The 72,089-nt window shown below is 37.8% G+C and overlaps 2 protein-coding genes and 1 long non-coding RNA gene across 3 annotated transcripts in view; 2 read left to right on the top strand and 1 right to left on the bottom strand.

Annotated features, from left to right (window-relative positions):
- Positions 1-7,061, top strand: part of LOC120861900 — a 13,437-nt gene extending 6,376 nt beyond the window's left edge. Inside the window, exons 3-4 of the long non-coding RNA XR_005720652.1 lie at positions 5,383-5,438; positions 6,841-7,061. This is a non-coding gene — a long non-coding RNA (uncharacterized LOC120861900). The remainder of the gene's footprint in view (positions 1-5,382; positions 5,439-6,840) is intronic.
- Positions 7,062-16,931: 9,870 nt separating this feature from the next.
- CUNH4orf17 (chromosome unknown C4orf17 homolog) lies at positions 16,932-35,766 on the top strand. Its single transcript, XM_040237802.1, has 8 exons — positions 16,932-17,131; positions 18,551-18,751; positions 22,444-22,508; positions 27,962-28,105; positions 30,400-30,481; positions 31,826-32,015; positions 32,994-33,037; positions 35,394-35,766. Exons 1-8 carry the CDS (start codon positions 17,005-17,007, stop codon positions 35,588-35,590), a joined length of 1,050 nt encoding a protein of 349 aa, XP_040093736.1. The 5' UTR covers positions 16,932-17,004; the 3' UTR covers positions 35,591-35,766.
- A 1,749-nt stretch (positions 35,767-37,515) lies between these two features.
- TRMT10A (tRNA methyltransferase 10A) lies at positions 37,516-71,402 on the bottom strand. Its single transcript, XM_040237801.1, has 9 exons — positions 71,199-71,402; positions 64,167-64,363; positions 59,918-60,080; positions 55,748-55,819; positions 54,610-54,684; positions 52,236-52,385; positions 49,987-50,092; positions 45,499-48,810; positions 37,516-37,776 (listed from the first exon to the last, which is right to left on the bottom strand). Exons 2-8 carry the CDS (start codon positions 64,349-64,351, stop codon positions 48,545-48,547), a joined length of 1,017 nt encoding a protein of 338 aa, XP_040093735.1. The 5' UTR covers positions 64,352-64,363; positions 71,199-71,402; the 3' UTR covers positions 37,516-37,776; positions 45,499-48,544.
- Between the last annotated feature and the right edge of the window lie 687 nt (positions 71,403-72,089).

Genomic DNA, 72,089 nt, shown 5'->3' with positions numbered 1-72,089 from the left:
CCTGGAATGTGAAGTTAAGTGGGCCTTAGGAAGCATCACTACGAACAAAGCTAGTGGAGGTGATGGAATTCCAGTTGAGCTCTTTCAGATCCTGAAAGATGATGCTATGAAAGTGCTGCACTCAATATGCCAGCAAATTTGGAAAACTCAGCAGTGGCCACAGGACTGGAAAAGGTCAGTTTTCATTCGAGTCCCAAAGAAAGGCAATGCCAAAGAATGCTCAAACTACTGCACAATTGCACTCATCTCACACGCTAGTAAAGTAATGCTCAAAATTCTCCAAGCCAGGCTTCAGCAATACGTAAACTGTAAACTTCCAGATGTTCAAGCTGCTTTTAGAAAAGGCAGAAGAACCAAGATCAAATTGCCAACATCTGCTGGATCATGGAAAAAGCAAGAGAGTTCCAGAAAAACCATCTATTTCTGCTTTATTGACTATGCCAAAGCCTTTGACTGTGTGGATCACAGTAAACTGTGGAAAATTCTGAAAGAGATGGGAATACCAGACCACCTGACCTGCCTCTTGATAAACCTATATGCAGGTCAGGGAGCAACAGTTAGAACTGGACATGGAACAATAGACTGGTTCCAAATAGGAAAAGGAATACATCAAGGCTGTATATTGTCACCCTGCTTATTTAACTTATATGCAGAGTACATCATGAGAAACACTGGGCTGGAAGAAACACAAGCTGGAATCAAGATTGCCAGGAGAAATATCAATAACCTCAGATATGCAGATGACACCACTCTGATGGCAGAAAGTGAAGAGGAACTAAAAAGCCACTTGATGAAAGTGAAAGAGGAGAGTGAAAAAGTTGGCTTAAAGCTCAACATTCAGAAAATGAAGATCATGGCATCTGGTCCCAGCACTTCATGGCAAATAGATGGGGAAACAGTGGAAACAGTGTCAGACTTTATTTTTCTGGGCTCCAAAATCACTGCAGATGGTGATTGCAGCCATGAAATTAAAAGACGCTTACTCCTTGGAAGGAAAGTTATGACCAACCTAGATAGCATATTGAAAAGCAGAGGCATTACTTTGCCAACAAAGGTCCGTCTAGTCAAAGGTCATGTATGGATGTGAGAGTTGGACTGTGAAGAAAGCTGAGTGCTGAAGAATTGATGCTTTTGAACTGTGGTGTTGGAGAAGACTCTTGAGAGTCCCTTGGACTGCAAGGAGATCCAACCAGTCCATTCTAAAGGAGATCAGTCCTGGGTGTTCATTGAAAGGACCGATGCTAAAGCTGAAACTCTAGTACTTTAGCCACCTGAAGATGGTGATGGACAGGGAGGCCTGACGTGCTGCAATTCATGGGGTCGCAAAGAGTCAGACACGACTGAGCGACTGAACTGAACTGAACTGAACTGAACCTTGTAACTCTCTAGCTTTCACACTGAGATATGTATCCTGGATCTGCTTGTCTGTCTTCACTGCACGTCAACCTGCCCATGTAACTGCAACCAAGTCAGAAAAAATGGAAGAATCTCAAGGTAGAAATAAGTACATATTTTCCATGTCTTACTTTATAATACTTTTCTTTGGCTGCTACGATTCTTTGTGACCCATAGACTGTGACCTGCCAGGCTCTTCTGTCCATGGTATTTCCCAGGCAAGAATACCGGAGTAGGTTGTCACTTCCTTTTCCAGGGGATGTTCCTGACCCAGAGATCAAACCAGGGTCTCCACCTTTGCAGGCAAATTCTTTACTGTCTGAGCCACTAGCGAAGCCCCAAGACTATTACAGTAATTGCCAAACTAATAGTTCTCGCATTTAAGAACTGAAATAGGTACTGACTCCTCTTCTTTGACCCTCCTCCTCTCCCAGCACTCATCACTCAAAAGAGCTTTGAAGGTGTTCTTACATGTCAGATCAGCTATGGCAATTTTCAAAATGGGTGCTCTTAAGTTTAAATGCAGATTAAAAATCTTTGGAGCTATGGTTCAGGAGATTTGCCTAGATATGAGAACTTATCTGTATTCTAATTACTTTTTTTCTCTCTGGTTAAGAGAACTATGAAGGGAACATCTGAAGGCACCAAAGTGAGTGATTAGAAGAGTGCAATCACTGCTTATATAATTTTATGGTGCATGTGGCGAAGACATATGTATTCACCTGAAGATTTATTAGTCTGGACCCCCTCATTTGAACATTCTGTATCAGGAATACATAAATCTATAGGAAAGGAAAATGTTTTATTTTTGTATAAAATGGGAATAAAACAAGCTATTGTGATAATTTATAATAGAGGTCATCTAAGAAAGTAACACTGATATATATTGTTACTTCAATTTTAGTTCAAATTGAAGCCCCCCTTTCTTTGTTGGTGGAGAGCATTATATTAACACTCAGCTCTTTCCTGAATGATGCAAGTCAATTCCTTCCTGAATTTGTTCTCTGTGCAACACATGAGTTATTAATGATCCATAGTAATCATTTTTTGGCCATAAAATCAGACACAAATTTAAAGCTATATCTTTGCTCTTGAAACGTGAAACAAATAAAATCAAAACATGTGTCACAATATGGAACTTTTTGTTGGGTTACATTTTTATGTTACCAGGAAGACTAGTTACTAGCAAGGCTATTAATAAGATGTTTTTAATTTTATAAGCACTTATTTAAGTTAGAAAAATAATTTTAATTACATTTCTGCCTTTGTTTTAAAGGTTTCTAGACAAGTGGGTCTCGGGTGTCACAAGGCATTAAAATTGCCTGGGATTGGGGATCCTGCCTAAAATTCAATATCTAAGTTCTCTTCTCAGGAATTTTGACTCAATAAGTCTAAGGGGTGGAACCCAGGAAATTACATGTTAAAAAACTTTTAATAGATGTGAGCTGGTGATGGACGGGGAGGCCTGGCATGCTGCGGTTCATGGGGTCACAAAGAGTCAGACACGACAGAGCGACTGAACTGAACTGAATATTCCATCAGCAAGGTGTCCACATCATTGGTGTGGAGCTCAGTGAATTCTCACAAACTGAACCCACACATGTAACCGGCACCCAGTTCCAGAAACAGAATCTCCTGGCACCCAGAGCCTTCCTGTGCTCTGTCCTCTCACTCTCCTTTCACAGGGAGGACATTATGCACACTACAACTCCAAAGGTTAGTTTCGTCTGTTTCTGTATTTCATGGAAACAGGATTGTGCAGTTGATTCTCTTGGATTCTGTCTTCTCTCATTCAACACTATGTTTATGAGGTTCGTCAGTATTGTTGTGTGTAATCAGATCATTCATTCTCACTGCCACGTAGTATTCCATTGTGTGACTACACCCCAATTTATGTATTCACTTGATTTTTGTTGGGAATTTGAGTCACTTCCCATTGGGCTATTAAACTGGTCCTGCTGTAAACACTGCTGCTTGAACAACCAGGGAAAGGGGAGCCCTGTAATCAAAGTTCATAAAAGAAAGTCTCAGGACCTATAAGAATAGTGCCTTAAAGCTAAAGGGGAAAATAATGATGTCAGACTTGTTTTCTGAAAAAAAGTGCTAAGAACAAATAATAAGGCTTTTAATGGTATGCCTTAAACAAGACTAGAGGGAAAGAACAGATAAAGAAAGCAGAATTACTTGACTTTTCCTATGTCTTTTCAATCAGGAAAACACTGGCAGGTAAACAATGGGTAGAGTGTGCATGGTTAAGACAGAGCTGAGTCCCAATATAGGAAAGAAGGTGGTGAGTTAGTAAGTGGCAAAGTCAAATGCTAGCAAATACATCCCTTAAAAATTTTTTTTTAAATTTTTTAATTGAAGGATAATTGCTTTACAGAATTTTGTTGTTTTCTTCCAAACATCAACATGAATCTCCCCTCCCATCTCCCTCCCCATCCCACCCCTCTAGGTTGTTATAGAGCCCCTATTTGACCTCCCTGAGTCATACAGCAAATTCCCATTGGCTATCTATTTTACATATGGTAATGTAAGTTTTCATGTTACTATCTCCATACACCTCACCTCTCCTTCCTCCCTTGCCAGTCATGTCCATAAATCTGTTCTCTATGTCTGTGTCTCCAGTGCTGCCCTGAAAATTTCACCAGTACCATCTGTATATATTCCATATATATGTGTGAGCATACAATATTTTTCTTTCCCTTTCTGACTTACTTCACTCTGTATAATAGGCTCCAGGTTCATCCACCTCATTAAAATTGACAGATGTGTTCCTTTTTATGGCTGAGTAATATTCCATTGTATATATGTACCACAGCTTCTTTATCCATTCATCTGTCGATGGACATCTAGTTTGCTTCCATGTTCCAGCTATTGTAAATAGTGCTGCAATGAACACGGGGTGGAGGGGGGGTACATGTGTCTTTTTCAATTTTGGTTTCCTCAGGGTATATGCCTAGGAGTGGGATTGCTGGGTCATTGCTGGTTTAATCATAGTTTTTAAAGGAATCTCCATATTGTCTTCCACTGTGGCTGTATCAATTTACATTCCCACCAACAGTGCAAGAGGGTTCCCTTTTCTCCACACCCTCTCCAGCGTTTACTGTTTGTAGACTTTTTGATGACGGCCATTCTGACTGGTGTGGGATTATATTTCATTGTAGTTTCGATTTGCATTTCTCTGATAGTGAACAATGTTGAGCATCTTTTCATGTTTGTTAGCCATCTGTATATTTTCTTTGGAGAAATGTCTGTTTAGGTCTTTTTCCCACTTTTGATTGCATTGATTATTTTTCTGGTATTGAGTCATATGAACTGCTTGTATGTTTTTGAAATTAATCCTGTGTCAGTTGTTTCACTTGCTACTTTTTTCTCCAATTTGGAAGGTTGTCTTTTCACCTTGTTTATAGTTTCCTTTGCTATGCAAAAGCTTTTAAGTTTTATTAGGCCCCACTTGTTTATTTTCATTTTTACTTCCATTACTCTAGAAGGTGGGTCATAGAAGATCTTGTTTTGATATATGTCATTGAGTGTTCTGCCTATGTTTTCCTCTAAGAGTTTTATAGTTTCTGGTCTTACATTTAGGTCTTTAATCCATTTTGAGTTTATTTTTGGGTATGGTGTTAGCAAGTGTTCTAATCTCATTTTTTTACAAGTAGCTGTCCAGTTTACCCAGCACCACTTATTGAAGAGGCTATCTTTTCCCTATTGTATATTCTTACCTCCTTTGTCAAAAATAAGGTACCCATAGGTGCATGGGTTTATTTCTGGGCTTTCTATCTTGTTCCATTGGTCTTTATTTCTGTTTTTGTGCCAGTATCATACTGTCTTGATGACTGTAGCTTTGTAGTATAGTCTGAAGTCAGGAAGGTTGATTCCTCCAGCTCTATTCTTCTCTCTCAAGATTGCTTTGGTTATTTGGGGTCTTTTGTATTTTAGCAAATACATTCTTATCAAAATAACTTGTACTTGTGATTCTTACAGCCTGAGCAGAGTCCAGACCCCTGGCCTGCCAGCAACTCAGTGTCCATTAGTCACGGGTAAAAGCCCTGGATTCAGGGTCTGACAGACATTGGTTTAACACCTTTCTTGTTACCTCACAGTGGGTGGGGAGTGTGGGCATGGCTTAACTTGAGCTGGATCTCCAGATCAGGGTCTCACAAGGCTGCAACCCAGGGGCCAGCTGGGGCTGGGCTTTCATCTGTGGCTTGGGGTGCTCTTCAAGCTCTTGTAGATGTTGGCTGACTTACTTCCTGGCAGCTGTAGACCTCAAGACTGCTTGCTTCTTTAAGGCCAGCAGGTGAGCTGTCTATTCTTGTGTGTACCTGCTTAGTCACTCAGTCATGTCCAACTCTTTGTGACCCCATGGACTGCAGCCTGCCAGGCTCTTCTGTCCACGGGGATTCTCCAGGCAAGAATAATGGAGTGGGTTGCCATGCCCTCCTCCAGGGAATCTTCTTGACCTAGGAATCGAACCAGGGTCTCCTACATTGCAGGCGGATTCTTTACCAGCTGAGCTACCTCAACCTAAATCTCTTTTAAAGGGCTCACCTGATTAGGTCAGAACCATCCCAAATAATCTCCTTTTGGTGAACAGACTTTAATAAACTCTAAGTAATTCTGATTTTAGATCTTAATTCAGTTCAGTTCAGTTCAGTCGCTCAGTCGTGTCTGACTCTTTGCGACCCCATGAATCGCAGCATGCCAGGCATCCCTGTCCATCACCAGCTCCTGGAGTTCACTCAGACTCAAGTTCATTGAGTCAGTGATGCCATCCATTCATGTCATCCTCTGTCGTCCCCTTCTCCTCCTGCCCCCAATCCCTCCCAGCATCAAAGTCTTTTCCAATGAGTCAACTCTTTGCATGAGGTGGCCAAAGTACTGGAGTTTCAGCTTTAGCATCAGTCCTTCCAAAGAAATCCCAGGGATGATCTCCTTCAGAATGGACTGGTTGGATCTCCTTGCAGTCCAAGGGACTCTCAAGAGTCTTCTCCAACACCACACTTCAAAAGCATCAATTCTTTGGTGCTCAGCTTTCTTCACAGTCCAACTCTCACATCCATACATGACTACTGGAAAAACCATAGCCTTGACTAGACAGACCTTAGTCGGCAAAGTAATGTCTCTGCTTTTGAATATGCTATCTAGGTTGATCATAACTTTTCTTCCAAGGAGTAAGCGTCTTTTAATTTCATGGCTGCAGTCACCATCTGCAGATCATGGGATCCGGTCCCATCACTTCATGGGAAATAGATGGGGAAACAGTGGAAACAGTGTCAGACTTTATTTTGGGAGGCTCCAAAATCACTGCAGATGGTGACTGCAGCCATGAAATTAAAAGACGCTTACTCCTTGGAAGAAAAGATCTTAATTATATCTTCTAAATCTCTTCATCTTGCTCATAGAATATTATCACAGGAGTGACCTTCATTCTATTCACAGGTGCTCCCACAGTCAAGCGAAGGAGATTCCACAGGGTATGGACACCAGGGAGAGAGAATTTGGGGGCCAGTTTATAGACACTTGCATATGTACTATTTTCTGGAATTGCAGATATTTGATGCAGATTGTATTGAATCAGTGCTTTCAAAATGGACACAGGAGAGTACTGGATGGGTAAGACACCAGATGAAATTTTTATTTTTGTATTGTTTTAAATGAGCATTTTTGCCATTCATAAATTATTTGCATTACCTTCTTATAAGTTAATCAGACACTGATGACATTTTTATAGTAAATGCAAAATGAGGATAAAAATAAATAGGCCTGAGCCATTCATAGCTCCAAGATGCAGCCACTTGGAACTTGCACATGGAGAAAATGGACCTAAGAGTTACCTACATATTCACACCTGTGTGAATCTGCTACAGCTGCCATAACATAATGCCACTGACATTATGTGGCTTAAACAACAGAAGTTTATTTTTTCAGCATTGTGGTGGCTGGAAGTCTAAGATTAGGTTGCTGGCTGAGTTGGTTCCTGGTTAAAACACGCTTCCTGATGAGTAGATGGATGCCTCCTTGCTGTGTCCTCACATGACTTTTCTTCTGTATGTGCAGAGAGAAAAAGAGAGAGTGCTCTGGTGTTTCTTTCTTCTCTTCTAAGGATGCCAGTCCTAGCTGATTAGGACCCACCCTTATGACCTTATTTACCTCCTTCTAGGTCCTGTCTCCACACACAGTCATGCTGGGGGTGAGTGCTTCAACACAGGAATCTGGGGGCCACACTTCAGTCCACGGCAATACTCAAAAGTATCCGTGGACAATGAACAACCTGTGGAGGTTCCTGCTGTTGATTACCTGTGTTTTAGAAATTACTATTCACCATTCATAGATTCATGCATATATCCCAAGAAATCTCTCCATCTGTTTTCTACCTTTGCTGAAAATAACAGTGTCTTAGACTGGTCGTCTGTTACCAAGGCAACAAGGAAACACAAGCTGCCCTGAACAGTGCCTCAGAGCCATCTCAGTCCATGGTTCTGACAGAATTACTGCAAACTGTGCCCAACCCAATGAGATGTATCATTTTTTCTGGTAATGAGAGAAGAAAGGTCCTCATAAAGGGAATAAAGCAGAATTATGGTTACATGCCAGAAGTATATCTTCTTCTAATGGATGATGCTTGTCTCTCTCTAAGGAAAGGTGTAAACCACAAGAATATAGACACCTCTCACACATGGGTTAGGTATGGCAGGCTCTGTGGTAAAGATCACTGCTTATAAACCTAAAGTATGTTTTCTAAGCCTCTGTTTTAGAAAGGGGTGTGAGGAAGCTACATTTTCTGTGGCCCCCCACCCCCCCCTTCTCCCCCACCCCCTCCTCCTGCTCCAGCTACAAGTGATCAGCGCATCCAGATTATTGCCTGGGATTCACAGAAAGGCTCTTACAGGAGGGCCACATGGCTAGCTCATGCCCCTGTCTGTCCTTCCCTGCCCCCCGCCTTTCCTCTTGTTTTCTTCCTGGATTATTGATGTGATGCCTGGCAACAGAGTAGCCACTTGGATGATTAGAACTTCAGGCACCATCTGGGATAAGAGTTAAGCTCCAGAAGAGAAGCTGCACCTTAAGCAAGATGGACCTAAATGTGGAACAAGCCTAGGTCCATAATAACACTATGGAACTGCTCTTATCAACCACAGAACTCTTTCACATGAGGGAGGAATAATCTCTGCTACTAGCTGCATAAAGCTAATTCCTAGCTGGTAGAAAGTAAATCTCAAAATGCAAAAATTACCTTGGAAAATCCTTTAAACCCTCCATAAATAATATGTAAATCCTGAATGGGTTATAGGTGCAGAGAGATGCTGAGCCTTTAATTCTTGGGGCCAGTCAAGAAAACAAGATTGTATTAAATTCTATCCTTGTATTGTTGTAAATTAAGTGTTTGTCCTTCAGGAATTAGCTACATTGCTTTCGAGACTAATTCAGCTATCAAAAGTCATGTGTGGTCTGAAAAGAAAAACACTGGGAAACACCAGTATATATAATCCTGACAGTTGACAGCAACATATATGTTTGTACATTTGTGTGTGTTCATAGAAATTCCATCTTTAATTTTCATAGAGAACTTTATGACTTTAACTGTATTACTTAATATATCTTTATGACTTTAAATTAACATTTCAATTCTTTTTCAAGGCTGTTGAACAGTCATCAGCATGGTCATCCTGATTATTCGAGCAGGATGACTGGGATTCTTTAGTCATTCAAACTTTCTCCCTACATGGTTTTTGATGAGCTAAGTTTGATTACATCTGCATGGTACAAGTTCTTTAAGCAAAATTCTGCAGAGAATTATCTACATGATTGAAATTCTTTCCCCACTCTCTGTTGTTCTTTCTCTTGCATTTGATTCAGCTCTATTTTACATTCAAAGATGAGAAAAGTCACTGCTGCAAAGTGGCTCTGTGAAGCTGTGGGCAGGTAGAACTCTAAGAAGAATGACAAGTGGGGAGGTTTTGGAACTCAGATTTCCCCAAGGAATGTTACCAGGTTGCTAAGCTATATAGAGTATCTTAACAACCAGGGACCCACATAGGGCTCCTTGGAGCAAGAGTGGGAGAAACCAGAGGGAGACAGTTACATTCATTTGGAAGCCTTGGACATTAGGCTGTCTCTGCCAATTAAGGATTCCCAGCTCAAGTACAAAGATTTCAGGAAATCAATGACAACTCAAGACAGACCCATTACAAGGCTTGAACGGTAGCACAAGCCTTGAGTTCCCGTCAGCCAGATCACCTTCCTTTAAAATTGACCTCAGGTATAATTTTAAATTCATCATTAAAATAATTTTTTAAAGTTTTAGGTTTGATTTAGTTGATGGACCACAGTTGACCTGACCTTTTCAAGACTACATAAAAGCCAATTAAAAGTGTTTTGAGGAAATGGGGCATTATCTTTTAAAGTAAACCACCTATTTTTGAGAGATCAACAAATAAAAATGATGAATTTGTGGGATAAGAACATTTATTCTTTGAAAAGGTTTACTTAATAAATATTTATTGAGCATAAACTATGTGACAGGTGGAAAATTGGACTAGATCACTGCCTGCTTGATATATCCTATTGAGAGAAGCAAAAAAACCCCACATAAATGTAAAAAAAAAAAAGTCAGAGTGACATACATTATGAGTTATGAAGGCAGTTTAAAGAAGGTTGAGGGAAAGAGAATGGGATAATGGTAGAAACGACTTTGGAGAGGGGTAGGAAGCCCTCGGAGAAGGAAATGGCACCCCACTCCAGTATTCTTGCCTGGAAAATTCCATGGACAAAGGAGCCTGATGGGCTGCAGTCCATGGGGTTGCAAAGAGCTGGACATGAGTGAGCACACACACATACACAGGAAGCCTTTTGGAGAAGGTCTTATCCAGACAAAGCCATGAACAAGGTGAGGGAGGAAGCGATGGGAAGACCTGGGTGGCCAGGGGCTCTGCAAATGTAAAATGGTTCTGCATTCATCACCTGAATAACAGTCTTCACATCTCAAGGAATTCAGAGCAACTTAGCTGCTCATTAATCAGCTATTGTCTGCTTTTGTAAGCATGCATTTTGCATATGTGCTATTTTGGACTAAATTAAATCTGTATTTAATAAACATCTGCATGGTATTTTCCAAGTAGATGGCCAGGACTAGACTGATTAATAATGTTTTTAAACTACCTATTCTGAGGATTTTGTGTCATGTGGTCTAGATAAAATTCAATAATTTACTAATATATAGGTAGATTTCCTAGAAAAGGAAATATTTTTCCCAGTACTTACATGATTCTGAGTGGTGAGTGGTAATTTTAATTAGATTTTCCCACAGAGTTACCTGTATACAGGTTTTTCTTCTGTTCTTCAGGATGAAGGCACAGTTTTAGCATCACAATTAAAATGGAATTATAAACAGAACTTGGCTATTTTGACTCAGCAAATCTTTCGGATGTATCCTCTTAAGACATTTCAGCCTAGGTTTTATAGTAAGGCAGTCAGGCTAGTGGTGATGGAATTCCAGTTGAAGTGAAGGAAGTCCAGTTGAGCTGTTTCAAATCCTAAATGATGATGCTGTGAAAGTGCTGCACTCAATATGCCAGCAAACTTGGAAAACTCAGCAGTTGCCACAGGACTGGAAAAGGTCAGTTTTCATTCCAGTCCTGAAGAAAGGCAATGCCAAAGAATGCTCAAACTACTGCACAATTGCACTCATCTCACACACTAGTAACTTCACTTCAGTTCAGTTCAGTCTCTCAGTTGTGTCTGACTTTCCATGACTCCATGAACCACAGCATACCAGGCCTCCCTGTCCATCACCAACTCCCAGAGTTCACCCAAACTCATGTCCATCGGGTCAGTCATGCCATCCAACCATCTCATCCTCTGTCGTCCCCTTCTCCTCCTGCCCTCAATCCTTCCCAGCATTAGGGTCTTTTCCAGTGAGTCAACTCTTCACATGAAGTAGCCAAAGTATTGGAGTTTCAGCTTTAGCATCAGTCCTTCCAATGAACACCCAGGACTGATCTCCTTCAGAATGGACTGGTTGGATCTCCTTGCAGTCCAAAGGACTCTCAAGCGTCTTCTCCAACACCACAGTTCAAAAGCATCAATTCTTTGGCACTCAGCTTTCTTCACAGTCCAACTCTCACATCCATACATGACTACTGGAAAAACCATAGCCTTGACTAGACGGACCTTAGTCGGCAAAGTAATGTCTCTGCTTTTGAATATACTATCTAGGTTGGTCATAACTTTCCTTCCAAGGAGTAAGTGTCTTTTAATTTCATGGCTGCAATCACCATCTGCAGTGATTTTGGAGCCCCAAAAAATAAAGTCTGACACTGTTTCCACTGTTTCCCCATCTATTTGCCATGAAGTGTTGGGACCAGATGCTGTGATCTTCATTTTCTGAATGTTGAGCTTTAAGCCAACTTTTTCACTCTCCTCTTTCACTTTCATCAAGAGGCTTTTTAGTTCCTCCTCACTTTCTGCCATCAGAGTGGTGTCATCTGCATATCAGAGGTTATTGTTATTTCTCCCAGCAATCTTGATTCCAGCTTGTGCTTCTTCCAGTCCAGGGTTTCTCATGATGTACTCTGCATATAAGTTAAATAAGCAGGGTGACAAAGTACAGCCTTGACATACTCCTTTTCCTATTTGAAACCAATCTGTTGTTCCATGTCCAGTGCTAACTGTTGCTTCCTGACCAGCACACACTAGTAAAGTAATGCTCAAAATTCTCCAAGCCAGACTTCAACAGTATGTGAACCATGAACTTCCAGATGTTCAAGCTGGTTTTAGAAAAGGCAGAGGAACCAGAGATAAAATTGCCAACATCCACTGGATCATTGAAAAAGCAAGAGAGTTCCAGAAAAACATCTACTTCTGCTTTATTGACTATGCCAAACCCGTTGACTGTGTGGATCACAACAAACTGTGGAAAATTCTTAAAGAGATGGGGATACCATACCACCTTACCTGCATCTTGAGAAATCTGTATGCAGATCAAGAAGCAACAGTTAGAACTGGACATGGAACAACAGACTGGTTCCAAATAGGAAAAGGAGTATGTCAAAGCTGTATATTGTCACCCTGCTTATTTAACTTATATGCAGAGTACATCATGAGAAATGCTGGACTGGAAGAAGCACAAGCTGGAATCAAGATTGCTGGGAGAAATAGCAATAACCTCTGATATGCAGATGACACCATTCTGATGGCAGAAAGTAAAGAAGAACTAAAGAACCTCTTGATGAAAGTGAAAGAGGAGAGTGAAAAAGTTGGCTTAAAGCTCAACATTCAGAAAATGAAGATCATGGCATCTGGTCCCATCACTTCATGGCAAATAGATGGGGAAACTGTGGAAGCAGTGACAGACTTTATTTTTGGGGGCTCCAAAATCACTGCAGATGGTGACTGCAGCCATGAAATTAAAAGACGCTTACTCCTTGGAAGGAAAGTTATGACCAACCTAGACAGCATATTAAAGCAGAGACACACTTTGCCAACAAAGGTCTGTCTAGTCAAAGCTATGGTTTTTCCAGTAGTCATGTATGGATGTGAGAGTTGGACTATAAAGAAAGCTGAGCACCAAAGAATTGATGCTTTTGAACTGTGGTGTTGCAGAAGACTCTTGAGAGTCCCTTGGACTGCAGGAAGATCCAACCAGTCCATCCTAAAGGAAATCAGTCCTAAATATTCATTGGAAGGACTGATGCTGAAGCTCAAATTCCAGTACTTTGGCTACCTGATGTGAAGAAGTGACCCATTTGAAAAGACCCTGATGCTGGGAAAGATTGAAGATGGGAGGAGAAGGGGACGACAAAGGATGAGATGGTTGGGTGGCATCACCTACTCAATGGACATGAGTTTGAGTAACTTCCGGGAGTTGGTGATTGACAGGGAGGCCTGGCATGCTGCAGTCCATGGGGTCACAAAGAGTCAGACACGACTGAGTGAAGTGACTGAACTGAACTGAGTCAGGCAAGACCCAAGATATTTAGTAAGAATAGTTAAAATGTTCACATTTGCAAATTGTTTAGTTTTTAAAAGCGATTAATATAAATAAGGGTCAGTTTTCTACCACTATCGCTGGCATTTATTTGCAATGTCCTGTTCTTACCTGAGTGGAAAGCTTGGAGTCCGAGCCTATTTCTACAGCTCTGCTGAGCAGCAGTTACTGACACCCACAGTTAGGTGAGTAAAACATGTCTTCAGTACTTCGTTTCCCACAATTTGGGGATGTGGTCTTTAAAATCTGAACATGTGATGGGAATGTATCTTCCACGTGAACATTACAGTCACGTGTAGCATGGTGGGGAAAAGAGGCTGACAACTCCTACTGTCTATTATATAGCAAATACCTATGAAGCTAGACTACTAGAAAGTGTTTCCCCCACCCCCATCTTGTGTTTTTTTTTTAAACTTTTTTGGCTTTTAAAATATGTCTACTATTTATCATATGACTGTATTTGAAAGTGAAAGTCACTCAGTTGTGTCTGACTCTCCGCAACCCGTCCATGGAATTCTCCAGGCCAGAATACTGGAGTGGGTAGCCTTTCCCTTCTCCATGGGATCTTCCCAACCCAGGGATCAAACCCCAGGTTTCCTGCATTGCAGGCAGATTCTTTACCAGCTGAGCCACAAGGGAAGCCCAAGAATACTGGAGTAGGTAGCCTATCCCTTCTCCAGCAGGAGTTTGGTCCCTAGTAAATAATCCATGGAAAATTTGTAGAAGTAACTACAGCTGATTTAGTCCACTGAATCCATCCATCGTATATATGTGTTTTCCATTGATGGATTTCTCTAATATTGGTTTAGGGAAACTTTTAGTCACTTCATTACAAAATCAGCTTCTCTAATAAAGATAATACTTATGAATAAGTAAGTTATATATTTCCTTGTCTTTACTTCTATTAATTCCTTACTTTAGTAATATGTTCTCTTTTTCTCTTGTTTTACGAGGAAAAAAATCCACCCTTTATGAGAATGAAGGATCATTTCATTTCTTCTGGATTTGTGTCTTAAAAAGTTACAGTCCAAAATCAATTCTTGTTATAAAGAGAAATCTTTAATAGCTAAATATTATTCCAAGCCAACTAATGGACTTGAAAGCTTTCCATTAAAATCACTGAGCAATTAATTATCAGTCAGTTAAAAAGTGCTGAAATCAACATAGGCAATAGGAAGGAGAGTAAATGTGGGCCATTATTAATAGCAACAAAATGTTGCTAGTTTGAGGTGGTGGTGGTTTAGTCACTAAGTCGTGTCTGATTGTGAGCGACCCTATGGCCTGTAGCCTGCCAGGCTCCTCTGTCCATGGAAATCTCCAGGCATGCGTACTGGAGTGGGTTGCTTTTTCCTTCTTCAGGGGGCCTTCCTGACTCAGGGATTGAACCTGCATCTCTTGGGTCTCCTGCACTGCAGGCAGATTCTTTATGGACTGATCCACCAGGGAAGCTCTAGTGAGGTAGTTGTTTTTCAATTGCTAATATTTTTAGAGCAGTTTTTAAGCTTATGGAAAAACTGAGCAGAAAGTACAAGGAGTTCCATATCCCTCTGCCCAGCTTCTCCTATTATTAATCTTGCAGTAGTGTGGTACATTTGTTACAACTGATGAACCAATACTATACATTATTAACTAAAGTCTATAGTTTACATTAGAGTTCACTCTCTGTTGTATAGTTCTATGGGTTTTGACAAAATGCATCATGTCATGTATCCATTATCATGGTATTGAACAGTGTAGAGGTTTCACTGCCCCTCAAATCTCCTACGCTCTACCTATTCATTACTCCTCCACTTCCCCTCTGAAGCCCCTGGGAACTGCTGATCTTTTAATAATCTCTAGTTATCCTTTTTCTGGAATGTAACATATATAAAATTACACAGTATGTAGCATTTTCAAATTGATCTCACTTAGTAATATGTGCTTGCTGTGCTGTGCTTAGTAGCTCAGTCATGTCCAACTCTCTGAGACTCCATGGACAGTAGTCCACCAGGGTCTTCTGTCCATGGGGATTCTCCAGGAAAGAATACTGGAGTCGGTAGGCTAGCCCTCCTCCAGGAGAACTTCCCAATCCAGAAATTGAACCGGGGTCTCCTGCATTATAGGTGGATTCTTTACCAACTGAGCTACCTGGGAAGCCTGTTTAAGTTTCCTTAAACATGTCTTTTCAGGGCTTGAAAACTCATTTCTTTTTAGCACTGAACAGTATTCCAATGTATGAAGGTACACACTTTGTTTATCCATTCCTACTGAAGGACACCTTGATTACTTCTAATTTTTGGCAATTATGAATAAACATTATTTGTAGGTTTCTGTGTGGATGTATTTTCAACTCCCTCTGAGTAAACTTGGAATGCGATTGCTGGATCCTGTGGTAAGAGTATATTTAGCTTTGTAAGACACTTATAAACTGTTGTCTAAAGTGGCTGTATCATTTTGCATTCCCATCAATGATGAATGGGCATTCCTGTTGCTCTACATCCTCACCAGAATTTGGTGTTGTCAATGTTTTGGATTCTAGCCATTTTTAACACGTGTAGCAGTATCATATTGTTGTTTCAATTTGCAATTCTGTAATGACAAATGATGTTGAATATCTTTTCATATGAATGCTTATTTGCCATCTGATAATCTTCTTTGATGGGCTTCCCTGGTGGCTCAGATGGCAAAGAATCTGCATGCAGTGAAGGAGACCTAGGTTTGATCCCCGGATCGGGAAGACCCCTGAATAAAGGAATGGCAACCCACTCCAGTATCCTTGCCTGGAGAATCCCATGGGCAGAATCTTCTTTGATGAGTGTTCAGATCTTTTGCCCAGTTTTTAATTGGGCTATTTCGTTATCTTTTACCTCTTAGGCCTATGACTGCTAAGTCGCTTTAGTCGTGTCCGACTCTGTGCGACCCCGTGGACTGCAGCCTACCAGGCTCCTCCATCCATGGGCCTATGACACTGGGTCTAATAAACAACTGTTGAGTGGCTGAAGAAAAGCCACTAAATATTACTGAACACTGCAAATAACAAAACTCTCCAGTCTATCTGTAGATGCAATATCATTCTTTTGCTATTGGATTTTTTTTCTCCTTCAAGTTTTACCATCCTTTCAGAAGATACAAACTTAAGATGTTGCTTTTCTTAAGAGTACAATATGAACAGTCCTCATTTACAGTAAATTGAATGTAAAGCACATGTGTGGGTGTTATATTTTAAAGCTAACATTTTATTCTATCAAAATTGATTGATAACCATGTTATATATTTTATGTTTGTAATGGTTTATGCTTCTCACAAGTGCTTCAATTTTTCCAGGGAAAAATTTTTATCTGTTCCACTTATGTCTATCTTGATTTTAATGTTTACAAAAATTTGGGCTTAAAGTAAAATTAGCCTCACATTAACAAATTCTTATTTGTTGTCTCTCTTCTGACATGAGAGACTACTCAGGTCAAACAAAGATGATGGAGAAACGTTTGATGTGCAAGAAAATGTCTAGAACCCCTGGTCTGAACGATTGTCATGCTGTGATTTCAGGGTGTGAGCACCTCTGGAAGTGAGGTTAACAAGGTTTTCTCCAAGACCTTGTGTGGCAAAAGTGGAGAGGAGGAAACCAACACTCTGTGAACATGAGCCTCAAATCCCCGATGTCTGCTCCTCGGTTTGAGAGCAAAGGCAGCCATATTTCAGCTAGAAACGGAAGCTGTTTTCTAGTCAGGCACACTCCTCATCCCAGAAGGGTCTGCCACATCAAAGGTGAGGTAATTCAGAGTCCTAGAATGTCTCTCTCTCCTCTACATTCAGACTACTTGATTCTAGTGGGTAAACACGGGGGTGTTATTCAAAATACTGAACCACTGGTGAGGCACAGGCACTGAGTGTTGGGACCAGAGGCCAGCACCGGAGCTAGGGCAGAAGAGACCTGCAGACAGCTCCTGTGCAGGCACTTACCCCTGGATTACCTGGTTGATAGGAAAGGGACCTGGAGAGGTACCAAAGGGGCCACTCAGGGAGCTCAGGGCAGCAACTGACCCAGCGGTATCAAAGTATCTCAACTTCTGACAACGTGTACAGTCATGATAATGTCTGCATGTTAAATACCAGCCTGGAGAACCATGCATGTCATTCACTCTTTCATTTTCTCTCAGTCCTTTCTTTTTTCTCCTCTCCCTCCCTTTCCCCCTTTCCTTCCTCTCTCCACCTTTCCCTCTCTTTCTTCATCATTTTGAAAATTTAGTTTGTCACACCATATACTCCTAAAATTTTTTGCCTATTCCTGTAGTTTCTATTTGTTTTTTTTTTTAAATTCTGCAGTAAATGTTGGAATCCCTTCACAGTTAAGTCCTGCCATTTTCTCTTTATAGTCTATACCATAATCCTAGTCAAATTTACTAATTCCCACTGCAAAACATTATCCAGAAGCTTCTTGTGCAATTTCTTGGGAAACAAAGCAGCCATCTATTACTGTCTCTCATAATTCACTTATTAACAGAGCTGTGTCCTGCACACATACGCTTCCTAAGCTGCCCAGTTTTATATAACACAGCATTGATACTAAAAAGAAGGCCTGGATATAATTCAATATTTGAGCCAAAAGCAAATAGCTATTATAGGAGAATGAATGAACCCAGAAGGCTCAGAGGAAGGAGGTTCCTTTTTTCCTAGGTTTTCCTTCCCTCCTTCCCAACACAACTTACCTTGTCCTGCCTCCTGTTCCTTACTCTAATGACTCTCTTCTGCCAGCACAGAAGAGCCAATGTATGTCTTTTATGGGGCCTTGTTAAGTTCTGGATGCTTTCAGAAATCTAAGTCTGATATTCCTGAAGAGGGCTAACATAGTCCCTCTTAGTCATTATTAAGACATGGGAAATGAGAGGTCTGTCTGGGAGAGCAGCAAATCTACTCCACTTAACTCCCAGACCAAAGATCAAAGATGTGGGCCTTGGTTCTCAAAGCTAACAAGATGGCAGGACATTTTAAGAAGGGATGTGTTGCAAACATAATTTGATATACTGACTTTTAAAGATTGTCCACCCAGCACTGGTTCATAAAATCTGAAGTCTGACATCTTTACATACATTTTATAATATCTGGTTGGAAAATTGCTGGGCATTCAAAGAAAACCTGCCAAAAACCTAATCTGGTGGTTTGTTCTTCTTATCCGTACTCACTTAGGTTTGAATAACATTCCAATCTGTAATGTGAATGATGATGAGAACTCATTCAGAACATTGTGGAGTGTTGGCCAGTCCCACCACTCACAGAAAGATGAGATACCATATGCCAGATGCAGCTACCCACCCAGTGCTGTGGCCACGGAGAGCCCTGTCTCGCCAGCCCTTAACGGGGTCAAAGTACCCCCACGGCCTCATTCTGGTGAGTCCCTCTCAATTCATGAAATCTTTCCTGAGGCTTCCTACCAACTATCAGGAGGGAAAATATCTATATAATTGCTCACATAGCTGCAGTCATTTTTAAATAGTCATGAAATTTTCCCACTGTGAAAGTTATTCATTATAAAAATTTCCACTCACCTAATCTCAATTCAGTTCAATACTGTTAATAAATATGATTTTAAAATATGATTATTATTAATTGTGCCCACGCCAAATTTGGCATGGTTCTAGTCTCTAAGCCCTACAAAAGTAGCTGAGAGAGACCAAAAATGAATGTTAGCCAACATTGGTAGAGAAACTACTCCAGACCAAAACTGAGCCAGGGAAATGCAGTAAGGATGGAATGTCACGTTTACCTTTCCCTCACTGGACGGTCACTCCTTAAAGTCAAGGCCCAGTTTTACTGTTCTCCCAGGTCCTGGAACAGGACCTGATCTTTAGCAAACATTTAATTCAATTAATTCATGTTTATTAAGTTAAATTTAAAATGATTACTCAAAAGTACAGCATGATGACTGTAGTTAGTAATACTATATCATATATTTGAAAGTTAACATAGTAGATTTTTAAATTTCTCATTACAATAAAAAACATGGAACTATTGGTGATGGATGTTAACTAAACTGATAATCATTTTACAATATACATATATTAAATCATTATGTCATACAAGGAGTTCTAGATGGTAGAAATTATATCCAGTACTTTTCCCTCTGCCCTTTATAATTACAAACTATTACTAACACTTTCAGGGCACATGAAAATTATTTTGGTATAATGTGGTAAAACACATATATCTTCTAAAAGGTAACAGTAAGAGAAATCGATTCCATTCTAGAGTCTTCAAATGAGTTAACTCATTTCATCCTTTTCACCAGCAATGAAGAATGAAAACCCACTTATTCCACCATCTTTCTAGTGTCCATTCTTATATTGTAGAACCTAGAAGCCTATAAATTACTTTTGCAAGAGTCCCTTGATGAGAATGAGGAGTTGCCATCTGGTAAGACTTATACCCACAATAAACTGTGGAAAATTCTGAAAGAGATGGGAATACCAGACCACCTCAAGTGCCTCTTGAGAAATCTGTATGCAGGCCAGGAAACAACAGTTGGAACTGGACATGGAACAACAGGCTGGTTCCAAATAGGAAAAGGAGTACGTCAAGGCTGTATATTGTCACCCTGCTTATTTAACTTATATGCATAGTACATCATGAGAAATGCTGAGCTGGAAGAAGCTCAAGCTGGAATCAAGTTTGCTGAGAGAAATATCAAGAACCTAAGATATGCAGATGATACCACCCTTATGGCAGAAAGTGAAGAGGAACTAAAAAGCCTCCTGATGAAAGTAAAAGAGGAGAGTGAAAAAGTTGGCTTAAAGCTCAATATTCAGAAAACGAAGATCATGGCATTCGGTCCCATCACTCCATGGGAAATAGATGGGGAAACAGTGGAAACAGTGTCAGACTTTATTTTTTGGGGCTCCAAAATCACTGCAGATGGTGACTGCAGCCATGAAATTAAAAGACGCTTACTCCTTGGAAGGAAAGTTATTACCAACCTAGATAGCGTATTCAAAAGCAGAGACATTACTTTGCCGACTAAGGTCCGACTAGTCAAGGCTATGGTTTTTCCAGTAGTCATGTATGGACGTGAGAGTTGGACTGTGAAGAAGGCTGAGCACCAAAAAATTGATGCTTTTGAAGTGTGGTGTTGGAGTAGAGTCTTGAGAGTCCCTTGGACTGCAAGGAGATCCAACCAGTCCATTCTGAAGGAGATCATCCCTGGGATTTCTTTGGAAGGACTGATGCTAAAGCTGAAACTCCAGTACTCTGGCCACCTCATGCGAAGAGTTGACTCACTGGAAAAGACTTTGATGTTGGGAGGGATTGGGGGCAGGAGGAGAAGGGGACGACCAAGGATGAGATGGCTGGATGGCATCACTGACTCGATAGAGGTGAGTCTGAGTGAACTCCGGGAGTTGGTGATGGACAGGGAGGCCTGGCGTGCTGCGATTCATGGGGTCGCAAAGAGTTGGACACGACTGAGCGACTGAACTGAACTGAAGACTGCAGTATATAAGTATACTGCAGATGTAGGGCTAAAGTCATCTTTTTGGCTGCTGTCTGCTATCAAGTGTGGCTGGAGACATGCAGTTTTCGTAAGACAGCATCTCAGTGTTCAGATACTGGATTTATCAGTGTTAAAAGGCAAAACCGGCAGATGTGGTGATCTTCTGATTGCAACAGTGACCCAGTGCCTACGATTTAGCTTCATGGACACTGTGACAGCAACTGACATGGCCATGGCCTCCCAGGTCTCCTCCCTCCAATTGTGATAAAGGCTGTGCCCGCCTTGGTGCGTCAGGCACATGGTGGTGTTCTTGAAATGATTTGTGAAGATCAAGACAGAGTTCACTCTCACCTTCCCCCGCTATGTCCGTAAGTCTATTCTCTACTAGCATTGACATATATACACTATCATGTGTAAAACAGATAGTGAGAAGTTGCTATATAACTTAACACAGGGAGCCCAGCCTGGTGCTTTGTGATGACCTAGAGGAGAGGGGAGAGCGGAGGGGAGGGAGGCTCAACAGGAAGGGGATATACATATATAATAATTTATATATATATAATAATGTATATATATTAATGACAATTCATGCTGTTGTGACTATACAGGGGATATATATATTTATATAAAAGGGGATATATATAATTTTTATATATGTAATAATTTATATATATGACAGTTCACATTGTTGTACAGCAGAAACCAACATAACGTTGTAAAGCAACTTTCCACCAATTAAGAAAAATCTATATAAAAAGAGTTCACTGCTCCAACTTTTCTAACGATATTACAAAGAGCTAAATTCTATGTATTATTTACATTTTTGCTTAAAATAGATGAGACGTTTCTGTTTCCCACAAGTGGACACTAAGCAGAATCACTACCCATAACTTCCTTCTCACTATTTGGAGAGAGGTAACTTTATACTTAAAAATAAAAAAATCTTTCCTCAGCTAGAACTAATGAATTGTTACTACTGTGTATATGCATAAAATCTTTTCAGCTTTTAAAAAATTGTTTTGTTAACTATGGCTTCAGTGGGGGGAAAAAAAAACAGCATCACACAGTATTTATCTTTAAATGAATGCAAAGGGAAATTAAGCAAATATTTAAGTGTAATTAAGTGTAATTTAATTAGATGGCTATGTGAAATTGGCAGGGTTGCAAGACAGATGAAGTACGTAGAATAAAGAATGTAATTATAACTCAACACACATCTCTTTTTGTCTACAGGGCAAAGAGTACACATGTAATCTCTTTAGTTAGATAAAGTGACAGTCATATGGACAGAAAACAAAACATGTCTTATACTGAAATACATACTTTTTAAGAACCAGTTTACCCACATCAAGGAAGTTCTTGTAGTATTTCTTTATCACTTTTTCATGGGCCTAGAATTTATTTTATAAATACACTTTTATTATGTTGTTAACAATTCTACCTGCAGGTTTTCTAGAATTTATAAACAGATCCCTGGGTTGACTTTAATTGAAATTCAGATGTACTCTCATTCATCTCAGCAAGCGATGGGTGTATCATGTGGTAGAAATTATTTTTCAGTTTGATCTAAATAAATATATTTTTCCTGTCATTTCAGAGCCCTGTCGAAAAGTCAAGGAGTGCTTCAAAACTTCCAGTGATAATCCCTTAGTAATTAAAAAGGTGAAGAAACAACTATTTATAGCTACCTATTTGGTTTTGACTTCTATCATTTCCTCTCCTTTTCTTTACATATCTTTCTGGAAAAGAGTTTTTCACAATATTTTTTTCTACAGCTTTAAGTATAATTAACATGATATAAAATGCACATTTTTAAAGAGTTCAGCTTGATGAATTTTGACATACATATTCACAGACTGAAATCAAGAAAATAAAAACTCCCTGAAGTTTTCTCATGACCCTGGCCTTCCCACAGGCAAACATTTATCTGCTGTCACTAAAGATTACCATGCATTTTTTAGGATTTTATGTAAATGAATTTACAATGATCTTTTAAAAAATCTTGTTTCTTTAACTCAGCATGTTTAAGACTCATTCATCTTGTTATATGTATCATTCCTTTTTATATTGCTGAGTAGTATTCAATTATATTGGTATCTCACAATTTTTTAATATGTTCACCTGTTGACGGACTTATATTGTTTCCAGTTTTTAACAAAGCTGATATGAACATTGTGTACAAATCTTTGTATGGATATATATTTTCTTTTCTCTTGGGTATATAAGTAGGAGTGGAATGACTGTAAGTGGGTCTTACAGTATTGTGTGTGTTAGTCATTCAGTCATGTCTGACTCTTTGCAACCTCATGGACTGTAGTCTGCCAGGCTCCTCTGTCGACAGGATTCTCCAGGCAAGAATACTGGAGTGGATTGCCATTTCCTCCTCCAGGGGATCTTCCCAACCCAGGGATCAAACCTGGGTCTCCTGCATTGCAGGCAGATTCTTTACTGTCTGAACCACCAGGGAGGCCGGGTCTTACAGCAAATGTATGTTTAAAATTTTAAGAAACTGCCAAAGTTTCCAAAGTGGTTGTAGGATTTTACATTCTCACCAGTTGTATATAATGGTTTCCTTTCCTGCATATCCTGTTAAAACTTCAGTTCAGTCGCTCAGTCGTGTCTGACTCTTTGCGACCCCATGAATCGCAGCACGCCAGGCCTCCCTGTCCATCACCAACTCCCGGAGTTCACTCAGATTCACATCCATCGAGTCAGTGATGCCATCCAGCCATCTCATCCTCTGTCGTCCCCTTCTCCTCCTTCCCCCAATCCCTCCCAGCATCAGAGTCTTTTCCAGTGAGTCAACTCTTCGCATGAGGTGGCCAAAGTACCGGAGTTTCAGCTTTAGCATCATTCCTTCCAAAGAAATCCCAGGGCTGATCTCCTTCAGAATGGACTGGTTGGATCTCCTTGCAGTCCAAGGGACTTAATATGACCAATATTTTTATGTGGCCAATCTAGTGGTGTGCAATGGTATCTCAGTGTGGTCTTGATTTACATTTGTCCAATGACATGTTTTCATGTTCTTACTTGCCATCCATGTATTTTTTTAATGTAAAGTATACGTTCAAATATTTTCTCAGTTTTTTTAACTGGGGTGTTGATCTCTTTATCATGAAGTTTTAAAATTTGTTATATATTCTAGATACAATTCGTCACACATAAAATTAGCAAATGTTTTCTTCCAATTGAGGCTTACTTTTTTTTTTGGTAATAGTGTCTTTTGAAGAATCAAAATGTACAATTTTTATAAATCCCAAATTGAAAATCTTTCTCCTATGGTTTCAAATTCACATGCTGTTTATCTGTTTCTTGTGCCTTACTGCAATGGCTAACCTCTAGTACAATGCTGAATTAAAGTGAGGACAGCACACATTCTTGCCTTGTACCTAATCACAGGGGGAAAACATTCAGACTTTTGCCATTGTGTTATTAGTTTACTTTATCCAGAGGTGCCCTTTACATGGCTGAAGAGGTTTCTGTTTCTAGTGTTCTGAGAGTTTTTTCCAGAAATGGAGATAGGATTTTGCCAAATGCTTTTTCGGCATCTATTTGAAACGATCATGTGATTTTTCTTTTTTAGTCTGTTAATAATGGTGAATTGCATTGGTTAACCAAATGTTAAACTAGACTGCACTGCTGCGAGAAAACTCCACTTCATTATGATGTATTATTCTTTTTATATATTTAATTTCACAAAACAGTGCTTAGCATTTTTGTGTCTATGTTCGTAAGGGATATTTGTAGTTTACTGGTAATGAATGTCTTTCCTGGTTTTGGTAAATGGCTTCATAAAATCAGTTGGAAACTTTTTTAATAGTCTAGGAAATTTTATGTATAATTAGTATTATTTTTTATTTAAAAACTTAGTAGAATTCTTCAGTGAAACCATCTGAACCTGGAGTTTCCTTTAAATCAAGATTTTGGTTGTTTTTCAAAAAATGTGTCCATTTCATCTAAGTTGTTGAATTTACTGATAAGAAATCATTCATAAAATATTCTTTAAATTATTATATAATCTGCAGATGTTCTGTCTCTCATTCTTGATATCAGTACATAACTCATCTTTTTTTCCCTGATGCTCCTAGTTAGAGGTTTATTAGTTTTATTGATTCTTAAAGAATCAGCTTTTCATTTCATTGATGATCTCTATTTTTTGTTTCTGTTTCACTGACTTTGATTCATGTCTTTATATAAGATGAAAACTTATGTGCTGAATTGAGACATTTTCCCTTTCTAATATAGGCATCAGTTCAGTTCAGTTGTTCAGTCATGTCTGACTCTGTGACCCCATGAATCACAGCACGCCAGGCCTCCCTGTCCAACACCATCTCCCGGAGTTCACTCAGACTCACGTCCATCTAGTCAGTGATGCCATCCAGCCATCTCATCCTCTGTTGTCCCCTTCTCCTCCTGCCCCCAATCCCTCCCAGCATCAGAGTCTTACTATAATTTTTCTACAAACACTGCTTTGGCTGCATCCTCCAAATTTTACTTGCCGAGTTTTCCTTTTCATTCTGCTCAACATACTACCTACTTTCTTTTAAACCTCTTGTCTCATGGGTTACTTAAAATTACATTAATTTCCAAATATTTGGGGATTTTAAAGTTATCTTTATGTGACTGATTTCCAATTTAACTCCATTATGGTCAGAGAACATCCTTTACTTTGAAACTTTTTATTTATTGAGATGTTATATGCCCAAACTTGATAAATTTTGCCCAACCTTGATAAATTTTCCATATGTCTATAAAAAGAATGTTCACTCTTGAACACTGTCTATAAAAAGAATGTTGGTTCTTGGGAGAGTGCTGTATAAGTATCAATTAGGTCAAGTTGGTTAATAATGTCACTCAAGTCTTTGATAACCTTACTGATTTTCTTTTTTCCATCACATTATGGTTTTTAATTTACTTAATTGGAGTATAATTCCTTTACAATGTTATTTTCTGCTGTAAAACAACATGAATCAGCTATAAGTGTAATATCCTCACCCTCTTAACCCTTTCTCCCATCAAGTCCCTTACTCCCCCAACACACAATCCCACCCTCCTAGGTTGTCTCCTTTTTCTATCAGTTATTGCGTTTTTCCCTGGGTCCTGGTGCACACTAGACCTTGTATGTACCCTCCAAGAATAGATTTTCTGTTTCCTCCAGTCTTGTGGAATTTTTGCAATCAAATACCACTGGCCTTCCAAGCCAGATTCTCTGGAGCCTTCTCCTACTGTTGCCAGACCACCAGGCTGGGAATACTGACGTGGGGCTCAGGACTTTCACTCCTGTGGGAGAACTTCTGTGGTATAATTATTTTTCAGTTTGTGGATCATCCACCTTGTGGATATGAGATTTGATTTTATTGCATGTGTCCCTCCTACTGTCTTGTTGTGGTTTCTTCTTTATCTTTGTGTACAGGGTATTTTTTTTGGTATACCCTACATTTTTTTTCTTTTTTGATGGTTGTTTGGCAGTTAGTTATGATTCTGGTGTTTTTGTAAGAAGGAGCCATCTTGATGACAAGTCCTTTTTCTAATTCACATTATAATCTCTTCTTTGACTAATGATTTAATTATTAGACATTATGTATGTCTAAAATCATTTGTAGGAATCTGAAGATCATGATAAATGCACTTTCTTCCAGAGAATTGATGTTTGCTTCTGTAGGAACCCTGAGGCCCTACCAGCCTCAACCAATTTACCCAAGTTCAAGCCTTGATCTAATGCTATATTTCTTCAAGGATTTTGCATTTCTAGGTCACCTTGACCTTGAGGGTGTATACCTTTGTTGGCCTTTATTTGGGTCCTGTCTTTCAGGAACTTTAAGACTGTCAAAAGGAAAGTTTTCATTTTCTGGAGTAAGACAATGATCTCAGGGAAAAATTGGCTACTGTACACCCTACACCTCAAGTGTCTCATTTCTATTTTATTTTTTGACCCATTAATTCCTAAGTTATTCATGCCTCAACAGTTTAAACTTAAAAAATATTTTAATCTACCATTTTAGCTGTGTTCGGTGCAGGGTTGAACATAAATATATACATGCACATACACACATATATACATTATGTAAATATGTGTATATATATACATACATACATACATATATATAATGTTGCTATTCCCCTAAACAAGAAGTCTGCGTAATAAACCTTAACAGAAGAGTGCATATACAATATGTATATACAATACAGCTTTATTTTCTCGTGTTGTTGTTTACTTGCTCAATTATGTCCAACTCTTTTGTGACCCCATGGACTGTAGCCCACCAGGTTCCTCTGTCCATGGGATTTCCCAGGCAAGAATACTGGAATGGGTTGCCATTTCCTTCTCCAGGGGATCTTCCCACCTCAGGGATCAAACCTACGTCTCCTGCTTGGCAGACGGATTCTTTACCACTGAGCCACCTGGGAAGCGCTTATTTTCATTAAACATCAACAATTGAATACTGCTCTAGAGATTGTAATCACTGCAGTCCCTAGCTGACACATTCAGCTACCAGCTTCTGTGTACCTTTATGTATTGCTCACTTCTGAAGATGAAAAAGCCTCTTTTGGAATAGACAATACAGTTTTTTTTAAAAAACTGCAAACAATATATTCACCTCCCAGAACAAAAAAATCACCTATTTCCTTTTCCACCTAACCGAGGGAAGTAAGTGAGTTTACCCCTCCAATTCTCCAGCTCTCAGCTGTCATTTAGCAGAGCCAGGAAGCAGTGGTTCATACCATGTAGTTTCTTCACAGAGAGCATAAAAACTCTTGGCTGACTTTCTCCAGTCATAAAAGAACAATCTCAATAGAAAATCTCGTGTTGTGAGTTGGCTGTTACCAGAAGCAGCAAGATAAATGATGGTTGCACATTAAACATTACAGAATTAGCTTTTAAACCAAAGGTTTAAAATGGTTTTATATAAAGTAAATAACATATCACTAATTTGTTCCATCTTCAAATGTAAATATTTGATAATGAGCTTTTTACAGGAGGATTAAAACTAACCTCTTCTTACTTTCATGTATGTGTCTCAGTTACAACATTTCTCATTCATTTTACATTCAATTTTCATAGAAATTATAAGTGGATGCAGATGCATATTGATTATATTATACCTATGATTTAGGATGAAACGAAGGTAAAAAATCCACCATTGACTCCAAAGCCATGTTCTACTGCTAGTTCTTCTTCTTCAGAGGTGACAAGTACCAAGACCACCATCAAGGAGAACACCATCTGCATACCAAACTATCTGGATCAGGAAATCAAAGTAAGAGGCAGGTTTATTAAATCCATAACTTGGGAACACCATGAATATACAAAAAAAAATCACATCACTAGCATCCTTAAAACTCTTTAATGGTTCCCATTGACAACTGAATTGAGTTAAAACTACTCAGCCTGAAATCCAAGGCCTACTCTTGCTTTTTACTTGCAGATTTCTTCCTGGGACACATTCCTAAATCATGGCACAGAGAAGTGGTGGCCAAAAAGGGAGTAAGAGCTTCACTAGGTAGAGAAAAGAGAGTTTAGAGTTTAGGGATGCTGAAGTGGCTGGAATTTGCAAACTAAGATACTGAACAAGTACCTGTGCAGAGAATGAGCTTCAGAAATCTGTACAAGATTGCCTGAGTCTTTAGCCCAATACAGACTGCACCTGCATAGGACGGGAGTCTGAGACATGGCAGAAGAGAGCTAATGGGAGGGAACATGCTGCTTAAAGATACTGGAGTTGTGATCTGCTAGACTGGAGAGACCTTGCTCAACACACCAAGGATACAGCTGAGACACCAGAAAGGTCACACCTTAGAAAAAGAATAGCAGGCTCTGGCCCACATTTGTGGCTAATTTAGATCTACACTCTCAAATCCTAAAATCAAATTTCAGTAGATCAAACTCACCCACTTTATTTATCACCCTTGTTATATCTGCTCTCCAGAATAAAAATGAAGAGAAAGCAGGGTTCTGAGGAAGACAACTTCTATTTTCTTTCACTGAAATGATTAATTACATTCTTTGAGAGCTGATCAGTAAATGACCTATGAGATAGAAGAAGCCAGGGGTGATGTCTAATCACTATATTGATGACAAAACCGTGAGAGGCAGAGTGGCCTGGAGAATACCACAGGGCTATTCTACTTTTGCCATTTCCATTGATTTGCCATGAAATTAGAAACAAATTGAACTTGTTTTCTTCTAGGATAAGGCATCAAGGACAGGAATCTTAATAAAAAAGCAAAGCTGAATACAGGACAGCGGATTTTTCTGCCCTTTAAATTCTGTATTTCCAGCACCTAAATCAATGATAGACACAAATATTGGTATCTGTTGAATTAATAGTATTTTAATAAAAGTTTTCAGGCAGAAAGTCTAGGAAAAATATGTTTCAGTAGCTCAAGCAAGAATTGATGGTTTACACTGTGTCAAGCAAGGCTGTGGGGATAAAGAGAAATGGAGATTTGAGACATATTTACAAGAAAGAATTTACTGAACTTGTTTGGCAGTGTGACATAGAAAAGGACAAGGGAGTCATCTAGGGTGAATCCCAGGGTCTTTCTTGGACATATATTCAAAGTATGCAGGTGCCATCCACTGAGATGGGGAACCAGAAGGGACAGCAAGTTTGGAGCAGGTTTTATAAAGAAAAAGATGGGTGGAGTTTTAGGTATTTGGGGTTCAAATTACCTATAGTATGTCTATGGTTGCAGATGGACTGAAGTTCAGGAGACAGGTTTAAATTTCAGGTATGTCTAAATTCCAAAAGCAGATACAATTTAGGGTAAATCTGGAAACATTACATATGCTTAATATTTTGAACTTTTAATATTATAGTCCATTTTTATTATTTCCTCTATCACCAACACAGCAGTTAGCTTCCAAATGAAAAAGAAGTCAATGAAGGATTCTGACTGACTAAAGAGAATTATATTCCTATCCGACTGGCCCAATCACTGTTCTGGGGCCTGAGGAACAATGATGAATCCAGCTAGGTTCACTCACTACAGAGAGGAGCAAAACTGATGGGGCAGTTCTGTGACCAGAGAATCCCATGGTGCAGTAGTAAAGGGTCAGTTCCCAAAGAGAAGAAAAGTGAATCACTCCTCCATAAGATGTTGGTCCTGAACAGACAAAACAAGAGAAAATTGCATGGCTTAAACTATTGCAGTTGACCCTTGAACAATAGGAGTTTGAACTGCATGGGTCCACTTATACATGGATTTTTTTCAGTAGTAAATACGACACTGCTACATGATCCCTGGTTGGTTGCATCCATGGATGTGGAATTTAGCATATGGAGGAGCCACCTATACAGAGGGCTGACTCTAGTTATAGCTGGATTTTTGACTGCCTGGAGGGTTGGCAGTAGACTAACCTTGCCTTGCTCAAGAGTCAACTGTATTTGTACTGAAGATGTTTTTATTTGAAATCTGGCTTCCAAGTTAAAATCCCAATTGACTTGAATACCATGTACAGAGTGACATTTGGGAAGACAAGATTGTGGAGAGGGAGTAAAGGAAACCTTATAAACTTTGCTCACTATGTAACCCTAATATTCTCTGTCAGATTCTGGAAAAGCTCTGTAACATTTTACGCACTGATTCTCTGGCAGAAGTTCTACAGTGGCTGCTCCATGCAAGTTCAAAAGGTGAGATTATGTATTTGTGAACACTGAGCTCAATTTATGGCCAGAAACTAGGAAATGTGCCAATGTCTGAAGTTTTCTACCTTGGATTTGCAAAGACAATGCTGCAATTTTATTTCCCTAGTGTTCAGTATCAGAGTCCTGTGTATGCAACTGCACACAAGCTGGTCATGCCCCAAACTGAACTTCTGTGGGTGACGTGAAACACTTGTGTCCAGAGCTGGCTTGTGCTTCTCCCCCGAGCCCATGCACCCAGGCTCTCCCTGAGCATCTCTGGCCTACTGGGAGCCCTCAACACAGCCTGTTTCCCCTCTTCAATGTGGATGGCAGGAGCACAGCCTTTCAAGTTCCAGATTCTAACACCTCTGCCAGTTCCTCACCAAAACCATCAAGTCAGTCATCTCCCAGCCTCCTTTAGGCTGTTTCTGGTCTGTTCCATGAAAAATATATGCCAGTCCCAAGCGGGATAACCATAAATAACACAGAGCCGCTATCCTCAAACCTAGCCAGTCATCTGACTGATTGAGGCAAAACTTCTGAGGTGGGTGGGGCCTGAGAATATGCATTTCTAACAAGTTCCCACGTGATGCTGATAAGCCTGGTCCGGGGAGCACCCTTTGAAAATCAGTGTAGTAATCAGAGTTAGGAGATACCCATGTATTAGGGACAGATTAATAATTTTAAATGGAATTAAAGGCATTTAGAATACCTTATCTCAGGAATTCAAGATTGCTTGGCAGGCAACTGAGAAGTATTGGGGGGTAAGGAGTTTCTACTTTTTTTTTTTCCTTTTTAAGAATATAACTTTTAAAAATTTATACAAATAATGAGTGCTTACTGTTGGGCAAAAAAAAAAAAAGGTGAGCCAGACCAAAAAAAAAGAAGAAAAATAAAATTATCACAGACACCATTTTAGTAATGCTTTGATATGTATCTTTTCAGAGATGCTTAGTTTTAATTTTCATGAGCTCATCCTGTACTTAGTATTTTTTATAGGTATCTTTGTTTTTATCTGGCAGTGGCCTGTAAGGCTGGATTCTGTACTCAGTATTTAAAATCTATTCCACTGCCACTCAGGGACAAGTACCCCCGTTAAGTTAACTATTCTGAGTAGTCTCTCATATCACAGGTGGAGAGAAACTAGGTTGATGTAAAACACCTTTTCTACACAAACCTTAACTCACACAAAGGTGCCTACCCAGAAAACAGGCTACCTTTCACACTGGAGTGCTGGGTAAAAGAACTAATCCTGTGTTTAGAATTAGAACTTTCCTTTAGGATAGGAAAGAACTTATCCTGCCAACATGATAAGTATAACCTTCATGATTCCTCTCTTTTTTAAATCAGAAAAGGAGTGGGTCTCAGCTTTGATTCATGCTGAACTGGCTGAGATAAACTTGTTAACTCGTCTCAGAAGAAACACCTCAGATGAACCAGCAGCAGAGACTGGGAGGCCACCCAAAGTCAAGTCACCCTCAAATTCATCAGCAAAATCAAAGGTGCTAACCAGTTCTAGGGAAGGACATCAACAGAGGAGGTAATCAGGCTTGATGGCCAGTTACGGGGCATGCGGTTCATAAAGACTTTAAATTCCCTTTTGGTTATCTTTCAAAACACTAAAATTGCTGAAGTTTTAAGTATCCTCCTTATTCAGTAAATGACAATAATGTACTTGTTTTTTCTTATTACATTTATGAAAATGAAAGAAACTATTCTAAATTCTACTATTTAGAGCATGTTGGCAGAGGCCATGTCTTCCTTACTCAACAATCTATCTTTTTGAGAAAAGTTCCCTTTCCACTCAGAGGAGCCACCCAGAAATCTAAGAAAATGTAGTAGTTCTCAGTTTACTGAAAACAGAAGTAATAAAGAAAACCAAAACTTCATTGTTACTGCATACTTTGCAAGAATGCATATCATAGAGGTATCACTTTTTCTTTCTGTCTAGAACAATGCAGGATTAAAATATATTGCTTAACCTAATTTCCCCTGACATATGCCTGGGAGCTACCAGAGGGAAAAATAACTATTAAGGGAATTAGGAATTATTTCAGGAAACTTTTCTCAAGCCTTATAATTTTAATGACAGAAGAAAACATACATATTTATGTGTAACATCATAGTGAAAGAATGTGGTAAGAAGTTATTTAAGCTGGGAGAGAAAATAATTTTTCTTTAAAAGCAAAAGTTGGGTAAATCTTAAATTTGGAGAAAATAAATATTCAAAACAAGTAATATGTCTCTTTAAAAAGCATTAAGATGGAGGAGAATTTTACATTGAAGACTGGGAGATAGGGTCAATTTCTCTACCCTAGTGAGTAATATCTGATATACTGTTCATATGTTTACTCCAAGTCAGAAGAATTTTTCATCAGAAAGTACATTTAATGCTATCTGCATCAAAAAACAGAGATGTTATTTAAGAAACATACATTTCTTAGCTTGATGATGATGGTTCAGTCTATAGAAAATATTTGTATCTGTGAATTTCATTTTGTTTCTCCAATTGATTTAGAGTGTCAAGTCAAGGATCTGAAGAAAATAAGGAAGTACTGAAAGGTTAAGTACAGTTTGTGATAATTACTGAATTGATATAAGGAAACCAGTAAGTATCTAATTAGTTGGAGACATAGGTATTATGGATCTATGGTTTTAAAGGGAGTATAATGCAATAGTGATTTACAGCTACTCTTAAGGGACAGCATCCGCTGAATTTCTCGTAGAGGTAAATCTGACCTGTTTTCGACTTTGTTTTGAAAGGCAAAGTGCCTCATCACACTATTTGAGAAGCAAGACAGCAGGAACTCTAGGTTTGGTCATTTCAATTCAGTGACCGGAGAAGACCTGCACTGACCTAACAAAAAAAACAGTGATATCAGTTTGGGTTTTTCACAGCTTAACTATCATTGAACTAAATGATTTTCACTTGAGACAAAGTCAGCCCGAGAAAACAGTAACATTTTGGCAATCAGCCACAACATGTGCCTGAGACACAGCTTGAATACAGTAGCAGTAGAGCAGCAGCTTTGTGTCCCTGTCAGAAGCCCAGCCCCAGTCTGCAATCGGGACCAAGACATATCAAGAATTGTGGAAAGCCCTAGTTTGGTCCAAAACAGCCCAATCGAAATATCCCTGTGGGTTCCGCCAACTCCTAGCTTTAAAACAAACATAGCAACAGTGACTACAGAGCAGCCACTAGAAAGCATGTCTACAAGTCTCAAATTGTCTTACAAGAAGTCCCTCTTACATCAGGAATGATACAACAATCTATTAAGAGATCCACGAGGCCACTCTAGACCCCAGCAGTTTCTGTTAGGGTTAATCAAACCCAAAAGAAGTGCTATTTGCTAATATGAGGCAATAATCAGTATAGTTTAGAAATTAGAAAACACTTGCTTACTCTGACACTCCAAGGATGGTCTATTGTATCTGACTCTTCCTAACAAATTCTTTACCCTAGGACCATAAAATCCTGACAGTGATGACTTCTATTATTCATGTCTTATCTGTAGGTCTCAAATATATTTTACCGTGTCTAGATACTTATATACAAACCCCCAAATCATACCCCTTAAAGTCTTTGGTATATGTATTCAGTTCAGTCGCTCAGTCATGTCCGACTCTCTGCAACCCCATGAACTCCAGTACGCCAGGCCTCCCTGTCCATCACCAACTCCCGGAATTTACCCAAACTCATGTCCATTGATGGTGATGCCATCCAACCATCTCATCCTATGTCGTCCCCTTCTCCTCTCGCCTTCAATCTTTCCCAGCATCATGGTCTTTTCAAATGAGTCAGCTTTTCACATCAGGTGGCCAAAGTATTGGAGTTTCAGCTTCAGTACTTCCAATGAATATTCAGGAGTGATTTCCTCTAGGATGGACTGGTGGATCTCATTGCAGTCCAAAGGACTCTAAGTCTTCTCCAACACCACACTTCAAAAGCATCAATTCTTTGGTGCTCAGCTTTCTTTATAGTCCAACTCTCATATCCATAGATGAACACTGGAAAAACCACAGCCTTGACTAGACGGACCTTTGTTGGCAAAGTAATGTCTCTGCTTTTTAATAAGCTGTTTAGGTTGGTCCTAACTTTTCTTCCAAGGAGTAAGCGTCTTTTAATTTCATGGCTGCAATCACCATCTGCAGTGATTTTGGAGCCCCCCCAAAATAAAGTCAGCCACTGTTTCCCCATCTATTTGCCATGAAGTGATGGGTCCAGATGCCATGACCTTAGTTTTCTGAATGTTAAGTTTTAAGCCAACTTTTTCACTCTCCTCTTTCACTTGCATCAAGAGGCTCTTTAATTCTTCACTGTCTGCCATAAGGGTGGTGTCATCTGCATATCTGAGGTTATTGATATTTCTCCCGTTAATCTTGATTCCAGCTTGTGCTTCATCTAGTCTAGCATTTCTCATGATGTACTCTGCATATAAGTTAAATAAGCAAGGTGACAATATACAGCCTTGACGTACTCCTTTCCCGATCTGGTATTCAGTATCTCCCCAAATCCTTCTTTCTGCTTGGATGTAGGCCTTGGGAAGGTCTTATCAGTGTAGTTGTTTTAACCTGCTTGTCTGCTTTGTTTTTTTGTCTGTCAGGACTGTAAATACTTCACCTTTTTCTCACTGGCCCCATCCTTTGCCCTTCACCAGCTCTAAATGGTTCCTACCAAAATAATGTTTGATTCTAACTGAAAGAACATATCTTGCATGTTGTAGTACAAATAGCTCATTAAAGATGAGCAGGTGGTAATAAAGATGAGAATAAATAATTTTATGAAATTTGGGTACATGTTAATCACCTAAACTTCATTTTTTTTTTTTTGTATGTCATTTGCTACTAAGATATGACAGAAGTTACTATATTTGGATGTCTCAATTATGGTCTTATTGAGACTTTTTTTCTATTTCAGAGGGCAAGGCTCCATTGTTTATAAGAAGAAATCAGATGAAAATACCTGTTGCAGAATATTTCAGCAAGCCAAAATCTCTTCCCAGGCCTAAAACTCAGGAGAGCACATTAACAAAGCCAGTGTCAGCAAGGAGTATACAACAAGGATACAATCCCTCTGCCCAAAGAGCATTTTATCCTGTAACATACCAAAGGTAGAAATGGTAGACTGGGCTAAACCTTTCAGAAACACGAGTTTCACTTTGTTATGACATCAATTATGAAAAACACATTTTTGGTATGGAGGAATCAATAGCTCCTCTATATGGTGGTACACGTAAATCTCAAAGCAACTGCATATAAAGCTACTAAATAAATATTAATGGAAAAATTTCTATTTGTAGTTAATTAGTACCTTGTGTAAAAGAAATGTTTGTTTATATACTACATTTCTAGTCTTGGGCTACTATTAATATTAACACATAAGCATTGGACTCTGATACTAGAAAAATCCTCCATAATCAGAATTTAGGCAATTTCAATTCAACACTACCCCAAACTCTGATAGAAAATCAACAACAATAATAAACAAACTGAATTCTAACCATCTGAGCTACTTCTTGCAATGTACTGTGTTCAATAATATAGGACTATTGAAAAAACCATTTGTTAAACAGTTGTAACAAATGTCATAATTTAGGAATAATTTTTCCTTTTGTGAGGAGGTGAGCCTTTTTCTAACAGTCCAACTTCTGAGTCAGAAAGGAACTACTGCTGCTAGTTCCTTTCTATTCACTGCTAACTGTGAATGATATTAACAACATTTCCTAATATTGAACTTTTGGTATTTTTAAAATAAACCACTCTAGGGCCATGCTGACCTGCCTCTTGAGAAATCTATATGCAGGTCAGTAAGTAATAGTTATAACTGGACATGGAACAACTGGCTGGTTCCAAATAGGAAAAGGAGTACGTCAAGGCTGTATATTGTCACCCTGCTTGTATATGCATGAGTACATATATATGCAGAGTACATCATGAGAAACATTGGGCTGGATGAAGCACAGGCTGGAATCAAGATTGCTGGGAGAAATATCAATAACCTCAGATATGCAGATGACACCACCCTTATGGCAGAAAGTGAAGAAGAACTAAAGAGCCTCTTGATGAAAGTGAAAGAGTGAAAAAGTTGGCTTAAAACTCAATATTCAGAAAACTATGATCATGGCATCTAGACCCATCACTTCATGGCAAATAGATGGGGAAACAGTGGTGGAAACTGGCTGACTTTATTTTCTGGGGCTCCAAAATCACGCAGATGGTGATTGCAGCCATAAAATTAAAAGACACTCCTGGGAAGGAAAGTTATGACCAACCTAGACAGCATATTAAAAACCAGAAACATTACTTTGCCAACAAAGGTCTGTCTAGTCAAGCCTATGGTTTTTCCAGTGTTCATGTATGGATATGAGAACTGGACTATAAAGAAAGCTGAGCACCGAAGAATTGATGCTTTTGAACTGTGGTGTTGGAGAAGACTCTTGAGAGTCCCTTGGACTGCAAGGAGATCCAACCAGTCCATCCTAAAGGAGATCAGTCCTGAGTGTTCACTGGAAGGAATGATGTTGAAGCTGAAACTCCAATACTTTGGCCACCTGATGCAAAGAGCTGACTCATTTGAAAAGACCCTGATGCTGGGAAAGACTGAGGGCAGGAGGAGAAGGGGACGAGAGAGGATGAGATGGTTGGATGGAATCACCGACTCAATGGACATGAGTTTGGGTAAATTCCGGGAGTTGGTGATGGACAGGGAGGCCTGGCGTGCTGCGGTTCATGGGGTCGCAGAGTCAGACACGACTGAGCGACTGAACTGAACTGAGGGCCATGCTATAGTCCTCTTTCAGTGTATTGCTGAATTCTACCTACCAATTGGCCAATCTTTTGTTTAGAATGTTTGCTGTGATGTTCAAAACAAAAACTATTCTTATAAATTTCATGTGTGTGTGTGTGCACACAATCTTAATACTAACACATATCGCACTTACTGTGTGTCAGGTTTCATTCTAAACACTTCAGTTATAGTGACTTATTCAATTTTCACAGTAACTATTTGAGGTAGCTATTATTAATATCTTCCCTTTTTTTGAGGTAGATATTATTGATATGCTCCTTTTTTTTTTTTAAATAAGAAAACTAAGGCTTTGAGAGTTGTACTCACTGGAATGAGAACAGTTGTAACAAATGTCATCATTCAAATACAACAGAGGTTTTTTCTGCATGTAAGTGTCTGAAGTGTGTGTTTTCAACCAGCAGATGACTTCACTTTACTTGGTGATTCACAGGCCCTTGATCCTTCCATCTTGTGGCTCTACCATCATCGAGGTTTTACTGTTAACTTCACCTTCCTGGAAAGAGAGGAAAAAGTAAAAGTGGAAGAAAGTATTAACTTCCAATAGCTGCTATAGTAAGTTATCACAAACTTAACTGGCTTAAGCCAACACATATTTAAATTCTTAAAATTCCAGGGCTGAGGTCCAAAATAGATCTCCTTGGGCTAAAACCAAGGTGTTGGCAGGGCTTCACTTCTTTGGAGGCTTTAGGGGGGAATCTGTTTCCTTGCTTTTTCCAACCTCTAGGGGGTACCCACACTCCCTGGCTCATGACTCCGTCTGTCTTTAAAGCCAGCAGGGGCTGGCTGAGTCTTTCTTGTAACACATCACTGATACTGACTCTTCAGCTTCCCCCTCTTCCACTGTTAAGGATCCTATGGTTACAAAGAACCTGTCTGCTATCCAGGTTATCCAAGATAATCTTAAGGTCAATTCCCCTTCACCATGTAACACCACAGGTTCCAGGAATTAGGATCTCTGGGGGAACAGTATTCTGCTTCCACAGGGAGGGGGCATCTGCTTCAAGTCTTGGTCTTGAAATGGGAATTGTCACTTCTAGTCACCTTCAATGGTTGAGAATTAGTCTAGCTGAAAGGAAGCGGAGAAAATTATTAAGCAGGAATCGTTATTTTCCAGCTACAACTATATTCTGTGGTGGACAGTTAACTCTGACACAGAAGTGACTGGTTTAAAGTGTAGCTGGAATCTATTTGCTTAACCACTAGGCACTACTAATATGTATCAAGACTATGCTCCTTCATTAAATTCATTTCAAAGCTTGCTCTCTCTCTCTCTTTTTCCTGTCAGGGAGAGGTTGCAATAGCATTGTAGATTCCTTTTCCTTGCAAACTTAAGTAAAATTTGGGCTTCCCTGGTGGCTCAGAGGGTAAAGAATCTGCCTGCAATGTAGGAGATGTGAGTTCGATCCCTTGGTCAGGAAGATCCTCTGGAGGAAGAAATGGCAACCCAGTATTCTTGCTTGGAGAATTCCATGGACAGAAGAGCCTGGTGGGCTATAGCCCATGGGGTCACAAAGAGTCAGACACAACTTAGTGAGTAATACTTTCACACTTTAGTAAAATTCACCTATCAGACCATGTAGGTTTGGTGTCTTGGGAGTGGTAGTCCTTTGACAATTTTATTTCTTCTGTGATAACTGGTCAGTTTATATTTTCTGTATTTTGGAGAATCAATGTAATACAGCACATTAACAAAAGCAAGGACAAAAATCACACCATTATTTCAATCAATGCAGAAAAAAATCTAACAAAATTCAACACCTTTTCATGATCAAAACATTCAACAAGCAAGGTATTCACGGAAAGCTACCTCAACATAACAGAAGCCATATGTGAAAAGCCCATAGCTAACATGGAATTCAACAAGGGAAAGACTGACAGCTTTTCCTTGAAGATCAGGACCAAGGCGAAGATGTCCATTCTCACTACTTCTATTCAACACAGTCCTGGAAATTCTAACCAGAGCAATCCAGATGAGAAATAAAAGGTATACAAATTTGAAAAGAATAAAGGGAAGAATATAATTAAAATGATTTATTTGCAGATGATATGATCTTATATATAAAAAACCTTAAAGATTCCACATACAAAAAAATCCCCTTTAGAACTAACAAATTCAGCAAAGTTGAAGATGCAAAATCAACACTTAAAAATCAGTTGCATTCTGATACACTACAATAACCAAATCAAAAAGAAAATAAAGCGAAAAAAAATCCCACATCCTATAGCATTAGAAAGGATAAAGCACTTAGAAAAAAAATTAACCAAGGAAGTGAAAGACTTATACACTGAAAGCTAAAAGACAATGCTAGGAGAGATTAAAGAAGAAAGGAAAAAATGGAAAGACACTCCACATACACTGACTGAAAGACAATAATGTTAAACTGTCCGTACTACTCAAAGAGACCAACAGATTCAGTGCAATCTCTATCAAACTCTCAATGACACTTCTTATAGAAACAGAAGAAAAATTGTAAAATTCATATGGAATTTTAAAGGACCCTGAATAACCAGAACAATCTTAAAAAAAAAAAAAGGCATCTAGCAAGCCTCACACTCTTTGATTTCAAAACATATTACAAAGCAACAATAGTTAAGACAGAGTAATACTGGCATAAAGATAGGCATACAGACCAATAGAAAAGAATAGAGGGCCCAGAAATAAACTCTTGCATACATGGCCAAATGATTTTCAACAAAGGTGCTGAGACTGCAATGGGAAGAGGACGGTCTGTTCAACAAATGATGTTGGGAAAACCAGATATCCATATACAAAGGTATAAAGTTACCTTATACTTTACAAAAATTAACTCATTTGATTAAAGACCTAAATGTAAGACCTAAAACTATTAAGTTCCTAGAAGAAAACAGGGGAAAAACTTAAGGACATTCAATTCAGCAGTGATTTCTTGGATATGATACCTAAAACACAGGCAATAAAATTAAAGATAAATGGGACTCCATCAAATTTTAGAACTCCATGGCACAAGAAACAACACAGTGAAAACACAACCTATGGGGTGAGAGAAAATATTTCCAAATCATGTATTTGATAATGGATTAATATCTAGAAAATGTAAGGAAATTTTATAACTCAATGATAGAAAACAAACCAATTTTAAAATAAGCAAAGGACTTGATTAGACATTTCTCCAAATAAAATTTTACAAATGGCCAATAAATGTGTGAAAAAATGTTCAACATCACTAATCATTAGAGATGATCACAATGAGATATCCCTTCATACCCATCAGGATGGCCACTATCAGAAGAACAGAAAATAAGTTTTGGTGAGATACAGAGAAGTTAGAATGCTCACACATTGTTGATGGGAATGTAAAATGGTATGCCTATCATGGAAAAGAGTATAGATTCCTCGAAAAATGGAATTAACATACAATTCACTAATCCCATTTGTGGGCATATATGGAAAAGAAATGAAAGCAAGATTTAAAGAGACAGATGTACACTCATGTTCATCACAGCATTATTCAAAATAGCCAAGAGGTGGAAGCAATCCAAATATTCATTAACAGATGAATGATAAAGAAAATGTAGTACAATGGAATACTGTGCAGCCCAAGAAAGAAATTCTGTCACATACTATAACTTGCATGAACCTTGAGGACATTATGCTAAGTGAAGTAACCAGTCATAAAAGGACAATATTGTATGACTCTACCATACGAAGTACCTAAAGTAGTCAAATAATAGAAAGATAGTTACCAAGGACTGGTGGGAAGGAGGAAGGGAAATCAGTGAGTATAGAGTTTCAGTGTTGCATGATGCATATGTTCTAGAAAGCTGTTCCCCAACAACGTGACTGTACTGGGTTGGCCAAAAAGCTCACTAAGGTTTTTCTATATAATCTCACTAAACCGTACTCTTAAATTCGATGTTATGTGTTTATGATAACAAAAACCTAAAGTGGAAAATATATGACTTGAACAGCATAGTTAACAAACTTCATAAATTGAGCATTCCCTCATTTTTAGTTCTCTACAAAGAATCTGTGTAAAATAAGTATTTGCTTTTGGTATGTCTCACAGATATGCCCATAAAACATCTGGTCCTAGATTTTATAATACTAAATCAAATTACTTAGAATTATAAAATTCTTTAGGGTACTAAATATTTTTTGGTGATTTTAATTTTTGTAAGCCGTTTCACATAAACTTTCATATGTATTGACACAAAGTAATTTATAATTCCCATTTGTTTACAATTTAATATCTCCATCATTTCTATACTGTCTCATCTCCTTAAAGTTTTCTTCTTTAAAAGACCATTATTTTTTTAAAAGAATTGTTGCCTTCAGCCTCTTAACTATATGTTTGTTTTACTTTTAATGCTGATTTTATCTTCATTGTTTCCCTCTTTCAACTTTGAATTTTATTCTGTTCTTTTATAACTTAAATTAAATGCATGGCTCAATAATGCTAGTCTTTCTTTTCCTAACTTAATGGGCTATAAATTGTCCTCTAAACTGTTTTACTAAATTCCACAAGTTTTAATACACATTGTTTCATTAGATTTACTTCTAAATATTTTCTAATTTTTTCTTCTGCAACCCATAAGCTGTTTTGATATGCCTTTTCAAAAAAAATTTCCCAAACATATGCTTTTTAAACTTGTTGTATTTTTTTAATGATTTATAATTTAATTGCATTGTGATCAAATAATATGATAGGCAAAAATGATCCACAAAAATTTTCTTGTGGGTAGCTTTGAGGGTTAGCATATGGTCAATTTTATAAATGTTCCATACGACTTGAAAATAATGTGAATTTTAAAGTTGTTAGACACACAGGTATATCCATTAAACCAAGTTTGTTAATTGTGTTGTTCAAATCTTACATATCCCATCTAATTTTTCTCTTCATGCTTATTTTCTAACTATTATGGTAGATGATGTGGTTCTGTGGTCTTTGTGATTTTGTGACTTTAATTCATGTATTTTGAAATGATGTGTAAATGTAGTTTAGAATTTTATAATTAAGTTATAAGAAACTATCTCAAATATTGTTTTTTATGGTTCTAGATTGCAAGCCTTTCCTCTTTCCCACAAGTTTACTTTCTACTTTTATTGTTATTAGAGAAGTTGCCTATATTATTTTTACTTTTGAAATTACTTTCCTTTGTGATTTAACAGATACTTTTATGAATGTCCCTTATGCACTGGAAAACTTTTCACCTATAGAACTGGATATATATCAATTATATCTCTCATTAATTCTAGCATTTACATCTTCCATAAATTTATCCTTTGTCCACCTGAGCTATCATGTATTGAAAAGAATGAATTAACTTCTCCTTAGACTACTGCATTTAATATTTCATATAATTCTCTGTCCTCTTTCAATGAATTTGAATATTATGCTACCTGGTGCACAGATATTCATAACTATGATATCTTCACTAAGGATTACATTCTTGAACACTACAACATGCCTTTCTGTTGCCTGTTTCACTGCAAAGTGTTGAACATTCCCCCAATGTTAAAGCTGTGGCTTCTGTCTTCCTTTTTATTATTAGCCTGATATGCTTCTATTTTAACATTGCTGAGTAAACTTACTTAAATACAGCATAAGTTTAGGTTTTGAGTTTTTAAAATCTAATCTGAGTGACTTTAGACTCTATCTGGTGATAGGACAGACAGATATTGTCTTGTGTGGTCACTGTTTTATGTTAGTACTGTTTTTTCAATGTTTCCTAAAGGAATTCTGATTTCCATACTTTGATAAATGTTCGTTCTAATAATTTAGAAAGTTTGACTATTTAGAATCTTATCTAATTCCCAATCCTTAAAGCAAAGCCTAAAACAAAGGGTTATACATTATTCCTTTTGGGGGCCAGGCAATATCAAAAAGGAAGAGAGAGAAATGAAGAAAATGAGACAAGAAGTGAAGGGATGTCAATATGAGAAGGTATTATCAAGTCAGCTGCTGTTTGGTTTCAAACCAGTTGACTGCTCAACCCTAAGGGATAGGCTAAATGGGATAACATTCCCATTTTACAAATGAGGATTCTTGAGACCTAAAAAGGTTAAATAACTTGCCCAGAGTCATGCAACTATCACATGGCAGTGGGGAGATTTAAACCAACTCTTTCCACTAACTGTACTATCTCTTGATTCTGTCACTGGTTCTCCCCTTCCTATTTAAGTGCCTACTATATGTGTCTAGCAAGAAGCCAAGAAACCAGAGATAAACATCTCTATGCTAACTGCAAGAAATCTCAATGAGCATTCTAGAACACTGCTGTCATTAATTCTAATCCCTGCCATTCTTTTTTCTTATTAATTCACTTTTTACAACAGTTGTCTGTACTATTCTTGGCACTGTATGGACAATTCTTGCCTTCTATCTATATCATCTCAGTGACCTTTCCCAGCTATAAGGTGAAATAATATATCATTTTACCTTCTGATTATAATTGGTGGGTTTCATAATTGTTCATTCACCTCCTAAAGTATTCCTAAAAAGAATCTTCAGAATTGCTTCCTTTTGGCTTTTCCAAGTATTTTAAAATTCTCCACAGTGCAAACACTCTGATCTCTGGAGAAACAGTCTCAACAATGTCCTTCCCCTTAAAAAGGAGCTTGCTTTATAAAGATCATGCATTTTTAAAGAAATGAAATGAGAAAGCAGCCACGATGGCAGAGTAGAAAGACCCTAAGTTCACCTCTTTTCACCAAAATCACATCTGCAGAACAATCACTAATGAAACAGACTGGAAGCTACCAGAACTAAAAACATCAAGAAGGAACCTCAAGAGGAGCAGGAGGGGCAGATCACAATGTAATCAAATCCCATACCCCCAGGTGGGTGACCCACAAACCGGGGAATAATTAGGCTGTAGAGGTTCTCGCACAGGAGAGTTCTGAGCCCCACATCAGACTCCTCAGCCTGGAGTCCGGCACTGGGAAGATGAGCTCCCTGAACGTCCGGCTTTGAAGAATGAGCAGGGCATACAGTCAAGAGCCCTGTAGGACTGGGGGAAATAGAGACTTTACTCCTAAAAGGCACACACAAAGTCTTAAGCACACAGGGACCCAGAGAAAAAGCAGCAATTTGATGGGAGCCTGGGCCAGACCAACCTGCTGGTTTCGGACAGCCTCCTGGAGAGGCAGGGGTGGCTGTGGCTCACACTGGGGGCACAGACACTGTTGATGGACATGTTGGGGAACATCCAGCCTGGTGAACACTCTTGCTGTTGACAGTTAACATCTCATTAGCACCAAGACCCTCAGACCTATCCAATAGCCTGTGGACTTCAGGTTAAACAACAAACTGGGCAGGGACACAGCCCCACCCATCACACATAGGCTGCCTAGAGCACAGTGAGCCCAAGCCTCTGGACTCACCTCTAGACACCGCCCAGCCCACCAGAGGGCCAAGACAAATCAAAATCAAACAAACAAAAAAACCCAATCAAAAATGTACATATTATCTAAATAAACATGTCTCCAAAGAAGATATACAATGGCCAATAGGCATGTGAAGAGATGTTCACATTGCTAATTATTAGAGAAAAGCAAATCAAAACTACAATAAGTTGTCACCTCACATCAGGCAAAATGGCCATCATCAAAAAGTCAACAAACGCTGGAGAGCATGGGGAGAAAAGAGAACCCTCCTACACTGTAGCTAGGAATGTAAAATGGTGCAGCCCACTATGGAGAACAGTATGGAGGTTTCTTAAAAAACTAAAAATAGTTACCTTAGAGCTCACCAATCATACTCCTGGGCACATTTCCAGAAAAGATGAAAACTCTTAATTCAAAAAGATATATGCACTCCAGTGTTTGCTGCAGCACTATTTACAATAGCTGAGACACGCAAGCAACCTAAATGACCACTGGCAAATGAACAGATAAAGAAAATGTGGTGTGTGTGTGTGTGTGTGTGTGTGTGTGTGTATACACACAATGGAATGTTAAAAAAGAATGAAATAATGCCATTTGTAACAACACTGATGGACCCAGAGATTACCATACTAAGTCAAGTAAATCAGATAAAGACAGGTATCACATCACTTATATGTGAAATCTAAAAAAAGTTATACAAATGAATTTATTTACGAAACATAAACAGACACAAAGACACAGAAAGCAAACTTAAGTTACCAAAGGGCAAAGTGGAGGATGAGATACATTAGGAATTTGAGATTAACAGATACACACTACTCCATACAAAATAGATAAACAAGGACTTACTATGTAGCATAGGGAACAATATTCAATATCTTCTAATCACCTATAGTGGAAAAGAACCTGAAAAAGAATAAATGTATATTTTATAAATATAGTGTGTATGCATAACTGGATTACCTTGTGATACACCCAAAATCTTGTAAATCAACTAAACTTCAATAAAAATAAACTTTTAAAAATTAAAAAAAAAAGAATGAGAGAAAATCCTACTATTTCAGCAGACATATCTCCTTTTGATGCATTTAAGTACTAACTAAATTCCCCACCTTTACTATGTTCCAATACAAGTGACTTTAATATTACTTAAGTTTTTAAATAAAGTACCTCAGATAAACTAAAACAATTTTGAGAACACAGTAAAATAAGAAAAAATTACAATTATTTAAAGAAAAACAAAATTTTAAATACCTCAGAAATTAGTCATTTCTAATTGTCATCTTTGCCTTCTTGTCATCAGCAATCCAAATTAGATATGGACTTGGAGTGAACAGAATTGTATCTACCCAAAAGATATGTTCAAGTCCTAGTATGTGGTACCTGTGGATGTGACCTTATTTGAAATCAGTTTTTGTAGATAAAATCAAGTTAAAATGAAGTCACAGTGGATAACGGTGAACCCTACTCCAATCACTGGTATCCTTAAAAGGACACACACAAGCACAAAAGAGAGAGGGCAGAAGTCCATGTGATAACAAAGATTTAGGTGAAGCAGTTTTAAGCCAAGGAACGCCAAGGATTGCTGGCAAGCACTGACAGCTAGAAGCAGCCAGGAAGGAATCTTCACTAGCCTTCTGAGGGAGTATGAGCCGAACAACACCCTGATTCTGGACTGTCAGTCTCCAGAACTATAAAGAGTACATTTCTTTTGTTTTGAGAATAAACTTCTGTTGTTTTAAATAAACTACTGTTGTTTTTAAACAAACTACAATTGTTTTAAAATAAACTACTGTTGTTTGCAGCCCTGGAAATAACATAGGGCTTGTATAATTAGTGAAAATTAAACTACATGGTGCTTGTAATGACCTTTCCCCACTTTTCAATATCAAACTGAGCCTTATTCCATATGGAAGGATTTAAATTATAAGCCTAACATTCCATGCTACTAACTATACTTACTCAGAAAAACCTGTAACTTTGAAAAACACAACTTAAGACACAAGCTCTGTTCTTCTACAACTGTGGGGGCTTTTCTTTATTTACATACATTTCTCACAGACCTTTAGATGGGTTACTGTAATAGAGTACTAAGAATAAAGCAACAAAAGAGTCAGTGGATGTCAATATTAAATTCAGTGAATTTTCGATCAAATATGTGTATAATCTGAGATGCCAATAAGTAAAAAAAAACAGAAACTTAATTTATCCAAACTTAGTAACTAAGGCTTCTGAATGTTACTTTAGCTGTGATGAAGAATAATCACGTTAAATATAACTGCTCTACATTTACTGGCAGGAACTAAAACATCTACTAGCTCCACCATCTCTTGCCAATGCCCTCATATAAATGTTTAGTTATAGATATTTACATTTTATGAAATTTAAATTCCTTAGTGTTTTTCAGCACATTCACACAAATAATATAGATATGGCAACTCAATCCTATCATCAATAACAGAATTATATATGATGCGGACAGACAGGTATCTATATAATTATATGCATATTTTCATACATGCTTATATTATTTACAGAAACATACTTACATTAGCTTAAATATTATACGATAGACAGATGCACATATAAAGTTAATTTTATTCGCTTAAGAACCAACATTATTTTAAAGAAGCACATATGGAAAGAAAAGGATAGCTGCTAAGGGCTACTTTTTTAAGAGCGGTTTCTTTTTAAATTTGGGAAATGACAAAAAGGGACCCGTCCATGCCTTTTCTAAAAGTAAGTTTATGTACTTATATTCGATTGGGCTGGGTCTTCACTGCTACATGTGGGCTTTCTCTAGCTGCTGTGCATGGGTTTCTCATCGCAGTGGCTTCTCTTCTGGAGCACGGGCTCTAGAGCACGTGGGCCTCAGCAGCTGCAGCCTGGGGGGCTCTGGAGCACAGGCACAGTAGTTACAGCGCTTGTGCTTAGTTACCCTACGGCATGTGGAATTTTCTCAGACCAGAGATCGAACCCATGTCCCCTGCATTGGAAGGTGGATTCTTAAGCACTGGACCACCAGGGAAATCCATCAACAGCTTTTTAAAATAATCTAGCCTGAAAAATGGGTTTCCCTGGTGGCTGAAAAATTAATTTTGTAATCAAAATAATTTACCATCATTATTTAAATTAAGAAAATATATTAAATTCTTAAGTCCTCAGTGCTTGCCTTAGAACCACAAAGGGCATCACACACACACACAAAACAATAGAGATGGGTCCATATTCCAAAAGACATCAATGTTTGAATTTATCAATTGAATCCAGGAATTCTGGAATGGGTTGCCTTTTCCTTCTCCAGGGGATCTTCCTGACCCAGGGACTGAACTCATGTCTTCTGCATTGGCAGGTGGATTCTTTACCACTGAGCCACCACAGAAGCCCTTTATCAATCCAATACTTCTTTTTTCCTAAAATCACTATATTCCTTTGAAATAATTAAAGTGAACATAAAAGCTGCAAATAGAAGGTAACTTCCCATTCAGAAAATTTTGTTAGATTTAAAGGAGATTTAGGATACTTGCCTCCACAAATAAGCAGGCAATAAATCAGAAAGACACTGATATAAACACATAGTAATAAAACTGAAAGGTCAGAAGGCACATTCTGAAGAACACAATCTTGTAAATAAAAGAATACAGATTTACTAATAGGGTAATATTTTCAAGTAATGCTTGTTTGAGGCTTAGAAAATTATTTTTTATTTTACATATTTAACTCTTATGCAAAAACAAAAAAAAATGCTTTCTTATGAGTACTTTTTATCACTTAATTCAAAAAGTTTAAAAAAATTCACAACAGAAATAAAATGACATTTCCTTCCATTTCAAATATTCTATGAAACATCTCACTTTCTCCTGGTTTTTCCTTAAACTTAAAAAAGAAGATGATATCAGTGTGGCACAGAGTTCACTGTAGATCCAGTGCTGTTTTCTTTATCCTGCTTTTCTTCCTCATGTGTTGAATCTAGCTCATGCCTATTTTCCTCCTCACTGGAATCACTGTTTAATCCACCTTCAACTCTGGCGAATTTCTTGTCATGTGAACGACTTTCACAGGCTTGGTCTGTGGGAACAGCTCCTTTCCTTTGGGGTAAAATAGTGAAAAATGCTTCTTGCCAGTCTCTTGTCTCCAGGTATTCCAGAATAATCTCAAACACTGCAACAAAGACAAACTCCGTATGTTTCTTAGCCTAGCTCATCACAGTGCTGTATACTTTAAAATACATTGCTTTTGTGTTAAGAGTGCTAATATGTCCTAATAACTACTTTGTTCTTATTACTTTCTTCTTCTGTATTAGCTGTCAGAGCTAATATGTCCCAAGGCTCTCAAGGCTGCTACTTTGTAGCTTTTCCTCATATCCTTTCTTAAGCCCGCAGAAGTTTACCATTTTCCATTGTCAATTATAATTACTAGACAGAGGACCCCTCTTTTGTTTCCTTCTTATTCTTTATTCCTTCCATATCTTTATCCTTTAAATGCTAACAACCCCCCCCCAAAAAAAGAAGTTGGGGGGGAGCTACCATTAATCTAAATTTCTTCTAGCTTTCCACTCACTCTGGGGAGTGTCTTGTCTTTTTTTTTTTTTTTTTTTTAAATACTATCCCTCCAAGTTCCTCTCACTTTAGCATATTGATGAAAGGGTAAATTTGCATTACTTTATGATAGAAAGGAATCCATTATATATCAAAAATCTTGGAAGAGGTTCATTCCTTGAATCAATAAATTCATTTCTATAACTCCCTAGAGCCTGCTACAGAAAAATTTAAAAAACCCAATTAATAGTTGTATACTAACAAAAATCTCTACTAAAAAAAGTTTCAAAAAGCAAAACTCCAGGCAAAGACTTAAGTCTGAGGATATCTATTATAATAATTACAATAGTAAAAAGAAAAACATGTCAACAACAGAAGAATGGCTGTATTATTGTATTGATATATTCAGATGAAGAAAAAATTACACAGCCATTAACAATGATTCAATAAATATAAATGGAGGGAAAACAGCCCACATTTATAACATTTTATGTAATACAGTAAGAATTCAATTATATAATAAAGGATATGTATGCATAGGAAAAAAACTTGGGAGAAACACCAAAAAGTTACTATGAAGTATTTCAGGGTAGTGAATAACACCTACTTATTTTTCTTTACACTTTTTTATACCTTCAGAACTTTCTAAAATATGCATGTATCAGTCAAACAAATCATAAATGACTAATTTTAATTTTCCAAAGGTATATATTTTCTATTTTTACAAAATGTAAATAGAAGGTTATTTTTTCACAATGTTCACTCAGGTAAATTTTTAGCTTATAAACTTATAGCTTACCATGATTAACTGCCAAAACTTTTCTACTATTCATCTTCACAAAATTCCCAAGGGGAAGCTGTGCATGATCAATTCCATGATCTGATGCTTGTTTATACGTGAGTCCCTAAAACAAAGACATCATCACCTGGACTAGAACATTACATTATTTAAAGTTAAACTCTATGATAGAATAAATAATTTTTAGGAAAGACTTCAGTTCAGAGAATATAATCTGAATTGGTGTGTGTATATTTAACAGCTAATTTGAAAACATTCTCTTGATAATAAACATAGTCAGAATGTTGCTGGTATTTATTTTAACCAAACAAGGAAACCAAAGACATTATGCTGTCTATCCTGTCACAAAGTTCGTCAGTGGCAGAACCAAAGGAAAAACCTGGCTCATGCCTCCTGACTCAAGCAGCTTCTCATCACTCCACACTGCCTTTTTCTCAGCTTAAAGTATTCAAACTGAATTCTTATAGAAGCATCATCACTCTTCTCATGAATCTGAAAGATAGAACTGTTTCAATTATACAGCACTAAGAGGCACAAGTGGCAAAAACTGATGAGATAAAAACCTGAATGAAAAAAATTTCCTATTGTCTATAAATTTTATTTTTTCATTTCTGTCAATTAAAAGAATGCTGAATTATGAAAAAAAAAAAAAAAAAAAAAAACAAAACCCAACCTTAGCATGGTAGCATGGTAGAATAAAAAGCTTTAGAAAGGAAATCAACTTAAATCCTGTCTTAGGACTTTGTTTTAATGAAATGTAAACATTTTAGAAATTCTATTAATGTTACACTTAATTTACGTGTGAGAAACACAAAAGTAAACAAATAATACAACTTTCAATGGAATAATACTTATTGGATACATGAATTTCAACTTAAAAAAAAAAAAGAATGCTGAGTATGAATTTTCTTCTCAAAATTAAAATCCTTAAAGCCTGGGTCTAATCAGGACTAAAAGAGCCCAAAGACATAACACAGGAGGAAAAAGAGCTAAATTTCTCAACTAATAATTTGCATTTTCAAAAAATAATTACTCATTTATTGGCCACTCCATGTTGCACAGCTTGTGGGATCTGATAGTTCCCCAAACACAGATTAAACCCAGGCCCTCGGCAGCAAGAGCACAGAGTCCTAACCAAAGGATTGCCAGAGGAATTACCAATAGTCTGCATATTTTAGAGGCCAATATTTGATAATAGATCGAATCAGGTCTTTTTGAAAACAAAATTGTTTTAGTTTAGAGAAACACAACATCAAAGAAAAAAACTAGTTCTACAGAAATAAGAAAATAGATTTTTTTCTAAGAAAAAAATAAAAAGGCTAAAGATCATTCTGATAAAATTCCCTATGATGCTATAGAGCTGTATTGTTTTACTGAAGCCACATGTGACTACCGAAACTAATTATACTTTTGAAAAACTCAATTTCTCAATCATACTATGTACAACTCATGCTCAACCAGCCAATGGGTTACCATACTGCAATACGATGATATAAATACTTCCAACAATGCATAAAATTTTCCTGCACAGTGGTGCTATATGAGAATAATGAATTACTGTGTATTATTCAGCTGACATTTCAGCAGATACTTAACTAAATAAGTTGAGCTTAATTTAGCACAATGCGACAGAGCTGGCAAAATACAAAAAATGTTTTCTTTTAGAAATTGTATTTCTGTAATTTTTCATTTGAATGAGGGTAAGGAGGTGGGAAGAGACAAAAGTACAAATTAAAGAGGACAGAAAATACATCCCATATCATCACATATTTAAAAATGGGCATAAGTTTACCAATTTGGATATAAATTTTGGTATAAATTAATATAAATTTTACCAGCAGCCTAGAAATTGATTAGCAAAAGCAGCAGCCTAGAAATTGATTAGCAAAAGCAGCATTTATCAATACAGAAAATCATTTAAGCATGTGGGCTCCAGAGCAATCTGGAGTTTTAAGTGTCTACTAACTATTATTGATTTTAGATTTAATTTTTATGTGCCTCTGGTTCCTCATCTGTAGACTGTGCATACTAACAGCACTGACTTCACTGGGTTGCCATAAGGATAAAGCAAGCTAACATATGTGAAATGCTTTGCTTGGATAGAAAGGTGACTGAAATATCGCTGTACTCAGTAAATACAAGCTCTCAGTATTTACTATCAAGAAAATTAACATTACTATCAAGAACACTGGTACAGCAATTTTTTCAAGTATGAGCAAAGGCAAAAATAAAAACTTAATAGTATGTACCTTGTGATGGTTGTGATCTACTAATCCTCCAATCACATAGGCCTTTGATTCATCTAATTCCTTTAATACATTAGGTGAATCTGATGTAAGATAAATCAGGTCTTCTTTCTGTATGAATTCACTATAGTGCTCTGGTTTGATATGGATATCCTTTAAAACACAAAGAGAAAGATGTTATTAATTAACAGGATTTTGTGAAAATTGGCTAAAAATGATTATTTTCTTTTCCTTAGACAAACCCAACCAAAAAACATATGACAGGAAGTCTGAAAGAATATTATAACAATGTATTATTTAGAACCTATCACTCCAACATCTTTTCACCTCACATCTAAGTAGCCTCCTGATGCTATTTCCACCTCTAGTCTCAGATCCCTCCAATTTACTTCCTCATATGGCTGGGGGATTCGTTTTCTGAAAACACTACTCTCAATGTTTCATATTTATCTGTAGATTAAAATTCAAGCCCCTTAACTTAGTAACTCTCACCTCAATATAGCACCAATCTATCTTGCTAACTTCCTGTTCCAACAAAACAATGCATTTTTGTTATATATTTGCTCACATTGTTCTCCAGCCAAAGAATGCCTTCTCCAATTACTTCCTTCTCCATTTATATGAATCATCAAAAAGAAAGGGCTTACAGATTTAATAATTTTCATGTATCTACTTCCACAAAAATAGACATTTGAAATCTTCTTTACCAAAACTATCAGGTCAGAGGTACAAGGCTGAACAACAGTAGGCAGAATTTTGCAAACTGCACCAAAAGAAAAAAGGAAGATACATCATAAGGTTTAGATGGCACTTCTCAATAATTTTTGTGGAAATAAAAAAATGAAGCAGGAGACCTCTCACCTAAGTATATATAGCCTATTGATTAATAAGCAGCCATTTTTCTGGAAAATGATATACGACAAATACGATGCCTATGCTTAATAAAGGCCCCAAGAGGAGTGTGCATAATTAGAAACTTGTGAATTCATATGTCTCTGGAAAACTGGTGGTATAAAATAATAAATTTTACAAGCCATAAAATAACTGAAAGTATGCCTACTCTAACTCATTACAGTATTTCTTAGGAAAACAGGCATGAACATAAAACTTGGTAAATATACTATACTTTAGAACTTAAAAAGACTTTTGAAAATATCTTATTCTATAGACTATTAATAAAATTAAAAAATGCAGTCATTATAGGATTAATGAGTGAGACAGGGAAAGTCTGTCACAGTGAGAACTGGCTTGGAGAAAGGGGAAAAGTGTAAGAATAACCCACCATTTCTCTGAGTAGAATAGGATTAAGGTTCCTTAGGGATTGGTACTAAAGCCAACCTATTAGTTATCTTTGCAAACGACAGAGTAGTTTAGTTCAATAGAAAAAAAAAAAAAAAGTGAGCCACATACTCACTTCTAGTGAGTAATTTGAATCCTTCTAGTAGCCACATTAAAAAACACATGACAAGGGGCTTCCCTGGTGGTCCTGTGGTTAAGAATCCACCTTGCAGTGCAGGGTACATTAAGTCTGACCCTGGTCTGGGAAGACCCCACATGCTGCAGAACAGCTAGGCCCACGCACCATGACGACTGGGCCCCAAAGCAGCAACGACTGGAGCCCCAGTACCGAGCGCCTGCGCGCTTCAACAGGAAAAGCCACTGTAATGAGCCCGCACACTGCAGCTAGAGTGGCCCCACTCTCCGCAGCCAGAGAGAGCCCGGGCGTGCAACGGATGCCAGCGCGGCCAAAAATACACGGATCAGACAGTTCAAAAAGTGACAAGAAATGCACGAAATTAACAGTACACTGTATTCGACACAATATACCTTAAATGTTACCATTTCAACTTATAATAAATGTGTTTTTTTTTTCATTTTAAGCAGGTATTTTACATTCTTTCTCTTTTTTGTGCTATCTTTGAAATCCAATGTTTATTTGACATCTATAGCACATCTCAAATCAGACCAGTCACACTTCTAAGAGTTCAACAGCCATGTGTGGAGAGTGGACACCAGAGGGTACAGAACAGATTTAGAAGAAAACAAGTACATTTCCAAATTTTAGAGTGACTTCACTCTTATAAATAACATATAGCCAGTTTGCTGGGTTGACACTGCATATAGACTTTTAAATTCTTTCCTTTTTTAAAAAATACGTTTTAAAGTTGGCAGTAAAATAGCAAGTGAGATTTCATGAAAGAAGGTACAAACTATATCTCAAGTCTCTTAGCTTCTCTCCTTGGTAAACTTAGACTTAGGTACAGTGATACACAGGGTTTGGAGCTGCTGACTCATATTTGTTAGCACTATGTAGAACTCAGGTAAAAAATGTAGACCTTTAAGCCTAAAAATACTTGAGTTAATTGATTTTAGTTACCTTCCAGTTGACCCATCCTTTGTCATTTTCATCCATGTTCTTTTTCAGCTGGCCTCCGTGGCTTGTCAAATAAAACTGATAAAGAGATTGGCAGGCATAGAAAAACAGACTGAAAGACTATTAAAGTCAATATTTTATTTCCTCACACACTAATTTGACTATCAATGAAACAAAATATTTTCATTCTAGAAAAAATTAATTTATGAGATTAATTTAAAAATTAATTTATGGCTTTAAACATGACAAGATTTATCTTTGATAGACATGTGTATTTTTGTGCATCTCCTAACCCACTAACTTCTGTATTCCACCTACATTTTCATTCTATTTTCTAAGCAGTTATAATCTGCCTCTTGGTTAATGATCACTTTTCTATAAAATTCCTGCTTCCATGTCAAGTTTCCCTTCCCCTTCTTTTGCCACTACTGTTATTTTTTACTAGTCCAAAGTCTTCATAAGTTTGCTTTGACTTTAAACCCTGAAACCTATTTGAAATCTAATCAAGGGTGAAAATAATCTAAAATGTGAAAATATAATATTACTATCACTTGATAAAAAGAAAATATGTAACCAAAATTTTAACAAGATTTTCTAGTTTTTAATATCAGTGAGCCAGAGTTAATTTTTAGCTCACTTAGAATTAAAACAATAAGGAAAATGACCCTGCTCTTACCAGCAGTCAGTTAGTCTCACAAATCACTCCCTCAATCCTTCAAAATTATCAGTGACTCAAAATCCTTTTAAGTAGAGAAAATTTGGCCAACAGGCACAATGGCATGTATCAGCCTGGGGCAGTTCCCCTACTCCCCAGAAAGGAAGGATTGAGAGCTGAGAAATTGGTATGAAAATATGCATGTGTCCTTTAATGATGATGTTCAACTACAAAACAATGAACAGGTCAAGGTGTATAGGACTGATGATGACTGGATACAGTGTGTCTGAAAATAATGTATGAAAAACATTTAAAATATTCAATTTTTGTAGAAAAATACAACATTTTCCCAAAGAGACATTTAGCTCATTAAAAAACATTATCTGTAAGACTCATTCTTGTAAAGGCAAACAGGATTGTCTATGCCTTTTCTGAAGGAAGATATAAAAGGAAACTGGAAGTTTGTTTTAAATTCCTCAAACATACCTGCACAGGATGCAGTGCTCGTCGGTTTTCTGCATAACATCGTTGAATCTGCTTATGAAGTTTTTTAATGTCCTATAAAAGAGTGCAATTTTTAAAGTAATATTTTCAAAATTACCTGTGGCCATTTCATAATCCGAGTGGAACAGAATAAGCAGGAAGGATAACTAGATAGGTACATTTCTTCTTTAGAAATACGAGTCCTTTCTGATTAATTTCCATTCAATTTCCTAACACATTATTTAAATAATTAATATAAGTCAATACTCTGTAAGTAACCCATAATTTCATATTTTGTATCCACTTAAAATATTAAGTTTATGAAAACTTTCACTCTTCTTAGGAAACAACAAAAGAAAAAAATAAAACTCTTAGAGCCATAGTATTAAAATTTTCACAACTTACAAAAGTTTAGAAAGTAATTAAAACATAGCAGCACTATTTAAACAACCAAATTTCTCAAACTATTAAATAATCCTCTTAAGCCAACCATATTTTTCCCCCTCCTTTCAGTTAGGATTAATAACAAAACCCTCCACAGCTCTTTACGATTAGTATGTAGTTACTGAGTTTCATAACCTATTACAGTACCTGTCTTTCCCTCTGTCTATATATATACATATGAATAAAAGCAACTTATTAGGTATTTAATACTTTAATATAGGGCCACAGATTTTGAAAAGCTTAATTTAGGAAGCATTTTTTAAGGAAAAATTAAAAAAACAATTTTTTAAAAATCTAAAAGTTATTATTTTTTTCTGGCCACTCTGTGCAGCATGTGGGATCTCAGCTCCCCGAGCAGGGATCAAACCTGTGTCCCCCACATTGGAAGTGAGGAGTTTTAACCACTGGACCACCAGGCAAGTCCCAACTTAGGATGCATTAAAGCTGGTTTGGTGGTGCTGACTTCTCTTAGCTTTTGCTTGTCTGTAAAGTTTTTGATTTCTCTGCTGAATCTGAATGAGGGCCTTACTGGGTAGAATACACATTCCTATACTCTAACAACATAAGATGAGAAAGAGAAATCAAGGAAACAGTCCCATTTACCATCTCATCAAAAAGAATAAAATACCAGGAATTAACCTACCCAAGGAGGGAAAAGACCTGGATGCAGAAAATGAGAAGATACTGATGACTGAAATCAAAGATGTATGACACAAACAGATGGAGAGATAATATACCATGTTCTTTGATTGGAAGAATCCATACTGTGAAAATGACTACACTCCCCAAAGTAATCTACAAATTCAATGCAATTCCTATTGAATTATCAATGGCATTTGCCACAGAACTAGAACCAAAAAATTTTACAATTTGCATGGAAAAACAAAAGATCCTGGAGAGCCAAAACAATCTTGAGAAGGAAAAACAGAGCTGGTGGAATCAGGCTCCCTGACTTCAGGTTATACTACAAAGCCACAGTCATCAAAACAGTATAGCACTGGCACCTAGACAGACATAGTGATCAATGGAACAGAACAGAAAGCCCAGAAATAAACCCATGCACCTATCATCAACTCATCTATGACGAAGGAAGCAAGACTGCATGATGGAGGGAAGACAGTCCCTTCCATATGTGGTACTGGGAAAACTGAATAGCTACAAGAAAAAGAATGAAATAGAACACTTCCTAAAAACATACACAAAAATAAACTGAAAATGGATTAAAGAGCTAAATGTCAGGCTAGGTAATATAAAACTCCTAGAGGAAAATATTGACAGAACACTCTGACATAAATCACAGCAAGATCTTTTCCAATCCACCTCCTAGAGTAATGAAAATAGAAACAAAAATAAACAACAGGACCTAATTATGCTTAAATGCTTTTGCACAGCAAAGGAAACCATAAGCAAAAAAGGCAACCCTCAGAATGGGAGAAAATATTTGCAAAAGAAGCAATTGACAAGGGATTAATCTCCAAAAAAACAGAACAGCTCTTGCAGCTCAATATCAAAACAAACAACTCAGAAGATGGGCAGAAGATCTAAACAGACATTTCTCCAAAGATGACATATAGATGGCTAAAAAGCACATGAAAAGATGCTCAACATCACTAATTATTAGAGAAATGCAAATCAAAACTACAATGAGGTATCATCTCACACCTGTCGGAATGGCCATCATCAAAAAATCTACAAACAATAAACACTGAAGAGGAGGTAGAGAAAAACAAATCCTCCTACACTGTTGGTGGGAAAATAAACTGGAATAGCTACTATGGAGAACAGTATGGAGGTTCCTTAACAAACTAAAAATAGAATTACCATATGATCCAGCAATCCCATTCCTGGGCATACATTCAGAGAAAACCATAATTCAAAAATATACATATATCCCAGTGTTCACTGTAGCACTATTTACAATTTACAATAGGACATGCAAGCAATGTAAATATGCATCAACAGATGAATGAATAAAGATGTACATACATACATATAATGGAATGTTACTCAGCCATAAAAGGAAAAAAACTGAGTCTTTTGTAGTGATGTGGATGAACCTAGAGTCTGTCATACAGAGTGAAGTAAGAAAAAGAGAAAAACAAATATTATATATTAATGCATATATAAGGAATCTAGAAAAATGGCACTGATGAACCTATTTGCAAGGCAGGAATAGAAGACACAGATATGAAAAATGGACTTGTGGACACAGCGGGAAGGAGAGGGTGAAACTGAGAGAGCGGCACTGACATACACACACGACCACGTGTGAAACGGGTACCTGGTGGGACGCTGTCGTGTAAACACAAGGGGCTCAGCCCGGTGTTCTGTGATGACCTAGACAGGCGGGATGGACGGTTCAAGAGGGAGGGGATATACATATACATATAGCTGACTCACACTGCTGTACACTAGAAACTAATACAACATTTTAAAGCGGTTATACTCCAGTTAAGAAAAAAAAGAAGACACGGTATATTTATACAATGGAATACTACTCAGCCATAAAAAAGAAATGCTACTTACAGCAGCATGGATGGACTTAGGGAGACTATCATACTAAGTGAAGTGAGTCAGACAGAAAGACAAAGGCGTGTCGCTTCCCTGTGAATCTAAAAATATGACATAAATGGACTTGTCCACAAAATAGAAACAGACTGACAGAGAATAGACTTGTGCTTGCCAAGGGGTGAGAAAGAGATAACTGGGAATCTGGGATTTAGCAGATGCAAACTACTACACACAGAATGGATAACAACAAGGTACAACTGTATAGCACAGCTAACTATATTCAGTATCTTGTAATAAATAATGGAAAAGAATATGAGAAAGGATAAATGTGTGTATATATATACACATATATATATAAATGCATAACTGAGTCACTTTACAATAGAAACTAACACAACATTGTAAATCAACTATCCTTCAATAAAACAGTTTAAAAAACACACACACAAGAAACCAACAAAATAGCCTAGAGATGGAAGCAACATAAATGTCCACTGACAACAGATGAATGAATAAGCAAAAAGTGGTTTATGTATACACTAAAATAGTATTCAACCTTAAAACATAAGGGAATTCTGACACACACAACAATGCAGGGGCTTCCTAACTGGCGTGGTGGTAAAGGATCCGCCAGTCAGCGTGGGAGACATGGGCTCCATCCTTGGGTCAGGAAGATCCCCTGGAGTAAGAAATGGCCACCCACTCCGTTATTCTTGCCTGAGAAATCCCATGGACAGAGGAGCCTGGTGGGCTACAGTCCAGGGGTTACAGAGAGTTAGACATGAATGAACAACTGAGCACGGCACAGTGAAGACATAATGCTCAGTGAGAAAAAATCTGTCACAAAAGTAGGATTCCACTTATATAAGATACACAGAGTAGACAAATTCATAGAGACAGAAAGCAGAATGGCCATGCCAAGGGATGGGGGAAGGGGAACGGAAATGCTTGTTCAGTGGGTACAGAGTTTTAGTTTTGCAAGATGAGAAAGAGTTCTGGAGATTGGCTGCACAACGTAAGTGTACTTAGCACTACTGAACGGTACACTTAAAAGTGGTTAAGATGGTAAACTTTGTTATGTACATTAAAAACCACAATTAAAAAGAAAAAAAGATGCATTTTAGTACATAAATTATATCAAAGTAATATTACATATGAAAGCAAGAGTTATTCAACCTAATTCAGCTACAGGATTTTTCTGACAATGATTCATGATACCTTTAGTACCATCAAGCTGTCAAAACTACAGTCAATGATAAGGCGGAGTGGGCTGTGAACAACATCTCTTCGAATACGTTTTCTGTCACTTCCATCTGAATTTGATTCAGGTTGACACTGTCGCTCTAATTGCTTTCTCTTGCGTTTTTCCTTCCGCTTTTGTCTAAAATTAGTAATTGAAAGCAACTTTTTATTATTTGGATATTTACAAAACTCTTCTAAACAAAGAAAAAATTATTTTAAAATCAGTAGGCTAAATCATAAAAAACTGCCACTTCTGTGAATCAAAAATTGTCAAATACCAGAAATTTTAGATAGTCTAAAAGTCTGACATAATAAATGAGTTTGCAAAAGCAAAATTTTTTTTACACAGATCTGAACTATAAGTTCACTTATTATTGGTAGCACGTTATATGGGGCTTCCCTGGTAACTCAGCTGGTAAAGAATCCACCTGCAATGCAGGAGACCTGGGTTCAAGGTTCGATCCCTGGGTTGGGAAGATCCCCTGAAGAAGAGGGCATGGCAACCCATTCTAGTATTCTTGTCTGGAAAATTCCAATGTCAGAGGAGCCTGGTGGGCTACAGTTCACGGGTTCACAAAGAGTCAGACACAAACTGAGTGACTAAGTACAGCACAGCACACAGCCCATTATATGTACTTAGAAAACTTTTAAAATACTGAGTTTGAGAGTTATAAAAAATTTTACTTTTATCATTTCCCTACATGATTTTCAAGCAACAATTATAACCACATATAAAAAAAGTAAAATTGTTATTCAACATAGATTCAGACATCCTAGCCACAGCAGACAGAAAGAAAAAGAAATAAAATGAATCCAAATTGGAAACGTAAACTGTCATTGCAGATAACACACTGCTGTACACAAAAAATCCTAAGGATGCTAAAAGAAAATAACTGGAGCTCAACAATGAATTTGGTAAAGTTGTAGGATACAAAATTAACACATAGAAACCAATTGCATTTCTACACAACAAAACATCAAAAAGAGAAATTAAGGAAACAGTCCCATTTTACCATCTCATCAAAAGAATAAAATGCCAGGAATAAACCAACCTAAGGAGACAAAAGACCTAAACTCTGAAAACTATAAAACACTGATGAAAGAAATTGAAGATTACACAAACAGATACAAAGATATACCATGTTCTTGGATTAGAAGAATTAATATTGTGAAAATGACCATATTATGCAAACAATCTATAGATTCGGTGCAATTCCTATCAAAATATCAATGGCATTTCTCACAGAACTAGAACAAAATTTTTTGAATCTTGTATGGAAACACAGAAGACCCTGAAGCCAAAATAATCCTGAGAAAAAAGAATGAAGCTGGAGGAATCATCTTCCCTGACTTCAGACTATACTACAAAGCTATAGTCATCAAAACAGCATCACACTGGCACAAAAATAGAGGCACATACATCAATGAAACAGACAGAAAGCCCAGAAACATATCAATTAATAATCAATTAATCTATGACAAAGGAAGAAAAGAGTACAGGAAGGAAGAAAGACAGTCTCTTCAGTAAGTGGTCTTGGGAAAACAGAATAGCTACAAGGAAAACAATGAAACTAGAACACTCCCTAACACCATACACAAAAATAAACTCAAAATGGGTTAAAGAGCTAAATGTAAGGCCAGATACTATAAAAAATATAGGCAGACTACTCGAACATACATCACAGCAAAATCTTTTCTGATCCATCTCCTAGAGTAACAAAAGTAAAAACAAAAATAAACTTAAAAGCTTTTGCACAGGAAAAGAAACCATCAACAAAATTAAAATACAACATATGGGCAGGGAGTAAATATTTGCAAATGATGTAACTAACAAGGATTTGCTTCCAAAATAAACAAAAAGCTCATACAGCTTAATATTAAAATAAAACAAAACAACCCAAACGAAAATTGAGCATAAGACCTAAACAGACATTTCTCCAAAGAAAACATACAGATGGCCAATAGGCACATGAAAAGAAGCTCAATGTTGCTTTGGAGAAATGCAAATCAAAACTACAATGAACTATCATATCACCTCACACCAGTCAGTATGGCCATCATCAAAATGTCTATGAATAACAACTGCTGGAGAGGATGAAGAGAAAAGCAAGCCCTCCTACATTGTTGTTGAGAATGTGAATTTGTGCAGCCACTACAGAAAACAGTATAGAGTTTCCTTAAAAAAACTGAAAATAGAGTTACCATATGGTCCAGCAATCCCACTCCCGGGCATATAGCCAGAGAAAACTCTAATTAAAAAAGATACATACACCCCCAACATTCACAGAGGCACTGTTTACAAAAACCAAGACATGGAAGGATCTAAATGTTCACTGACAAATGAATGGAGAAAGAAGATGTGGTATATATACACAATGCAATGTTACTCAGCTATAAGCAAGAATGAAATAATGCATTTGCAGCAGCATGGATGGATCTAGACATCATCATAATAAGTGAAGTAACTCAGACAAATATGATATCACTTACATGTGGAATCTAAAAAAAAGTGATATAAATAAAGTTATTTATGAAACAGCAGTAGACACACAGACACAGAAAAGAAACTTATGGTTACAAGAGTGGATAGTAAGGGAGTGGGAAGATAGGAGTTTGGGATTTACATACACATTCTGTGCTCAGTCACTTTAGTTGTGTCCAACTCACTGCAACCCTAAAGACTATAGTCTGCCAGGCTCCTCTGTCCATGGGATTCTCCAGACAAGAATACTGGAGTGGGTTGCCATGCCCTTCTCCAGGGGATCTTCCCAACCCAGGGATCAAACCTGTGTCTTTCACATGTTCTGCACTGGCAGGCGGGTTCTTTACCACTAGCACCACCAACAAGGACCTACTGTATCACACAAGGAACTATATTCAATGTTTTATAATCATCTATAATGGAAAAGAATCTGAAAAAGTATGTATGTGTATGTATATGCATATATGGGGCTTCCCTGGTGGCTCAGATGGTAAAGAATCTGCCTGCAATATGGGAGACCCAAGTTTGACCCCTGGGTCGGGAAGATCCCCTGGAGAAGGAAACGGCAACTCACTCCAGTACTCTCGCCTGGAGAATTCCATGGACAGAGGAGCATGACGGACTACAGTCCATGGGGTCGCACAGTTGGATACAACTGAGCAACTAACATTTTCACTTTCATATATATATAAATATATATGACTGAATCACTTTCCTGTACACCTAAAACTAACACAACATTGTGAATTAACTATGAAAAATAAAGTGTTAGTTGCTCAGTCGTGTCTGACTCTTTGTGACCCCATGGACTGCAGTGCGCCAGGCTCCTCTGTCTGTGGAATTCCTCCAGTCAAGAATACTAGAGTGGGTAGCCGTTCCCTTCTCCAAGGGATCTTCCTAACCCAGGGATCAAGCCCAGGTTTCCTGCATTGCAGGCAGATTCTTTACCCTCTGAGCTACCAGGGAAGCCCATAAAAATAAAATGAAGAAAAAGTGTTAGTCACTCAGTAGTGCCTGACTCTTTGCAACCCCATGGACTACAGCCCACCAGGCTCCTCTGTCCATGGAATTCTCCAGGCAAGAACACTGGAATGGGAGCCAATCCCTTCTCCAGGGAATCTTCCCAACCCAGGGATCAAACCCAGGTCTCTCACATTGCAGGCAGATTCTTTATCACCTGAGCCACCAGGGAAGCCCTTCAATAAAAATAAAAGTTCTTTTTTAAGAAAAAGCTGCTCCCATTTTTTAAAAAGTAAAATTATGAAAAAAAAACCCTCAGGTTTTTCTCTCATCTACATCAACAATTAATTTTCTAATAAGTTTTGTCCTTCTACAATAACAACTTAAGCCTAACTGCTCTTACCAAAGCCTGTAATAGTTCTAGCAAAATCAATGTTAGGCCCAAATTTGACCTTTCTGAGATGATTATTTTTGTTCCATATCTAGGACATGGATGCTAACTATATCCTTTTTATAAACTGGTTACTTTAGAAATTGGGGTGCTACTCACAATAGGTGTGGGTGAGAAAAGTATACTGTGTAAATTCAGCAACATTGCTAAAAAAGAAAACAACTTAAAACAGTTTTAGTAGCCAACTGACAAAGTGAGCTAACAATATGTACAGTCCCAACTTAATTAACATAATTACTACTGCATAATTATGTAACTGCATAATTATATACTGAAGGTCCAACATTCTATATCTCTAAATGGGGGTAGAATATATGCATTTTGATACATACTTGCGGAGTTCTCGTTGTTCTTCCCATTGTTTCTGTTTCATTAGCTTCTTCATTTGCCGTTTAGATATTGGTTGAAACCTTTCACTTAATCCTGGCTTCTGATTTTCCTCTCCGTCTTCACTTAAGTTTTGCTGTCTTTCAACATTACAAGTCTCACTAAATGCTGGCAACATTTCAGATGACATTATTTGATGCCTCTGAAAAATTGAAAAGCAACTCTAACATGAACAGATGATTTACAACCAAAAAAAAAAAAAAAAGACCAAAGGATGTGATTAAAATGAAACCATATTAGTAATGAAAAAAGTGCAAATTTAAGCAATCAATCATCATTTACTGGCAAAGATCATTTGATGAAATGGGATATTTTCATACACTATTGGCAGCATAGCACAATTTTCCCAGAAGGCTACTCAGACCTATATGTTTGAGGAGATTTAAAATGTTGATATTCTTTCTTACAATAATTTATTTCCTTAGAATTCCTGTAAATTAATTAGAAATATAAACAGAATTAATGGAAAAGAATACATGTATTACCGCTATTTTTAACAATAAAAAATTAGAATGTCACCAAATGGGGACTAAATATAAATTACAGTTCACCTATAACACTGGACTGGAATACTAAGCAGCCAAGAAAAATGTTTCTCAATATTATTTAGCAATAAAGGGAAATAATTGTTAAATAAGAAAATCAAAACAAAAAATGTTCAATTTTGTTTATATATATATATACACACACGTTTTAATTCTGACCCACCCATGGCTTTTTGCATTTTCCAAATTTTATATAATGAAAATATAGTTTTATAAAAGAAATATATATTATTTTTTTAAAAGAGATGGAAAGCACATTTTTGTACTTGTCTTTAATACTGTCATACAGGAAAAATGCTAATTTCACTATCTGGGTAGACACTCAACAATTGGTTTTTGAAAAAAGGTACGCTATATATTTCTAAATTTTGGACAGTACAGAAAAAAAATTGAGTTGCCCCCAACATATTTCATTATAAATATGTAATTATAAATTTTTCACTTAAGTCACAGCTGAAAAACAAAATATGTAAACTGACTCTGTAATCAGTTGTAGAATACTCAGGGCCATCTAAAACATCTTACTTAGATTTAACCACCCACATCTTTAAAGGTCTTCTCTGGTAGCTCAGTTGGTAAAGAATCTACCTGCAGTGTAGGAGACCCAGCTTTGATCTGTGTGTCGGGAAGAGCCCCTGGAGAAGGAAATGGCAACCCACTCCAGTATTCTTGCCTGGAAACTAAAGTCCCATGGACAGAGGATTCTGGCGGGCCACAGTCCATGGGGTCACAAGAGTCGAACACGACTTAGCAACTAAACCACAACCCACATCTTTACATCCACTGTCTAGAGCTAAACTTGCCTTTAGAGCAGGGAAAATGATAGAAATACTGAAATATCTTTTCTCTTTAATTATTATAGCTTAAGAATATGTGTTCTTTATCCCTATCAAAGACTGCAAATGAAGTCTGCAAATATTCTATCAGTCTTACACAAAAATGGGTAATTCTTCCCTTTCACAGAGATAGCTAACAAGTCTGTGTAGAGAAGCCAACAACTAAAAGAAAAAAGAACAATCGCCACAATTCAGAGACTGGAAAGAAAAAAACTTCACAGAACACAATTTGAGCAGCGGTTTTATTATATGGTTCTTGCCTTCTTTAAACATGCAATGATGTAATAGGACATATGGGGTGCCTAAGAAAAGTTAGAAAGTTTACCAAATTTTCACTGCAAGACAAGAAATTTTAAGATGCATGATTTAGGGGCTAGAGCAAAGCCCTGACATTTTACTACACTGCAAAATTACTAAGAGGGGAAAGAATCATCTAGGAATACAAGTAAGAGTTCACAAGTTTTCTTTATGCCACCAACCAAACACTTCTTTTTTCCTCTGGATCATAGGAAAAACAAGAGAGTTCCAGAAAAACATCTATTTCTGCTTTACTGACTATGCCAAACCCTTTGTGTGGATCACAATAAACTGGAAAATTCTGAAAGAGATGGAAATACCAGGCCACCTGACCTGCTTCTTGAGAAACCTGTAATGCAGGTCAGGAAGCAACAGTTAGAACTGGACATGGAACAACAGACTGGTTCCAAATAGGAAAAGGAGTACATCAAGGCTGTATACTCTCACCCTGCTTATTTAACTTATATGCAGAGTACATCATGAGAAACGCTGGGCTGGATGAAGCACAAGCTGGAATCAAGACTGCTGGGAGAAATAGCAATAACTTCAGATATGCAAATGACACCACCATTATAGCAAAAAATGAAGAAGAACTAAAGAGCCTCTTGATGAAAGTGAAAGAAGAGAGTGAAAAAGTTGGCTTAAAGCTTGACATTCAGAAAACTAAGATCATGGGCATCTGGTCCCATCACTTCATAGCAAATAGATGGGGAAACAGTAGCTGATTTTATTTTTCTGGGCTCCAAAATCACTGCAGATGGTGACTGCAGCCATGAAATTAAAAGATGCTTACTCCTTGGAAGGAAAGTTATGACCAATCTAGACAGCAGAGACATTACTTAGCCAACAAAGGTCCGTCTAGTCAACGCTATGGTTTTTCTAGTGGTCATGTATGGATGTGACAGTTGGACTATAAAGAAAGCTGAGTGCCAAAGAATTGATGCTTTTGAACTGTGGTGTTGGAGAAGACTCTTGAGAGTCCCTTGAACTGCAAGGAGATCCAACCAGTCCATCCTAAAGGAGATCAGTCCTGGGTGTTCATTGGAAGGAATGATGCTAAAGCTGAAACTCCAATACTTTGGCCACCTGATGCGAAGAGCTGACTCACTGGAAAAGACCTTGATGCTGGGAAAGACTAAGGGCAGGAGGAGAGGGGGATGACAGAGGATGAGATGGTTGGATGGCATCACTGACTCAATGGACATGGGTTTGGGTGAACTCCGGAAGTTGGTGATGGACAGGGAGGCCTGGTGTGCTGCGGTTCACGGGGTCACAAAGAGTTGGACACAACTGAGCGACTGAACTGAACTGAAACATTTCTTTTAAGGGAGATCATCTCCTAGAAATGAAACTCAACTTTGACTCTCCACTGGAAACTCCACTTGGCAGGGCTAGCTAACATCTCCTTTTGCCCAACATTACATTGGCAACACTAACATAGTGCCGAGCACTTAGTAGATGCTTATTATGTATAGGTAGAACAAATAAATGAGTGAATATGATATTATAAAGGACTTCTAAAAGTAATGAAAATTGTAACATCAAACATTTATTAATTCTTACTATACTTAATAAAAAAGTTATTATCTAATTTACTCTCTGAAAAAACCCTAAGGGGTAGTCATATATGCCTACTTTGCAAAGGAAGAGGTACAAAGACTACTTGCCCAAAGTTACAAAGCTATTATACAATTCCTAAGAAACAAGGCACCTACAGCAAATGTTGCAAAAAACATGTCCTCAAAATACTTGTTGAATGAAATAATGGAGCAAAGATTCAAGCCCACATCCAACACTACTGTCTTCTAGAAATCCAAAGTCTTATTTAGAAAATGGGAATTTCCAAACAATATTAAAGAGCTGTGTTGCTTTCACCCACCTGCTGTTGAAAGGCTCGGAGAAGACCTGTGTCACCAAAAGATAACGGAGGGGAAAAACCCTTTGGTTCTACTTGTATGCCAATGCACAAAAAAAAAAAAAAAAAAAAAAAATCGGGAAACTTCCTAGAGATCACTGCCAAAAGTCTATGTGAGTGACATCCTGCCTTCCAAGCTCGCAACACATGACAGTCGCAGATAAAATATTAAAAGGGGAAACAAAAAAAGTATAGCCTTTCTCAAAATCAAAATTAAGAACAAGGTCTGCTGTGTAAAGACAGCTGAGAGTTCTCCTATCTTTAAAGAGAAAAATAATAATACAAGACAGAGGATGGGAGACAGATGGGAGGCAATTTAAGATGAACCCTTAAACTGGTGTTAGGGGTGAGGCTCCTCTTTCCAAGAAAAAAGCTTAACAACAGGTAAAATTAAAGATAGCTTATACAAAGTTGACTACTTGGGGGAAACAGACACCAGCCTCTTGGCTACAACCTGGGCCCAGCTATGAGGTGACATATGAATGTACAATAATATGACTGAAATTCTCAACCACATATATAGGCTCTGCTACTGGCCTGAAGCACTGAAAAGGGTCATGGGGTAGAAGAAACCACAAAATCAGTAGTAGACAGAAGCAGTTTGGAAAGGAAAGCTATAATTCCATTCCAAATGAGTCTGCAAAGCAAAATTATAAAAGGACAGGAAATGAGGGGAAAAAAAGAGTTAATGAAGAATAATAACCATAAAAACAAAAATTGAGAAATTGATACACAAAAATGGGCATAAAAATAGCAAAACAAGAATTCATTTAAAAAAAGCCAATTTGGAAACCAGAAAGTGAAGTCAAAAATTTCAACATATGAGGCAAACTCCAGATTACTTGGAGTCCAAGAGGTAATTGATGAATTAGAAGACAACCTCACAATCTGATTCAGAGTTCAGACAGAAAAATAAAACGAAAAAAATCGTATGTCTGAGCATTTAAAAAATGTGAGTAACAGCTTGAGAGAAACATAGGCCAAAAAGGTAACTGGAGGTAAATGTAGAACCTTGAGTGCGTTCATTAACTTTTTTTAATCTAGAAAATAGGGTTAGTATTCAATTTAAGAAACAGGAGACGGAACACAGAAAGCCTGAAAAGATAGGAAAAATTTTAAACATACATTGTGACTCCTAGGATCACTTTTATTTCCTTTCCAAAAATAAACACATGAATAAAAATTAGCAATGAATATATCCAACACAATATAGAAAACATAAGCTAAACCTGCCCATTAAGCTAAATGTGCGGGCTTCCCAGGTGGCGCTAGTAGTAAAAAAAAAAAAAACAAACCTGCCGGACAATGCACGTGGGTTCCATCCCTGGGTCAGGAAGATTCCCTGGAGGAATGCATGGCAACCTACTCCAGTATCCTTGCCTGGAGAATCCTCGCACAGGGGAAACTGGGCTATAGTCCACAGGGTCGCAAACTGTCGGACACAACTGAAGCGACTTGGCATGGAGGAACACAAGCCAAACGTGCGGCCTTTAAGGCACAATTAAAAATCAAAGGAAACAAATTGCTTTCTTCGTGAAATTGATTAATATTGTAGGAGAGAATATTTCTATCATCAGTGGCATCGTTTTTCACTGGTTGCCTACGTTTGGTCAAAAGAGCAAGTGTTGATTGGCTCTAGACTGAAAATTTTTAATTTAACAAAGTACAGGAAAAATTTACAACTCACGCACACCAGGGGGAGCTTTTGCCTTTCCCAAGAAGTCCAAGTTAAATTTAAGTTGCTTATCATTGCATACTAATATTTTTTAAAAGCCTATCAAATACAAAGGTCATGAGCTGGTCAATATCATTATCACTGCTACTTTAAAAGTTATTTCCAACTAAGAAAAAGAAATGTAGTAAAAGAAAATTTTTTAAAGCTTTGACTAAGCTAGATACATTACAGGGAATGATGCAATGATCAAGCATCTAATGATGCTAGATTGAGATCCTTTCATTATTGCTTTCAACACACTTTACAAAGACATGTACCAACTCCTACTGCCTGTAACATACAGTAAGCATTTAACTATGCACTAGTTTGTTCAGATTAACCTGTTAAGTAAAATATAAACACCACGGCAGATTTGCGTTCGTCCCTCACATGCAGTGCTATTCACAGCACATTTTAATTCACTCACTAGGTTCAACCAACTTTGTAGCAATTACAGAAATAATTGTGGCAAATTTAGTTTACTTGAGCACTGAATTGTTTTAAATGGTTCGTTTAGTTAGATATAGATTATCTGGTGGTTTTATGAAACTAACTATGGATAAAGATGACTAAGGCAATTTCGTGTGGGATAGATAAAGATTTAAAAAATTGTATCTCTATTATCCTTGTATTTCCACTTCTTAGCACAACTCCTGGCAGGGAGAATATACATCATGAGTGTGACTGGCCGAAAGTTAAAAAAAAAAAAAAAATTCACGGCTTTATTGATTGGGCTAAAGTCTTAATAATTTATAACATAGTCTCCTTTTCAGAAACATCCAAAGGAATGTCGAAATAACCGCAGAACGGAATTAAAAGACCTAACGGTGGTAAAGAAGGAATACCCTTTTTTAAAACGCGCGGGACAGATTTGCAATAACTACTCGGTTCAGTTGTGAGGTCCCTTAGGCAGAGGCCTGGGCCATGATGGGGAAAGGCGGAGGATTTATAACAAACAAAAAAAAGCGAGAACTGTGCCGTTGCTATCCTGTGTATCTCTAGAAAAATTCCTGAATTTAAACACAAAACGTTTCAGGGAAATTCAGTAACACCTCGGACTTCTTAAAATAGTCCTCAGCTCACCACGGTGGGGCCTACCAGCACCTGCAGCAACTTTCCCCTGGCCTCTTCCCACATTTCACAGCGCTGAGAGACATCAGCCCTCGTAGGAAAAATGAGGGAAAACGAGGTTTAAAGACGAAAAGCGACTTGCCCAAGGTCTCTTGACAATAAGTGGCACAACCACAACTCGTTTTCCGGCCTTTCAGAGTCCAGATTTCCCTCTCCCTTCATTCTTGGGAAGCGAACACACTTTACATACTAGGACCCGTATCTTGACCCCCAAACAGAAGTCGACAGCAATAGGTCCCACACTAGCGAGCAGGACTGAGCCCGACTCTCGCCTCCATGTCACCCACGCGCGGACGCACTCCAGAGGCGGGGTTAATTTGCAGCCGACGAATCAGAAAGCTGTTTGGCGAGCCGAAGGGGCGCTCTCTCTGACGTCATTTCCTTCCGGAGCTGGTCTTTGATACGGTTTTCCATTATCCCACTTACCTCTTCCCCGGAAGTCCTACTGCTAGTGGACGGCGGGATTGGCACGCGCTCCTTTTGCTCCCGGATTATATCAAAAGGTAGACGAGCGCAAGCCTCCGTGCCGAGAGACTTACCGAACAGAGGAGTTGTCGGGGAATCTGATAACCTCTCAGAAAGCTTTTTGTAGTGGTATTTACCACTCTAGAAGGTCCTCTTTCGGAAACTTCAACTCCCAGAGGCAGAGCCGGTAGCTACACGTAGAAGGCTACGGAGGTTACGTCTTTCGTCAGCCCACTGCGCCAATTCCGGACCCGCAGTGGGAGAAAGGGGCGGGGTTTGTGTGGGGCGGGGTCTGGGGTTAGGGTTTCTGGAGTGGGAGGTGTTTGAGTAATAATACCTGTTTTTCCAATTCAAGGCAGGCATACACCGGCAGGCATTTATTCATATATCCTCGTGGGCGTGGCGGGGGATGTTAAGACATTCCTCCTCTTAAAAATGGCCAACACTTATAATAAAGGGCTTATAATTCTTCCATGTTTGAGATGAGAGGAAAGCATCTCTTGCCTGAATTATTTGTATTTATAATACAGGAGGTTTTCAGTATCACATAATTTTACACAACTCAACTGGAAAATTAGATTTTAAAAGTGAATCAAGCTCCCAATAAGAGGTAATTAAATCTAGAATGTTTACGCCTTTTCTTCCATACAACCATAAGTCTTACTTTCCATTCCTTCCTTGAGCTGCTTTTCATATACTGTTTTCTGAGACATCGGGTGACGTTTCATTGTTTATAATGCCTGACTTTACTATGTAACCTTTTTGATATATATATAGATCAAGTCACCTAAGGGAGAGCTGTAACATAATCCGGTTGATGGTCATTTTCCATTTAGTTTTTAATTTGGTCCTACTTCTAGTAAGTGATTATTGCAGAATTCGAAGATAAGAATGATGTTTGAATCAGTGAATAGAAGACTGCCCTCTCAGTATGGAAAGAACTCTGGAGTGATTTATACTTGATA

The sequence above is a fragment of the Oryx dammah genome, unplaced genomic scaffold (assembly GCF_014754425.2).
Source record: "Oryx dammah isolate SB20612 unplaced genomic scaffold, SCBI_Odam_1.1 HiC_scaffold_3, whole genome shotgun sequence".
NCBI classification, from domain to species: domain Eukaryota; kingdom Metazoa; phylum Chordata; class Mammalia; order Artiodactyla; family Bovidae; genus Oryx; species Oryx dammah.
Note: the sequence above shows the minus strand (reverse complement) of the source record. Positions and strands in the feature narration are given on the sequence as shown.

Coding starts and splice junctions, on each gene's coding strand:
- CUNH4orf17 (XM_040237802.1), top strand. CDS start 17,005: ATGAGCCTCAAATCCCCGATGTCTGCTCCTCGGTTTGAGAGCAAAGGC. Junction 17,132..18,550: donor AAGGGTCTGCCACATCAAAG/GTGAGGTAATTC, acceptor GTACTCACTTAG/GTTTGAATAACATTCCAATC. Junction 22,509..27,961: donor ATCCCTTAGTAATTAAAAAG/GTGAAGAAACAA, acceptor CCTATGATTTAG/GATGAAACGAAGGTAAAAAA.
- TRMT10A (XM_040237801.1), bottom strand. CDS start 64,351: ATGTCATCTGAAATGTTGCCAGCATTTAGTGAGACTTGTAATGTTGAA. Junction 55,820..59,917: donor ACAGCTTGATGGTACTAAAG/GTATCATGAATC, acceptor ACTCTTTTATAG/GACATTAAAAAACTTCATAA. Junction 48,811..49,986: donor AGTTTTGGCAGTTAATCATG/GTAAGCTATAAG, acceptor TCTTTGTTGCAG/TGTTTGAGATTATTCTGGAA.